This window comes from Zea mays, chromosome 1, assembly GCF_902167145.1.
Source record: "Zea mays cultivar B73 chromosome 1, Zm-B73-REFERENCE-NAM-5.0, whole genome shotgun sequence".
Taxonomy (NCBI): domain Eukaryota; kingdom Viridiplantae; phylum Streptophyta; class Magnoliopsida; order Poales; family Poaceae; genus Zea; species Zea mays.
The window spans coordinates 90,415,789-90,487,427 of record NC_050096.1 but is presented as its reverse complement, the minus strand read 5'-3'; the positions used below and the strand labels follow the sequence as shown (position 1 = coordinate 90,487,427).

General features: G+C 49.0%; 2 protein-coding genes and 1 long non-coding RNA gene across 3 annotated transcripts; all 3 read right to left on the bottom strand.

Annotated features, from left to right (window-relative positions):
* Positions 1 to 47,053: 47,053 nt before the first annotated feature.
* LOC103637637 (uncharacterized) lies at positions 47,054 to 47,548 on the bottom strand. Its single transcript, XR_558217.2, has 3 exons — positions 47,420 to 47,548; positions 47,222 to 47,280; positions 47,054 to 47,112 (listed from the first exon to the last, which is right to left on the bottom strand). It is a non-coding gene; the product is annotated as an uncharacterized lncRNA (long non-coding RNA).
* A 1,141-nt stretch (positions 47,549 to 48,689) lies between these two features.
* LOC109943656 (uncharacterized) lies at positions 48,690 to 49,201 on the bottom strand. Its single transcript, XM_020547155.1, has one exon. It carries the CDS (start codon positions 49,199 to 49,201, stop codon positions 48,746 to 48,748), a length of 456 nt encoding a protein of 151 aa, XP_020402744.1. The 3' UTR covers positions 48,690 to 48,745.
* A 12,728-nt stretch (positions 49,202 to 61,929) lies between these two features.
* LOC100502349 (uncharacterized) lies at positions 61,930 to 68,654 on the bottom strand. Its single transcript, NM_001363268.1, has 10 exons — positions 68,096 to 68,654; positions 66,619 to 66,972; positions 66,113 to 66,200; positions 65,110 to 65,537; positions 64,351 to 64,506; positions 63,983 to 64,150; positions 63,046 to 63,186; positions 62,741 to 62,977; positions 62,536 to 62,649; positions 61,930 to 62,330 (listed from the first exon to the last, which is right to left on the bottom strand). The coding sequence occupies exons 1-10, from the start codon at positions 68,426 to 68,428 to the stop codon at positions 62,142 to 62,144; spliced, it is 2,208 nt and encodes a 735-aa protein (NP_001350197.1). The 5' UTR covers positions 68,429 to 68,654; the 3' UTR covers positions 61,930 to 62,141.
* Between the last annotated feature and the right edge of the window lie 2,985 nt (positions 68,655 to 71,639).

Genomic DNA, 71,639 nt, shown 5'->3' with positions numbered 1-71,639 from the left:
ATGTGAACACCATATTCAAAAAAATAATAATAATAGTTCATAAAAGACTAATCACAAAAAATGTGCATCATGTCGGTTCTTTATTTTGTGTGCATTATGTGGCAATATAAAAGTAATGTGACAAGAAAACATTAAAGTCCAAAAAGGGAATTTAGAACCTAAAAGAAATTCTTGAATCTAGAAAAGAGAAGGAAATAAATATTGTGAGGATAAAAATAAGTAAATGAAAATATATTATTCCAACATTAGAGTGTGAATTTGTATAATGGACTCAAAGGATAAACTCACATTCAAATTCAAATTTGGATTCAAAACAATTAAAGAAAACAGAAAAAAATAAAAAAAAGAAAAGGGAAAAGGAACCTTACTGGGCCGGCTTACCACAATTTGGCCCACCAGATGGAGCAACCCGCGCGGCCCAAAACTCTTCCACGCGCGCTCCACTCCATCTGCCTCGCGGGGCCCACATGTCATACCACGCGCGCCTGCAAAATCCGCTGATCGCGCGTACGCCGTAGTCGCTTCCGAGTGGGCCCACGCCGTCAGCCACGTTCTTCCTCAAGCGCCGCGCTCCGCTCACCGCGTCAACGGACTTCTCTGTCGCTGCTTCGGGGGACCCACATGTCAGATTCTTCCCCAACAAACTCACCCGCGTTTCTTGCACGACCGGCGCGACGCGGACTCCTTGGCCGGAGATCTCGGGGCAGCTCGTTCGTGCGCGTGGACCGGCTCGCGGGTACTTAAGTACCGAGTCCTTGGAGCCCAAGCGTATCCTCTCTCCTCCGCTCGTCCACTCGCGCCGCATTCCTTGCGGAACAAACCCGCTGCCGCGGTCGCGCTCGGGCGCCGTCGACATACCGTTTCTCCGGCGTCGCTGATCGGCCGGGGTGCGTGGTTGGGTCCTGACGGACCCGTCGGTCGCGGTGATTGTGGCGTTGGGGCCTCTGTGGCGCACGGATTCCTCACCGGAGGAACAACACCACCGTGGACCGCACCTCGCCGTGGCTGCGCTCCTGTGCTCAAACCCCTCGGTAAGAAATCCGTCCCTCGTGTCCGTCTTACCTTCCGCATGGTATATCTCGAGTCGATTTAGGGCTTAGCGTGCGGGGAGCACCGATTGGCGACCTCGCCGGAGTTCGGCTGGGCGTGGGGCAGGGGGCGGCGCCGCCGTGCGTGTGGGCGCTGTTGGGGCGTCAGTTGTGCGTCGTTGGATGACCAGCAACGGCTGTGATTAGATCATGTGCATACCGATTCGCGTAATAGGCTCGGCGCCGTTCGATCCGCATCTGGCGGCCAGAAAGCGGTCGTGGGAGTGTTACTGCGTATGATAGATCTGAGCCGTAGGATCTCGATCCACCGATCAGGATTGTTTACCGATTCATATAAGGCATGGACTAATCCTGGCGGTCGGTTTCTAATCGGACGGTTGTAGGCCCTCGATACCCCTTCGTGGGTTGTTTTGCAGATGAGCCCTCGGGTTTTGATGAAATCAACCCGCCATCCGCGCGGGGATTAAGTCTGAGTCTTCAGATAAATTGCGCTAAGGCCCCTGTCTTTCTCAGATTTATTGCGCCCAGTCCAGAGCTCATGAAAATCAAATAAATAAATTCAGAAATGGATTTTTAATATAAAAACAATTCCCAGAACTTATTTAATCCATAGAAAATCCATTTTTAGTCCAAATCACTCCATTTCAGTTGCTAAAATTTTGTAATAATATTACCTATCATTTAGTATCTCTGTTTTGACATGAACACAGTAAGAAAATTAATTTATCATTTAATCCTATTTCAAGCACATTAAATCTTAGGAAATTCATAACTTGAATTCTATAACTCCAAATTTAGTGATTCCAGTTCCTATGATCTCATTTTAATGTGTAGATTTTTACTGTATATTTTATTTACATGTTTGGTGTGATGTTAATTTTGCCTATACATGTTTGTTTGTATTGCTACGACTAGCAGTGAGGTCACGTGTCATCTGAAGAGCAAGTTGGTATCTTCTCAAGTGCCAGGCAAGTTGTGCCCTTGATCACTTCTTTTACCCACTCATGTTCTAATTAATCATAATGATCTGCATAGGTTAATTTTGATGGGACCTAATAGGTTACCCTAGTTTGTCTATCCTTATGCCTTGTTTACCACTGAACTTTTTGGGTAGTACTTGCTAGTGTTATATGTGGTTTTGGGCATTGAGATACACATTATTCATGATTATACTTTTGTTATTCGTTGTTATTTACTGTTCATGTCAAGATCATTAATGTTAATTGGAACATAGAGCTTAACTTGAGAAACACGTGCCACCACAAGGGTTTATGGACGCCCTTGGCTGATTAATTAGGAAAGCTAGTGGAAGACTACCTTACCCGAAAGGGGCAAGGGCAGTAGGGGAGTGGTCAGTGTAGGGAGGCCCTCGGGAGGATTTTGCTGCGATGGCGGTCCTGCAAGGGATTCCTGCATTGGAGCTTCCTATAAACTGTAGCGGGTTTTCTGAAGCTAGTGGAACTTTGTAAAGGCCTCGTAGTGTTACCCTGCCTCGCCTCCTCGGTAGAGGTGTATGGGAAGTCGCGATCCCTTGGTAGACGGGTAACATGACTTGTGGGTAAAGGGTACCACCTCTGCAGAGTGTAAAACTGGTATACTAGCCGAGCTCACGGTCATGAGCAGCTCAGGACTCTCTGATGATTAATTTATGGAACTTAAATTCAATTTGTCATATGCATTGCTTCGCAGGTGATGTTATTACTTTTGTTCTACTACTTAACTGGGTTTGGTATTTACTTATACTTAGTAATTGCTAATAAAATTTTGACCAACTTTAAAAGCAATGCTCAGCTTCAACCGTCCTCTTTGGTAAGCCTTACACTTCACATGAGCTCCCACCTTTTGCGAGTTCATGCACATTATTCCCCACAACTTGTTGAGCGATGAACGTATGTGAGCTCACTCTTGCTGTCTCACACCCCCCCCCACACAGGTCAAGAACAGGTACCACAGGATGAGGCGCTTGAAGGATGCTGTGACGAGTTCGTGAGAGATCTAGGTCGTCGTCTCCCAGTCAACTTTGGGTTGCTGGACCGTTGTCTCCTTTTGATGTAATTATTTATTTATTTTATATAGAACTCCTGTTATATAGTAAAGATGTGACATTCGATCCTGTGCCATGAATCATCATATGTGTGAGACTTGGTCCCAGCACACCTGGTGATTATGTTCGCGCCCGGGTTTTGGATCCCTAAAATCCGGGTGTGACAGAAGTGGTATCAGAGGAATGTTGACTGTAGGACGAAACCTAGATAGAACTGGACAACCATTGTCTACTTACCTTTGCTACTCTGATTCTTTTCTAAACTTATCTTAATCCTTCTCATCTATTTCCGCTTACTCTGATTATTCTTATCTTTTCTTTCTAAAAACAAATGTGGATTTCACACTTTGAAATCCTGTGCCTAAAGTGACCTTTAAGAATAGGAGACCTACTCTTATGAACAAATAATTTTTTTTATATCTATGAACTTGAATGTTTGTTCTTATGATACTTGTCTGATTTGGATCTTTGATTGAGTGTGATGAGTTGTGGAGTAATGTCCACAATTACATCTGCATATACATCTAGGAATAAAGAAGAATATTTATAAAATAACTAATCAACTGTGATTATCCTTCATTAAAGATCCATCTCATCCTAATAGATCCGTCCTACCTTAGAAAATTCACTCTTACCTTAATAGATTCATCTTATCTTGAAGGATTCATCTTATCCTAACCACTTTACTTACCCCATCTTAATAGATCTAACTGACCTCAAAAGATTTTACCATATCCTTATGTATTTATCTTGTTCTAATAGGCATACCTATCCCACTCTACAGTAACAACCATGATCTAGCCTAAAATAAATAGATCTTATCTAGTTATACCGGTGATTTAGATCCCACCAAATCTAACATGATCTAATCCAAATTGAGATACTTAAATAAGTTAGATAATGTTGGCGATATAAATTAGGCCCTAATTCTATAAACATATCTTATCCTAAATTAATACCTTGGACTAACTCGACCGTAAACAACAACCTAACCTACATCATAGGTTGCCTAATCCAGATATCCCAAAAGCAAAGTAAACTCTGTTCGAACCTACCTACCTCGTGTACCCCGGTATTCCTAACTATATATCCTTAGCCATATGTCCTTAACTCGGATGACAACTCCAAGAAATAAAGGCCAAAGAAGACCAACCACGTCAAAGAAGGATAAGCACCAATTCAAGTCTTCAAAGACCAAGCTGGATCATCAGATGAATCGAGACCCTCTATGCATGATGGAGTCTTCCCTTCCCAAAATCTTCCTTTCTTGTACTTATCTTGATCTTTCTTACCCCAACTTTCTTACTAATAGCTAAAACATGATTATAAGCTACCCATGCTATCCTTGTCACTTAAAAGCAATTGAAACCTAGATACAAACCAATCATTTTGTATCCCTTTCTTACAAATCTCGAGGACGAGATTATTTTTAAGGGGGGTAGGATTTGTAATACCTAATTTGTAAAGGTAATAAAAGAGGAGAAAAGTTATTTTCCAATATTTTATGTGTATGATTGAACCTACTTATCATCACATGTGAACACCATATTCAAAAAAAAAATAATAATAGTTCATAAAAGACTAATCACAAAAAATGTGCATCATGTCGGTTCTTTATTTTGTGTGCATTATGTGGCAATATAAAAGTAATGTGACAAGAAAACATTAAAGTCCAAAAAGGGAATTTAGAACCTAAAAGAAATTCTTGAATCTAGAAAAGAGAAGGAAATAAATATTGTGAGGATAAAAATAAGTAAATGAAAATATATTATTCCAACATTAGAGTGTGAATTTGTATAATGGACTCAAAGGATAAACTCACATTCAAATTCAAATTTGGATTCAAAACAATTAAAGAAAACAGAAAAAAATAAAAAAAAAGAAAAGGGAAAAGGAACCTTACTGGGCCGGCTTACCACAATTTGGCCCACCAGATGGAGCAACCCGCGCGGCCCAAAACTCTTCCACGCGCGCTCCACTCCATCTGCCTCGCGGGGCCCACATGTCATACCACGCGCGCCTGCAAAATCCGCTGATCGCGCGTACGCCGTAGTCGCTTCCGAGTGGGCCCACGCCGTCAGCCACGTTCTTCCTCAAGCGCCGCGCTCCGCTCACCGCGTCAACGGACTTCTCTGTCGCTGCTTCGGGGGACCCACATGTCAGATTCTTCCCCAACAAACTCACCCGCGTTTCTTGCACGACCGGCGCGACGCGGACTCCTTGGCCGGAGATCTCGGGGCAGCTCGTTCGTGCGCGTGGACCGGCTCGCGGGTACTTAAGTACCGAGTCCTCGGAGCCCAAGCGTATCCTCTCTCCTCCGCTCGTCCACTCGCGCCGCATTCCTTGCGGAACAAACCCACTGCCGCGGTCGCGCTCGGGCGCCGTCGACATACCGTTTCTCCGGCGTCGCTGATCGGCCGGGGTGCGTGGTTGGGTCCTGACGGACCCGTCGGTCGCGGTGATTGTGGCGTTGGGGCCTCTGTGGCGCACGGATTCCTCACCGGAGGAACAACACCACCGTGGACCGCACCTCGCCGTGGCTGCGCTCCTGTGCTCAAACCCCTCGGTAAGAAATCCGTCCCTCGTGTCCGTCTTACCTTCCGCATGGTATATCTCGAGTCGATTTAGGGCTTAGCGCGCGGGGAGCACCGATTGGCGACCTCGCCGGAGTTCGGCTGGGCGTGGGGCAGGGGGCGGCGCCGCCGTGCGTGTGGGCGCTGTTGGGGCGTCGGTTGTGCGCCGTTGGATGACCAGCAACGGCTGTGATTAGATCATGTGCATACCGATTCGCGTAATAGGCTCGACGCCGTTCGATCCGCATCTGGCGGCCGGAAAGCGGTCGTGGGAGTGTTACTGCGTATGATAGATCTGAGCCGTAGGATCTCGATCCACCGATCAGGATTGTTTACCGATTCATATAAGGCATGGACTAATCCTGGCGGCCGGTTTCTAATCGGACGGTTGTAGGCCCTCGATACCCCTTCGTGGGTTGTTTTGCAGATGAGCCCTCGGGTTTTGATGAAATCAACCCGCCATCCGCGCGGGGATTAAGTCTGAGTCTTCAGATAAATTGCGCTAAGGCCCCTGTCTTTCTCAGATTTATTGCGCCCAGTCCAGAGCTCATGAAAATCAAATAAATAAATTCAGAAATGGATTTTTAATATAAAAACAATTCCCAGAACTTATTTAATCCATAGAAAATCCATTTTTAGTCCAAATCACTCCATTTCAGTTGCTAAAATTTTGTAATAATATTACCTATCATTTAGTATCTCTGTTTTGACATGAACACAGTAAGAAAATTAATTTATCATTTAATCCTATTTCAAGCACATTAAATCTTAGGAAATTCATAACTTGAATTCTATAACTCCAAATTTAGTGATTCCAGTTCCTATGATCTCATTTTAATGTGTAGATTTTTACTGTATATTTTATTTACATGTTTGGTGTGATGTTAATTTTGCCTATACATGTTTGTTTGTATTGCTACGACTAGCAGTGAGGTCACGTGTCATCTGAAGAGCAAGTTGGTATCTTCTCAAGTGCCAGGCAAGTTGTGCCCTTGATCACTTCTTTTACCCACTCATGTTCTAATTAATCATAATGATCTGCATAGGTTAATTTTGATGGGACCTAATAGGTTACCCTAGTTTGTCTATCCTTATGCCTTGTTTACCACTGAACTTTTTGGGTAGTACTTGCTAGTGCTATATGTGGTTTTGGGCATTGAGATACACATTATTCATGATTATACTTTTGTTATTCGTTGTTATTTACTGTTCATGTCAAGATCATTAATGTTAATTGGAACATAGAGCTTAACTTGAGAAACACGTGCCACCACAAGGGTTTATGGACGCCCTTGGCTGATTAATTAGGAAAGCTAGTGGAAGACTACCTTACCCGAAAGGGGCAAGGGCAGTAGGGGAGTGGTCAGTGTAGGGAGGCCCTCGGGAGGATTTTGCTGCGATGGCGGTCCTGCAAGGGATTCCTGCATTGGAGCTTCCTATAAACTGTAGCGGGTTTTCTGAAGCTAGTGGAACTTTGTAAAGGCCTCGTAGTGTTACCCTGCCTCGCCTCCTCGGTAGAGGTGTATGGGAAGTCACGATCCCTTGGCAGACGGGTAACATGACTTGTGGGTAAAGGGTACCACCTCTGCAGAGTGTAAAACTGGTATACTAGCCGAGCTCACGGTCATGAGCAGCTCAGGACTCTCTGATGATTAATTTATGGAACTTAAATTCAATTTGTCATATGCATTGCATCGCAGGTGATGTTATTACTTTTGTTCTACTACTTAACTGGGTTTGGTATTTACTTATACTTAGTAATTGCTAATAAAATTTTGACCAACTTTAAAAGCAATGCTCAGCTTCAACCGTCCTCTTTGGTAAGCCTTACACTTCACATGAGCTCCCACCTTTTGCGAGTTCATGCACATTATTCCCCACAACTTGTTGAGCGATGAACGTATGTGAGCTCACTCTTGCTGTCTCACACCCCCCCACACAGGTCAAGAACAGGTACCACAGGATGAGGTGCTTGAAGGATGCTGTGACGAGTTCGTGAGAGGTCTAGGTCGTCGTCTCCCAGTCAACTTTGGGTTGCTGGACCGTTGTCTCCTTTTGATGTAATTATTTATTTATTTTGTATAGAACTCCTGTTATATAGTAAAGATGTGACATTCGATCCTGTGCCATGAATCATCATATGTGTGAGACTTGGTCCTAGCACACCTGGTGATTATGTTCGCGCCCGGGTTTTGGATCCCTAAAATCCGGGTGTGACAATTTTGTTCCGGTGGGTGCGCGCGAGCGCACCCGCCGGGTGTAGTCCCCGAGGCCTCGGAGGAGTGGTTTCACTCCTTCGAGGTCTTAATGCCTTGCGTAATGCTTCGGCTGGTCTGGTGGTTCCCTCATGCGAACTGGCCGTAGCCCGGGAGCACGGTCGGGGCCCAAGTTCTCGGGCTGGTATGTTGACGCTGTCAACGGTTCGGCCGGAGCCGGGTTTGCGAGAGCAGCCCCCGAGCCTCCGCACAGGGCGAGAGGGCGATCAGGGACAGACTTGGCTTTTTTACATACGCCCCTACGTCGCCCTTCCGCAAGGAGGAGGGGGGAGAGCGCCATGTTACCCTCGATGGGCACCGAACATGGTGTCTCCGGTGAGCTGCAAGCGGGTAATCCGAGTGGACGTCCGTGCCCCGTTCGTTGGGGGTCGGCTAGGGGCCCAGAGGCACGCCCAAAAGTACCTGCGGGTGATCTGCCGGACCCGGTCCCCTGGCGTCGGGGTCCGAGGGCTCGATGCCTCCCTCCGATGGGATTCCGTTACAAGATCGCTCCCGCTGGTCTCGGAAATGTCCTAGGGTACCTCGGGAGCGCAGCCCGAGCCTTGGTTATGTATCGAACATACCCCTGGTCATCCCTCGCTCGGCGTCTGAGGCGACTGTGAACCCTTCGGGGGCCAGCCTTCGAACCCCTGATCAGTAATGGGCGCGGAGCTCGAGTAGCCTGAGGCGGCCGTGGAACCCTTCGGGGGGCCGGCCTTCGAACCTCTGACCAGTAGTGGGTGTAGGGCCCACGCGATCTGAGGCGGCTGTTGAACCCTTCGGGGGGCCAGCCTTCGAACCCCTGATCAGTAAGTAGGCTCGGAGCCTGGTTCCTTTACGGGGAAGGATCCCTTTCGGGGTATCCCCCTTTCCCGGTCCCTGTCGCAAGAGATAGAGAAAGAGGAAAAAAGGAAAAAGGATATGAAACCGAACGACGCGGCGTACCTTTTTTTTGGCGCGGTTGTTTCGGCGAAGGCGAAGCGTCGCCCGCTGCTCCTGCCAGAAGCGACGCGGTTGTTTCGAGTAGTTGGCAGGGCGGCCGTTGCGCGTGCGCGAGCCGTTCGAGGAACGGATCACGGGCGCGTTGTCTTCACGCCGTGAGAGGGGGTTCTCTTGCTGCCCCCGGATGGGACGTGAGCTTGGCTGACGACGTGACCGCTGCTCCCGCGCGCCTGCCACCGTCATTACTGCCGGCCCACTTTTGGCCGCGTTGGCCGCCGCGTCAGGCTGGCGCTGCTGGGTCGCGCGCTGGGTCGTCTCGAGTCGCGGTATTAGTTCCGCAATCGAGGAGGCGCCGTGGTGGCACAGGCGGTACAATTGCTTGCATGCAGCATCCGGCGCGCCGGTTGCGCGACGCGTGGGCCTAGGCCTCCATGCTGGCGTGTCGGGAGTCGGAGAAGCGCGTCCACTTGGCGCGGTTGCATGCCGCCTGCATGGCTGCCCGCCCCTTTCGCCCGTTGGTCTAGGCAAAAGTGGAGGGTCACTTGTAACCGCTGGGCGGTTGCGTGCACCACGCGCGGCGGTTTGGCTTCTTCTGCTCGGAGCCGGTCTGCATGACATGCGGGACCCAACCCCCGCGCCGCAGGGGAGGGCTTTGGAGCGTGTTGGAGAAGACTCAGCCCATGACGGTTGGGGGCGCACGTAGGGAGAGTTGCCTTTAAAAGGAGGACGACCCCTTTCGTAAGGCGACCATGTCTTCTCGCTCCCTTATGCGCCGCGCCTTTCCACCTTCCAAGCCCTCGGATGGGGGGAAACCGCCGTCTTTTCACCTCATCGTTGAAGGAACGCAACTCCGTGGGAGTTGGTACCTTTCAGCCATCGTTCGGCTTCAAGGATTTTCATCACTCAGCCCGGTTGCCCCTCTCCGCTGGTGGTCACCCAAGACGGTGACCTCCAGCTCCTGGATGGGGAGAGGCAAACCGGGCTGTGATCCCGGTCCCGCCCTCAGTGTTGAGGGTGTTCGTCATCCTCGCTGGGGCGGGGAGCGAGGCGAGCCAGGGCTCCACCTCCTGCGCGGGTCGGCGGACCACCTCTTCTTCCAGCTTCTGGTGGTGGCAATCGCCCTTTAGCCCTACGGCGGAGACGTCCTCCAGCCATGCCGGGGAAGGCGAACTGTTGCCGCCCAGCTAGGATGCAACATTCCGCCCTCTTCCTCGCATTCGCGGCGAGGACGACAGCGAGGATCTGCCGGGATGCTTGGGGGCGACCCGCGTTTTGCTGGTGATTCGCCCAGGGCTTGTCGCTCCACGGGCTTCCCCGGCGTGGAGGTTGTCCATACCCGCGGAGACGGAACCGGAGTTCCGTTTGTGACGGCACTTCGAATGCCGGTGTTTTTTGTTCATTTCGGCTTTCGGGGCCTGAACATGTATGTAATTACGGCACGGAGCCGCGTTTTTTTCCTCATTTTTGAGCGCTAAGACTCGTCTGTTGATTATCTGAACCGCTTCACCAAGCATGAGTCGCCCCGTGTCAAGGTGACGAGTGAGGTATCCGTATCCCGGAGGCGTAGGAGTCCCTCGGCTCGGTCGGCCTTGCTGTCCGAGGCTCCTCTAGCTTAGTTAAAGAGACCCCTCGACCGCTCTTCGACGAGCCGAGGCCAGGGGTAGCGATATCAGTATGAACAGAGGCGGAGTCGGCTCGAGAATGAAACCTGGTTGGCCGGAGCCTAGCCGGGTTGTCTGTTGGCGGGACCGACGTCGGAGTTGATCATCCGAGGCCTCAGGTCGGGCTGGCGCCCTTGGAAGATGGTTGGCCGAGGCCCCTGGGGTAACCAGCCGAGCCGCCTGCTCGGGCCGGATTCCCGGGGAAGTCCCTGGGAGCGGTTGCCCGGGCGTGGTGATGACGTCGTCCTTCGGAGCGGAGAACCTCGGACCGCGTCGCCGTCCGAGGCTAGGTCGGGCCTCGCCGAAGGTGTCGTCGATGCCGAGGGTGTTGCTGCCCCCTTCCAGCGTCAAGACCCGAGCCTGCAGGATCAGATTGTCTTGTAGCGTGTGCCTTGTGCGGCCGCCGAGGCCAGAACATACACCCTCGCTGCATTGTAAAGCTACGTCTCTTTTCCTCTTGTTTCGAGTATCTGGACTTTTTGTCGGTAACAGGGATGTTTGTGCGAGCGAGAGTTGCTTCTCGCGGAAGGTGATGAGTGAGGTATCCGTATCCCGGAGGCGTGGGAGTCCCTCGGCTCGGTCGGCCTTGCCGCTTACGCGTACTTTCACCCGTCCGTGAGGCCCTGTCACCGACTCGGTCGAGAAGGCTCGAAGGATCGCTTCGGCAGAAGAGCTTCCGAACGTAAAGACTTGTTCGATTCGCGGAGCCACTTTATCCGAACGCGAGTTACTTATCGCAGAAGGTGATGAGTGAGGTATCCGTATCCCGGAGGCGTAGGAGTCCCTCGGCTCGGTCAGCCTTGGCTGCTTACGTGTACTCCGTCGTTTCCAGGACCCACTTTTCAAAGTAGTCAAAAAGCACGAAAGATATTCTGGTAAAAGAGATCTTTTTTCGAGGAACATTTTGACGCAGAGGGGGTTTCCCCCCTTTTAGCCCCCGAGGGAGGGTCGGGCTTTGCCGAGGCGAGGCCGACCCTTCCTTGTTGACTAAACTTTGCGTGGGTGCGAGGTATATGAACAACTTGGAAACATCTTAAGGGTAGAAGTGACGTAGCTGTTGGATGTTCCAAGCGTTGTCGTAGACCTCGCCTTGACTGTTGGCCAGCTTGTACGTTCCGGGCTTCAGAACTTTGGCAATGACGAATGGCCCCTCCCAGGGGGGCGTGAGCTTGTGCCTCCCTCGGGCGTCTTGCCGTAGCCGAAGCACCAGGTCGCCCACCTGGAGGTCTCGGGGTCGGACCCCTCGGGCGTGGTAGCGCCGCAGGGACTGCTGATACCGCGCCGAGTGTAGTAAGGCCCTGTCCCGAGCCTCTTCCAGCTGGTCCAGCGAGTCTTCTCAGCTAGCTTGGTTGCTTTGATCGTCGTAGGCCCTCGTCCTCGGGGAGCCGTATTCCAGGTCAGTGGACAAGACGGCCTCGGCCCCGTAGACCAGGAAGAACGGCGTGAAACCCGTGGCTCGGCTCGGCGTTGTCCTCAGGCTCCAGACCACCAAGGGGAGTTCCTTCATCCATCGCTTGCCGAACTTGTTGAGGTCGTTGTAAATCCGAGGCTTGAGCCCTTGTAGAATCATGCCGTTGGCACGCTCTACTTGCCCATTCGACATGGGATGAGCCACAGCGGCCCAGTCCACCCGGATGTGGTGATCCTCGCAAAAATCCAAGAATTTTTTGCCGGTGAACTGGGTGCTGTTGTCGGTGATGATGGAGTTTGGGACACCGAAGCGATGGATGATGTTGGTGAAGAACGCCACCGCCTGCTCGGACCTGATGCTGTTCAGGGGTCGGACCTCGATCCACTTGGAGAATTTGTCGATGGCGACCAGCAGGTGCGTGTAGCCCCCGGGCGCCTTCTGCAAAGGGCCGACGAGGTCCAGACCCCACACAGCGAAGGGCCATGTGATGGGTATCGTCTGAAGAGCCTGAGCGGGCAGGTGGGTCTGCTTCGCATAGAATTGACATCCTTCGCAGGTGCGGACAATTCTAGTGGCGTCAGCCACCGCCGTCGGCCAGTAGAAGCCTTGCCGGAAAGCATTCCCGACGAGGGCTCGAGGTGTTGCATGATGGCCGCAAGCCCCCGAGTGTATTTCTTGCAGGAGTTCCTGACCTTCGGCGATGGAGATGCATCGCTGGAGGATGCCCGAGGGACTGCGGTGGTAGAGCTCCTGCTCATCGCCCAGCAAGACAAATGACTTGGCGCGTCGCGCTACCCGCCGAGCCTCGGCTTGGTCGAGGGGTAGCTCTCCTTGGCGGAGATATTGCAGGTACGGGGTCTGCCAATCTCGATCAGGCGTGGCCCCGCTCCGCTCCTCCTCGATGCGCAGCGCCTCGCCCTCGGGGGCCGAGGGTACCTCGGGCTGAACCGAGGAATCCTCGGGCCAGGCCGAGGGTACCTCAGGCTGGGCCGAGGGTACCTCGGGCTGGTTCGAGGGTGCCTCGGGCTCGGGCGTGTCGTTGATCTTGACGGAGGGCTGATGCAGATCCCAGGAGAAGACGTCCGGGGGAACCGTCGTTCGCCCCGAGGCTATTTTTGCCAGCTCGTCCGCAGTCTCGTTGTAGCGCCGAGCGATGTGGTTAAGCTCGAGCCCGTAGAACTTGTCTTCCAGGCGCCGAACCTCATCGCAGTCGGCCTCCATCTTCAGGTCGTGGCAGTGGGAGTTCTTCATGACTTGGTCGATGACGAGCTGCGAGTCGCCGCGAGCGTCGAGGCGTCGGACCCCTAGCTCGATGGCGATCCGCAATCCGTTGATCAGAGCTTCGTACTCAGCCACATTGTTGGACGCCGGGAAATGGAGGCATAGCATGTAGCATAGGTGTTTTCCGAGGGGTGAGACAAAGAGTAGGCCCGCGCCGGCTCCCGTCTTCATCAGCGACCCGTCGAAAAACATGGTCCAGAGCTCCGGTTGGATCGGAGCCGTCGGCAGCTGGGTGTCGACCCATTTGGCTACGAAGTCCGCCAATACCTGGGACTTGATGGCCTTCCGAGGGGCGAACGAGATTGTCTCGCCCATGATTTCCACCGCCCACTTTGCGATCCTGCCCGAAGCCTCCTGGCACTGGATGATCTCCCCCAGGGGGAAGGATGACACCACAGTTACCGGATGAGACTCGAAGTAATGTCGCAACTTTCGCCTTGTCAGGATCACTGCATACAGTAGCTTCTGAACTTGTGGGTAGCGGATCTTGGTTTCGGACAGTACCTCACTGACGAAGTAAACTGGCCTCTGAACGGGCAATGCATGCCCCTCTTCTTGCCTCTCGACCACAATCGCGGCGCTAACCACCTGAGTGGTCGCGGCGACGTAGACCAAGAGGGCTTCTCCATCAGCTTGGGGTACCAAGATAGGCGCCTTTGTAAGAAGCGCCTTCAGGTTCCCGAGAGCTTCCTCGGCCTCAGGGGTCCAAGCGAAACACTCGGCCTTCCTTAACAGGCGGTACAGAGGCAGGCCTCTTTCGCCGAGGCGTGAGATGAAGCGGCTCAGGGCCGCGAGACATCCCATGACCCTCTGTACGCCTTTTAAGTCCTTGATGGGCCCCATGCTAGTGATAGCTGCGATCTTCTCCGGGTTGGCTTCGATGCCTCACTCGGAGACGATGAACCCCAAGAGCATGCCCCGGGGCACCCCGAAGACACACTTCTCGGGATTGAGCTTGACGCCTTTCGCTTTGAGACATCGGAATGTCACTTCAAGGTCGGAGAGGAGGTTGGAAACCTTCCTTGTCTTGACTACGATGTCATCGACGTAGGCCCCGACTGTGCGACCGATGTGTTCGCCGAACACATGGTTCATGCACCGCTGGTACGTCGCGCCCGCATTCCTCAAACCGAACGGCATGGTGACATAGCAGTACATGCCGAAGGGCGTGATGAAAGAAGTCGCGAGCTGATCGGACTCTTTCATCCGGATTTGGTGATACCCTGAGTAGGCATCGAGGAAGGACAAGGTTTCGCACCCAGCAGTGGAATCCACGATCTGATCGATGCGAGGTAGAGGGTAGGGAACCTTCGGACATGCTTTGTTGAGACCAGTGTAGTCTACACACATCCGCCATTTCCCCCCTTTCTTTCTCACAAGCACAGGGTTGGCAAGCCATTCGGGATGGAATACCTCTTTGATGAACCCTGCTGCCATTAGCTTGTGGACCTCCTCGCCTATCACTCTGCGCTTCTCCTCGTCGAATCGGCGCAGAGGCTGCCTGACGGGTCGGGCTCCGGCCCGAATATCCAGCGAGTGCTCGGCGACATCCCTCGGTATGTCGGGCATGTCCGAGGGACTCCACGCAAAGACGTCAGCGTTTGCGCGGAGAAAGTCGACGAGCACTGCTTCCTATTTGGGGTCGAGCCCGGAACCGATCCGGATCTGCTTGGAGGTGTCGCCACTGGGGTCGAGTGGGACGGCCTTAACCGTCTCCGCTGGCTCGAAGTTGTCGGCATGTCGCTTCACGTCTGGCACCTCTTTGGAGAGGTTCTCCAGGTCGGCGATGAGGGCCTCGGCGTACTCCACGCACTCCACGTCGCATTCGAACTCGTGTTTGTACGTGGGGCCGACGGTGATGACCCCGTTGGGGCCCGGCATCTTGAGCTTCAGGTAGGTGTAGTTGGGGACGGCCATGAACTTCGCGTAGCATGGCCTCCCCAGCACCGCGTGGTAGGTTCCCCGGAACCCGACCACCTCGAACGTCAAAATCTCCCTTCGGAAGTTGGAGGGCGTTCCGAAGCAGACGGGAAGGTCGAGCCGTCCGAGGGGCTGGACGCGCTTCCCAGGAATGATCCCGTGGAAGGGCGCAGCGCCCGCTCGGACGGAGGACAGATCGACGCGCAGGAGCCTGAGGGTCTCGGCGTAGATGATTTTGAGGCAGCTGCCCCCATCCATTAGGACCTTGGTGAGCCTGACGTTGCCGACGATGGGGTCGACGACGAGCGGGTATTTCCCCGGGCTCGGCACGTGGTCGGGGTGGTCAGCTTGGTCGAAGGTGATGGGCTTGTCGGACCAGTCTAGGTAGACTGGCGCCGCCACCTTCACCGAGCAGACCTCCCGGCGCTCTTGCTTGCGATGCCGAGCCGAGGCATTCGCCGCATGCCCTCCGTAGATCATGAAGCAGTTGTGGACCTCGGGGAACTCTCCTGCTTGGTGATCTTCCTTTTTGTCGTCGTCGCGGGCCCTGCCACCCTCTGCAGGTGGCCCGGCCTTGTGGAAGTGGCGCCGAAGCATGACGCACTCCTCGAGGGTGTGCTTGACGGGCCCCTGATGGTAGGGGCACGGCTCCTTGAGCATCTTGTCGAAGAGGTTAGCACCTCCGGGGGGCTTCCGAGGGTTCTTGTACTCGGCGGCGACGACAAGGTCCGCGTCGGCGGCGTCGCGTTTCGCTTGCGACTTCTTCTTGCCTTTCTTCTTGGCGCCGCGCGGAGTAGACGCCTCGGGGGCCTCTTCCGACGGGCGGCCCTGGGGCTGCTTGTCCTTTCGGAAGATGGCCTCGACCGCCTCCTGGCCAGAGGCGAACTTGGTGGCGATGTCCATCAGCTCGCTCGCCCTGGTGGGGGTCTTGCGACCCAACTTGCTCACCAGGTCGCGGCAGGTGGTGCCGGCAAGGAACGCGCCGATGACATCTGAGTCGGTGATGTTGGGCAGCTCGGTGCGCTGCTTCGAGAACCGCTGGATGTAGTCCCGAAGAGACTCTCCCGGCTGTTGCCGGCAGCTTCGGAGGTCCCAGGAATTCCCGGGGCGCACGTACGTGCCCTGGAAATTGCCGGCGAAGGCTTGGACCAAATCATCCCAGTTGGAGATCTGCCCCGGAGGCAGGTGCTCCAACCAGGCGCGAGCAGTGTCGGAGAGGAACAGGGGGAGGTTGCGGATGATGAGGTTGTCGTCGTCCGTTCCACCCAGTTGGCAGGCCAGGCGGTAGTCTGCGAGCCACAGTTCCGGTCTCGTTTCCCCCGAGTACTTTGTGATAGTAGTCGGGGGTCGGAACCGGGCCGGGAACGGCGCCCGTCGGATGGCCCGACTGAAGGCCTGCGGACCGGGTGGTTCGGGCGAGGGACTCCGATCCTCCCCGCTGTCGTAGCGTCCCCCACGCCTGGGGTGGTAGCCTCGGCGCACCCTTTCGTCGAGGTGGGCCCGACGGTCGCGACGATGGTGCTCGTTGCCGAGGTGGCCCGGGGCCGCAGGCGCGGTGTTGCGCGTGCGCCCGGTGTAGACCGAGGCTTCCCGTATGAATCGGGAAGTCGCGGCATGAGGTTCCAAGGGGTATCCCTGCCTTCGGGAGGCAGAGCTCTCGGCCCGTCGGGCCGCAGCGCCTTCCAGAAGATTCTTGAGCTCTCCCTGGATTCGCCGACCCTCGGTGGTTGATGGCTCTGGCATCGCGTGGAGGAGCATCGCTGCGGCTGCCAGGTTCTGACCGTCCCCGCTGGATGCGGGTGGCGGCCTGACCCTGACGTCGTTGGCGACGCGGTGCTGGAAACCCTGGGGTAGGTGACGTATTTCTCCGGCCGGGGGTTGGCCCGCCCATACCTGCCCGACGTCCCGGCGGATCGACTCGAGCGCTCCTGCTCCCTCGTCGAGCCTGGCCTGCGCCCCACGGACTTGCTCGAGCTGTGGGTCGTGACCCCCCGCCGGAACGGGGACCACAGCTAGCTCCCGCGGGATGTCGGCGCGAGGCACCGGCCCAGGGAGATCACCGACCTCCGGCATGCCGAGATGGTTGCCTTCGGAGGGATCCCCTAGCTCGACGTGGAAACATTCGCGGCTTGGGCCACAGTTCTTGCCGTCAAGGCTGCGGCTACCGTCGGAACAGTCGGAGAGGCAGTAGTCACATGCGGTCATAAAGTCCCGCATGGCACTGGGGTTGCCAAATCTAGAGAAATCCCAGCAGATGCTGGGATCGTCATCTTCCTCGGACCCAGAGGGCCCGTAGGTCGAGACGTCCGTCAATCGGTCCCAAGGCGACCGCATACGAAACCCCAGAGGGGTTGCACTCGCCTCAACGAGAGCGCCCGCCAAAGCGAGGTCGCTAGGCGGGTTGAGGCCGAGTCGAAATGACGTAGGATGGGAATCAGTCAGTACCTTTTGGTCGACGAGGAGAGACATAGTCACGTCGGGGACTGATTGCGCCGTCGTCTTAGGTACGAGGGCGACGTCCTGCAGGCCCTCCGCGAGCGCGCTGGCGTCGTCCACTTGCTCGGGATTGGCGTGTCGCGGGGGGACGGCGCTCGCCTTCGTCTCAAACGCGAGGTCGACGCCCGACGCGCCCCCTGTTGGGGCGTTGGGGACGTCGATTCGCTCGACAGCCGACGAAGCGCGACCTCCCGCTTGGCCTTGGTTGCCCCGCCTCCTCCTCCGTTGGCGGGGGAGAGGACGGGGCGAGCTCGAATGTTGTTCTTCCACCACGCGGGGAAGATGTCGTCGATTCCGCCGCCGGCGGGCGGGTTGTCGGCCGCCATTGTCGTTGTCGCGCGGCGGTGGAAGGAGTATCATGTCGTAGCTGCCGTCGAGGGACATGAACTCAAGACTCCCGAAACGGAGCACCGTCCCGGGTTGGAGAGGTTGTTGGAGACTGCCCATCTGGAGCTTGACGGGAAACTGCTCGTCAACACGCAGCAGGCCCCTACCTGGCGCGCCAACTGTCGACGTCCCGAGACCGGGGGGTCCCTAAGCCGACGAGTGAGTGTGCCGCGTGCCCTAGCCCAGATGGGTCGAGCGCGTGGGCGAGCGCGCAGGGGGGAAGCGAGGTGGCCGGAGACGGGCGTGAGAGAGGTGGAAATCCCGCGGCCTTCGTGTTCGTCTCGCGCCCAGGTCGGGTGCGCTTGCAGTAGGGGGTTACAAGCGTCCACGCGGGTGAGGGAAGCGAGCGGCCCCAAGAGAGCGCATGTCCCGTCCTCGTCCCCGCGTGGCCAACCTTCTCTAAGAAGGCCCTGGTCCTTCCTTTTATAGGCGTAAGGAGAGGATCCAGGTGTACAATGGGGGTGTAGCAGAGTGCTACGTGTCTAGCGGGGGAGAGCTAGCGCCCTAAGTACATGCCAATGTGGCAGCCGGAGAGATCTTGGCACCCTGCTGGTGTGATGTCGTGGCTGTCGGAGGAGCAACGGAGCCTGGCGGAGGGACAGCTGTCGGAGCGGTTGGGTCCTTGCTGACGTCCCCCTGCTTCCGTAAGGGAGATGAGAGCCGCCGTCGTCACAGGGCTAGCGGGGCGCCATCATTGCCTATCTGGCGGAGCTAGCCAGATGGGACACCGGTCTTGTTCTCTGCGGCCCGAGTCGGCTCGGGGTAGGGTGATGATGGCGCTTCCTGTTGACGTGGCGGGCCTGTGCCCTAGGTCGGGCGACGTGGAGGCTCTTCTGAAGCCGGGGTCGAGTCTGTCTTCCATGGCCGAGGCCGAGCCCGAGCTCCTGGGTCGGGCGAGGCGGAGGTCGTTCGGCAGAGGCCAGGGCGGAGTCCGAGCCCTGGGGTCGGGCGAAGCGGAGTTCGTCGTCTTCTGGGGCTGAGCCCGAGTCCGAGCCCTGGGTCGGGCGGAGCGGAGTTTGCCGTCTTCCGGGGCCTTAGCCCGAGTCCGAGCCCTGGGTCGGGCGGAGCGGAGTTCGCCGTCTTCCGGGGCCTTAGCCCGAGTCCGAGCCCTGGGTCGGGCGGAGCGGAGTTCGCCGTCTTCCGGGGCCTAGCCCGAGTCCGAGCCCTGGGTCGGGCGGAGCGGAGTTCGCCGTCTTCCGGGGCCTAGCCCGAGTCCGAGCCCTGGGTCGGGCGGAGCGGAGTTCGCCGTCTTCCGGGGCCTAGCCCGAGTCCGAGCCCTGGGTCGGGCGGAGCGGAGTTCGCCGTCTTCCGGGGCTTAGCCCGAGTCCGAGCCCTGGGTCGGGTGGAGCGGAGTTTCCTATGGCGCCTTTGGCAAGGCCTGACTGCCTGTCAGTCTCACTCTGTCAAGTGGCACTGCAGTCGGAGTGGCGCAGGCGGCGCTGTCCTTCTGTCAGACCGGTCAGTGGAGCGGCGAAGTGACGGCGGTTACTTCGGCTCTGCCGGGGGGCGCGCGTTAGGATAAAGGTGTCAGGCTACCTTTGCGTTAAATGCTCCTGCGACTCGGTCGGTCGGCGCGGCGATTTAGTCAGGGCTGCTTCTTAGCAAAGGCAAGGCCTCGGGTGAGCCGGAGATGTGTCCGCCGTTAAAAGGGGGGCCTCGGGCGAGACGGAAACCCCTCGGGGTCGGCTGCCCTTGCCCGAGGCTAGGCTCGGGCGAGGCGTGATTGATTCGCTCGTATGGACTGATCCCTGACTTAATCGCACCCATCAGGCCTCTGCAGCTTTATGCTGATGGGGGTTACCAGCTGAGAATTAGGCGTCTTGAGGGTACCCCTAATTATGGTCCCCGACAATTTGCAAAAACAAACCAAGTGGTGGCAAAGAATGATCCATATATGTCAAATTGGAATCAAAACAATTTTGAGTTCTTATTCGAAGTGATTTTGCACTTGTTCTACTTGCTTTATATTGTTGGCATAAATCACCAAAAAGGGGGAGATTGAAAGGGAAATGTGCCCTTGGGCCATTTCTAAGTATTTTGGTGATTGAGTGCCAACACAAGTGGACTTATGTTAAATGGTGGACAAAGTACAAATCAAGTATAAAGGTATGTTTCTCAGACTTAGTACATTGTTTTAGAGACTAATGTATTGTGTCTAAGTGCTGGAAACAGGAAAAATCAAAGATGGCTTAGTTCTGCCAAAGTCAGCTCTGTCTGGGTGCACCGGACTGTCCGGTGGTGCACCAGACAATGTCCGGTGGTGCACCGGACAGTGTCCGGTGCGCCAGGCTGGCTCAGGTGAACTTGCTGCTCTCGGGAAGTGATTAACAGCGTACGGCTAAAATTCACCGGACTGTCCGGTGTGCACCGGACTGTCCGGTGAGCCAACGGTCGGCCGGGTCAACGGTCGGCCGCGTGATCCGCGCGAAGACACGTGGCCGAGCCAACGGTCGGAAGGAGGCACCGGACTGTCCGGTGTGCACCGGACAGTGTCCGGTGCGCCAACGGCTCTCAGGCGCCAACGGTCGGCTTCGCCAAAGAATGAAAGAAATCCGCACCGGACAGTGTCCGGTGGTGCACCGGACTGTCCGGTGCGCCAGGCGACAAAAGACAAGAATTGCCTTCTTGAAATGCTCTCAACGGCTCCTAGCTGCCTTGGGGCTATAAAAGGGACCCCTAGGCGCATGGAGGAGAAAACCAAGCAACCTTTGAGCATTGTTGATCATTCACACTTCACTCTTGCGCACTAGTTCGACATTCTTAGTGATTTGAGCTCTGTTCTAGTGAGAATCTTGAGATATTGTTTTGAGCTCAAGTCTTGATCGTGTGTGTGCGTACTTGCTGTGGTTTTGAGTGCGTTGCTTCCCTTCCTTACTCTTGTGCTTCATATTGATTCTTATTGTAAGGGCGAGAGACTCCAAGTTGTGGAGATTCCTCGCAAACGGGAAAAGAGCAAAGTAAAAAGAACACCGTGGTATTCAAGTTGATCATTGGATCACTTGAGAGGAGTTGAGTGCAACTCTCGTCCATTGGGATGCCACAACGTGGAGTAGGCAAGTTTTGTACTTGGCCGAACCACGGGATAAACCACTGTGTCATCTCTGTGTTGATCTCTTTGTGGTTATCGTGTTGTTAAAGTTCTCTTCTCTAGCCACTTGGGTTAATTGTCCTAACTCCTAATCAAGTTTTGTGGATTAAGATTTAAGTTTTTACAGGATCACCTATTCACCCCCCCCTCTAGGTGCTCTCAGGAATCGATCCAAACTGTGACTGGAATCGAGAGGAGGAAGTTGAAACAAAGAGCTAGCAATTTTTGACCAGATCCTGAGCAGGGAGATTGTCTCCATACTTAAGGAACCGTCCTCGAGGAGGTTATGCAGGAGCCGGCGAGGAGTTCGCGAGCGCCGAAGGAACCGGCTGCTCCGCTCAGCCGCCAGGGGAGCCAACTACATGTACGCTCCCTGCTCTCTGTCTCCCTCACGGCGTGCCCTAGGGAAGTGCTGGCCCATGGGCTAGCTCGGCCACCAGGCCTAGTAGTGGCCCACCCGGCTGGCCTCCCTTTTTATTTTTTTATTTTTTCCATAAATAAAGTGAAAATCTCTTAAATGGACAGTAATCCCCACCATTTTCACTCTTATTTTCTGATCAATGTCATTGAGCTCACGTACTGTTTATATACTACTTTTTGGCAGAGGTACTTGTTAGGTTTGAACCAAAGCCTATCCCAGTGTACTCCAACCCTGCACGAGTAAGCGGAGGACTACGCCTTGATCCACAAACCCTAGTGTTAGACTCTTTGCACAAAAGGCACATAGTACTAGGCAGATTATCTGCTTCTTTTATGGGGCAGGGTGTTACGGTCATGCCCTTTAATATCTATTCATGAACTCACTAGAGAGAAAACCCCATTCTCTCTCGGACTGCGACCCCACAGTCAGCTCATATAGGTGAAATCGTAAAGAAAATTCTGCAGGACAATTTCCCTGCTTATAGCATTGACTTCATTAAGAGCATATCGCTCAACCTGCCATACAGACAGAGCACAGCAGCTCATGAGACTCTTTATCTTTTGTGCTCTTGGTTCCACAGTGCTTTGTTTCCTGGAGCCTGGATCTCGGGACCTCCGGTCACATAGGACAATTATCCGCAGTTGAAACCGCTAACAGGGTACGAGTCCCATTCCCATGCACGCTGCTTGGATTGGCTTTTGAGCCAGTCCTTTGGTGAAAGGATCAGCAAGGTTCCTTTTAGACTTGATGTAATCTACGGTTGTTACACCTGTCTCTCTAGCATGCCGACATGAATCAAGTCGTTTTCTGATATACCTCAAGGATTTTTGGTTGTCCTTTCTACTGTTCACTTTTAACAACACAGAAGTGTTGTCACATTATACTAGGACAGCCGGTATCGGCTTTGCTAGCATTGGAAGGTCTGACAACAGGTCTCTCAACCATTCAGTCTCCAATGCTGCTGAATCATGTGCAACTATTTCAGCCTCCTTGGTGGAACGTGTCGACACTGATTGTTTAGACGATCTCCATGACACAGCCCCACCAGCTAAAGTGAACACATAGCCACTTGTAGACTTCATTTGATCCGAGTCAGAGATCCAGTTTGCATCACTGAATCCTTCAAGTACTGGCGGAAATCCGGTATATTTAATACCAAGATTCATCGCTCCCTTCAAATACCGAAGCACTCTGTACAAGGCTACCCAGTGTCTATCTCCTGGACTGGCCGAATAACGAGCAAGTCTGCATACTGCATATGAGATATTTGGTCTAGTTGCACTACTCAGGTACATGAGAGATCCGATGATCTGCGAATATAGTAGCTGGTTCACAGGCTTGCCTTCATGTTTACTGAGCGTGTAGGATGGATCATAGGGCGTGGTGACTGGTTTACAGTCCATATGTCCAAAGCGAGTCAGGATCTTTTCCACATAATGGGATTGTGACAAAGTAATCCCATCCTCACCCTTTATTAGCTTGATGTTCAATATTACATCAGCTTCACCCAAGTCCTTCATATCAAAGTTCTTGGAGAGGAATACTTTTGTCTCCATGATAGCCTCCAAATCGGTCCCAAATATCAATATGTCATCAACGTATAAACACATGATGACACATTTGCCCCCAGAGAAGCGATAATACACACACTTGTCGGCTTCGTTTACACAAAACCCGGCAGTGGTCAGAGTATTATTAAACTTCTCATGCCATTGTCTGGGAGCTTGCTTAAGACTGTATAAGGATTTAATCAAGCGACACACTTTGCTCTCTTGTCCTTTAACCACAAATCCTTCTGGTTGCTGCATATAAATTTCCTTTTCTAGCTCTCCATTTAGGAATGCTGTCTTTACGTCCATTTGATGGACAAGAAGTTTATAAGCAGCCGACAACGCTAAGAGCACACGGATTGTGGGCAATCGAGCCACCGGAGAATAAGTATCAAAACAATCCTCATCTTTCTTTTGAGTAAAACCCTTAGCCACAAGACGGGCCTTGTACTTCTCAATAGTACCATCGGGTCTCCTCTTCCTCCTAAAGATCCATTTGCAGCCCACAGGCTTGCAACCAGCTGGGAGATTAGTTATCTCCCAAGTTCCATTCGAGATGATTGAATCCATCTCGCTACGGACGGCCTCCCTCCAGTACTCTGCATCCAGAGATGTATATGCCTCTGTGAGGGAGTGTGGTTCTTCATCCACTAGATAAAGAATATCATCATCACCCAGAGACTTTTTAGTCCTTTGTCTCTTACTCCTCCTTAACTCCAAATCTGGAGTCTGGTCATGGACACTCGAGGGTAGAGAATATGTCCGAGATGGACCATCTGGGCTACTACTTCCTTATCCCGCAAAGGGAAGATGCTTTCAAAGAATGTCACATCCCGAGATTCCATTATGACATTTACAGCGACGTCGCTCGTCTCGGAATGGACCACTAGAAATCTATAAGTTGCACTGTTATGTGCATAACCCAGGAAGACACAATCTACAGTCTTAGGGCCTAGCTTTCTCTTCTTCGGCAACGGGACATTCACCTTTGCAAGGCAGCCCCAAGTCCGAAGATGCAAAAGATCTGGCTTCCTTCCTTTAAATCCTTCATAGGGCGTGGCCTCACGGTTGTGAGGCAGCACCCTATTCAGGACATACCACACCGTGAGTACTGCCTCGCCCCACCAGATGTCAGGCATCCTCGAACTTTGCAACAAAGCATTAGCTAAGTCACACACCGTTCAGTTCTTCCTTTCAGCTACCCCATTTGACTGAAGTGAATATGGAGCGGTGGTTTCATGAATGATTCCACACTCTTTGCAGTACTCATCAAAAAGGTTGGAAAGGTATTCACCTCCTCTATCAGACTGTAACCTTTTAATTTTCTTGTCTAGCTGGTTTTCAACTTCAGTCTTATAGATCTTAAAGTGTTCTAGTGCCTCATCTTTAGTTCTGAGTAAGTAAATATAACAGAACCTGGTAGCATCATCTATCAAGGTAAGAAAGTATCTTTTACCACCTTTTGTGATTATACCATTCATCTCACAGATATCTGAGTGAATTAGTTTTAAAGGAGTGGTACTTCTGCCTTCAACCGTATGAAACGGTTTTCTAGGCTGCTTAGCTTGCACACAAATACCACATTTTACACCTTTAACATGTCTATATTCAGGAATTAAAGACATGTCACTTAATCTCTTAATGGCCTCAAAATTGACATGACACAAACGAGAATGCCAAATATCATTAATGGAATCATTATTATAGACCACATTAACATGGTAAGAAGAATGATTGTTCAAAACAGAAAGACGGAACAAACCGCCTGACTCATATGACTTTCCAACAAAAGTACCAAACTTAGATAGGACCACTTTATTAGACTCAAACACTAATTTGAGACCCTGTCGACATAGCAGCGACACTGATATGAGGTTCCGGCTCATCGAGGGCACATAGAGTACATCCTTCAGCACGAGCGTCTTTCCTAAAGTTAACTTCAGGTAGACCTGTCCAATACCTTGAACTGCTGCCGAAACACCATTTCACATCAAGACTAGTGCGCTGTTATATCCCTGGAATGAAGAGAACATGGATCGATCAGCACAAATATGAACAGTAGCACCGGAATCCATCCACCAGTCAACTGATGGACTTTCCATAAAGGCCTGAGGTGCATACCCTGGGGTGGAATTAACCACCACGTTCCCTTCTTTGCGCTGAGGTGGAGGACCTTTTCCCTTCCTAAGTTTGCACCTCTGAGCTGTATGCCTGGAGACACCACAAACGTAGCAGATAAAGTCCTCCTTTTTCTTATTCATCTTTTTGGATTTAGGTTGGTTCAGATTCTTCTGTGGAGAGTTCTTCTTCTTCTTCTTCTGGAATTTTCTTTCTCCACCCTTCTCAACAACGTGAGCCTGGAGTTGCTGGGATGGCTTGTTACTGGACCTTGCACGCTCTTCCACATTTATCACAGCTAACAACTCAGTGAGAGTCATTTGCTTCTTCATGTGGCAGCGTGAAGTCACGAAGTATCGCCAAGAAGGTGGGAGCTTTGCCAGTATTGCATTCACCTGAAAACTGTCTGGTAGGACGCAGCCATATTGGACCAAGTCCCTAACAAGGAGTTGAATCTCCTGTAGCTGCTCCATAACAGACCTTCCCTCAGCCATTTTATATTTGAGGTAGTTTTCCGTTGTGAATGACTCATTGCCATTGTCAACTTCAGAGAACTTATTCTCAAGTTCAGCCCATAGACCCTTAGCAGAGGTAAAACTAGAGTACACGTCAAATAAGCGGTTCGACAAGATGTTCAGCAGACGAGACAAGCATGCCTCATTGGCTTCATCCCACTTGGCCTTCTCCGCTAGTGCGGCGACCTTCGCTGCATCATCAGAATCATCTGATGCAGCCTGGGGAACAACCGACGTCTCTACCCAAAATAATTTTAGGTCAGTGAGCCACATGCGAGTCTTAATCTGCCAATGCTTAAAGCTTGCATCGTCGAACGCTTCAGGCTTAATACCATCAGAACTGGAGGCCATTATACGAATTGGTTTTCTGGATTGTTGTAAAATTAGAGAAATAAGTGACATGCTTTCTACATATTTAAATAGATTAAATATTCTAATTCCAAATAAAACAATCATATAATTAAGATAAATGCCATATGTAATTATAGCGGCAATGAACAGTAGCAATTCTAGGACATGTAAACATGTAAAATAGCTGCTCAGGTCCATTTCATAATTAAACATGGCTTGCAGATGAAGAAGGCAGAAGTTGCACATAAACACTATTGTTTATCTTAAAATATTGCTCTCAAAATAGCGGGTTGCTGTAATAAACAACCCTCCAACGCTAAATGGTGATCAGAGATCCTCGACTAACGTGACAGTCTAATCTTACCAAATCAGGGTTTTAGATCAGATGTAATAAGCCTAATAATCAAGTATAAATACTAATAGTAAGGAGCTGTATAATAAATAAAATAATAGAATTTAACACAGGTAAACAGCCTTAACAAATAAAGATATAATTAAGCATAAATAAATATTTGATGCTGAAATTAACGACACACTAAAACCCAGACTGTCACGTTGTCTCACTACATCGCTATCATCATCGAGCAATCAACTCTGCCCACAAATTGTGCAATCACACCCAAGTAAATAATACTAGCAAATTGCACAAAATTACTCAATAAATATAGAGATGCAACGGGTAACTCACATCACGTAGATTGTCTATGTGGGAAGACCAGCTCAACGAACACAAGGTTCTGTCCCAGAAAACCAATTCCGTCGCTCACGTCCGGGCCTGCACGGTGGGAGGTTGACGGAGATACTAGAGCCGCTGCCGAAGCCGAAGGAGATGTCCATGGCACCAGCCCAAGAAGAGGAACACCACGCAGTAGAGAGCCCAAGCACCAGGCCACGGCGGACAGAGATCTGAACAGACAGAGCACCACACAGGCGCACTATTAAATCAACAGAGCACAAGAGAACCTCGCTGCGCACGAGCAGTGCCACCTCCACCTTCTTCCACCAGCATGATGAACACCAGAACACCAAGAATCGAAGGAATCGATCCAAACCGTGAATAGAATCGAGAGGAGGAAGTTGAAACAAAAGCTAGCAATTTTTGACCAGATCCTGAGGAGGGAGATTGTCTCCATACTTAAGGAACCGTCCTCGAGGAGGTTACGCAGGGGCCGACGAGGAGTTCACGAGCGCCGAAGGAACCGGCTGCTCCGCTCCGCCGCTAGGGGAGCCAACTACCTGTACACTCCCTGCTCTCTGTCTTCCTCATGGCATGGCATACGACGTGCCCTAGGGAAGTGCTGGCCCATGGGCTAGCTCGGCCACCAGGCCTAGTAGCGGCCCACCCGGCTGGCCTCCCTTTTTTATTTTTTATTTTTTCCATAAATAAAGTGAAAATCTCTTAAATGGACAACACATCTTACTATACTTCTTGCGCTCAAGGCGCTTAGAAGTAGTGGACGATTCGGAGCTTGATGTGGAGGGTGACGAAGAGTCGGTCTCATAGTAGACCACCTTCTTCATCTTCTTCTTCTTCTTGTCATCTCTCCGATGCGACTTGATGAAGGAAGAGGATTCCTCCTTGTGTTTATTGCTGGACTCCCTTGAAAGAGTCCTCCCCGAGCTTGCGGCCTTTTCGCCGGTCATGATCTCCCTCTTGGCATGATCTCCAGACATCACTTCGAGTTGGTTAGGCTCTTAATGAAGCACTGGCTTTGATACCAATTGAAAGTCGCCTAGAGGGGGTGAATAGGCAAAACCTGAAATTTATAAACTTAAACACACACTAAGGTCGGGGGTTAGCGTTAGAATTAAATTCAAGTCCAAAAGGATATCTCTCTTGCTAGGAGTTGCTCAAGGATTGCGGATGACGTATGGGAGACAACTTAAATTCACACTAGCAAGGAAACATTAGAGAGGGGAAAACAAATCAAACAAGAATCAAGGCGAGTGAACACGACGATTTGTTTTACCGAGGTTCGGTTCCAAAGAACCTAGTCCCCTTTGAGGAGGTCACAAAGACCGGGTCTATTTCAACCCTTTCCCTCTCTCAAACGGTCACTTAGACCGAGTGAGCTTTTTCCTTAATCTCTCGAGTCACTTAGACCCCGCAAGGACCACCACACACTTAGGTGTCTCTTGCTTCGATTACAAGTCACTTGAGAAATAGAAATGAGAAAGGAAGAAGGCAATCCAAGCAACAAGAGCGCAAATGAACACAAAATCTCTTTCTCACAAGTCACTAAGTGTTTGAGATGAATTTGGGACTTGGAGAGAATTTGATCTTTTGAATTGTGTCTTGGAGTGAATGCTAGAGCTCTTGTATTGAATGTGATTTTCAGAAAACTTGGATGCCAAAGGTTGTGGTGGTTGGGGTATTTATAGCCCCCAACCATCTTGTAGCCGTTGGCCAAGGCTGCTGCCGATGGGCGCACCGGACAGTCCGGTGCGCCACCGGACAGGTAATGTGCGCTGTCTGGTGCACCGCCACGTCAGCCAACCATTAGGGTTCGGACCTAGTCGACCGTTGGAGCCTTTGTATTCTTGCGACACCGGACAGTCCGGTGCCCTCTGACTTTGCTGCTCTGACTCTGTCGTGCACTTTTCACCGTGGCAGGCGCTTTTGCAGTCGACCGATGACGCGAGCTAGTCGTTGCTTCGCTGGTTCACCGGACAGTCTGGTGGCACATCGGACAGTACAGTGAATTATATCGGAGCGCGCCCTAAAATTCCCGAGAGTGGTTGGTTTGGAGTTGTACGGGCATGGTGCACCGGACACTATCCAGTGGCACACTGGACAGTTCGATGCGCCATTTTTCAGCACACTCAAGTCCTTTTGCTCCAAATAAATTGTGTCCTTTTCTTGATTTCTTTCTTGGTTTGTGTTGAACCTTATGCATCTGTAATACATGAATTCTAGACAAACTTGTTAGTCCATGTGTTTGTGTTGGTCGTCAACCACCAAAATTAATTATAGGAAATAGTTAACCCTATTTCCCTTTCAAGATGCCTCTTCGTTATCCTCGCATTCCTAAACGCGCTTCCTTACTTTCCGTACCCCTAGGAAAACCACCATATTTTGATGGTGAAGATTATTGTATGTGGAGTGATAAAATGAGGCATCATCTAACCTAACTCCACGAAAGTATATGGGATATTGTTGAGTTTGGAGCGCAGGCACCACATGTGGGCAACGAGGACTATGACTCTGATGAGCCCGCTCAAATAAGGCACTTCAATTCCCAAGCCACCTCTATACTCCTCGCTTTCTTGTGTCGAGAGGAGTATAACAAGGTGCAAGGGTTGAAAAGTGCCAAAGAAATTTGGGACGTCCTAAAAACGACGCATGAAGGGGACGAGGTGACCAAAATCACCAAACGCGAAACGATCGAGGGAGAACTCGGTCCATTCGTCCTCAACAAAGGAGAGGAGCCACAAGCAATGTACAACCGGCTCAAGACGATGGTCAACCAAGTCTGCAACCTCAGGAGCACCAAGTAGGATGACCATGAAATGGTCAAGGTTATTTTAAGATCTCTTGTCTTTCATAATCCCACTCAAGTGCAACTAATTCGTGGAGACCCTAGATATAAACAGATGTCTCCCGAAGAGGTGATTGGCAAGTTTGTGAGCTTTGAACTTATGATCAAAGACTCCAAACATATTGTCAACTTGGAGCAAGGAGCCACTGCCACTCCCAAGGTGCAACCCATTGCGTTCAAAGCAACGAAAGAAAAGAAGGAAGAGTCTACACCAACAAGTAGACTCCCAATCGACGCCTTGAAGCTCGACAATAAGGAGTTGGCTCCTATCATCAAGGGCTTTCGACAAATCCTCAAACAAAGGAAGGGGAAGGACTACAAACCCCGCTCCAAGAGGGTTTGCTATAGGTGTGGTAAGTCCGGTCACTTTATAGCTAAATCTCCATATACAAGTGACAGTGACAGAGACGACGACAAGAAAGGGAAGAAAAAGATGGAAAAGAAAAGATACTACAACAAGAAGAAGGGTGGTGAGGCGCGCATGGGGCGGGAATGGGACTCTAACGAGGGCTCCACAGACTCCTCCGACGACGAGGACACTGCCAACATCGCCATCAACAAAGTCCTTCTCTTCTCCAATGTCGGCCACAAATGCCTCATGGTTAAGAACAGCAAAAAGAAGAAGGTACATTCTAGAGATACCCCCAAATATACTACTTCCGATGATGAGGGTAGCTCTAGTGATAATGATGATGATTTGACTTCTCTTTTTGCAAACCTTACCAAAGAGCAAAAGAAGAAAATTAATGAATTGATAGAAACCATTAACGAGAAGGATGATATCTTAGAATGCCAAGAGGACTTGCTCGTTAAGGAAAATAAAAGTTTGTTAAGCTAAAAGATGCTTATGCTCTTGAAGTAGAAAAATGTGAAAACTTGTCTAAAGAGCTTAATATTTGCAATGATTCAATTTCTTGTCTTAGAACTGAAAATGTTAGTTTCATTGCTGAGATTGAAGAATTGAATGCTTGCAAACCATCTATATCTACCATTGAGCATGTTACCATTTGCACTAGACGTAGAGATATTAATGTTGATGTTATGAATGATCACCTTGCTATGATTAAAGAACAAAATGATCACATAGCTAAATTAAATGCTAAAATTACCGAGCATGAACTAGAGAATCAAAAATTTAAATTTACTTGTAGTATGCTTTATAATGGGAGACACCCTGACATTAAAGATGGCATTTGTTTCCAACAAGGAAGCCAAAGCAACATCAAAATTAATGCCCCTAAGAACAAGCTTTCTATCTTCGTTAAGGGCAAGGCTCCCATGGTTCAGGATAGGGAGGGTTATATTTTATATCCTGAAAACTATCCTAAGCACAAAATTAGAAAGATTCATGCTAAGAAATGTCATTCTATTTCTCATCATGCTTATATGTACAGTAATGAGGCTTCTAGCTCTAGGCATACAACTCATATAAAAATGCCTAAGAAAAGGATTGTTAATGCATGAATTGAGCATAGCATTTCATTTAAAACTTTTGATGCATTATTTGTGCTTACTAACAAATCAGGCAAGTTAGTTGCCAAATATGTTGGGGCAAACACAAGAGTCCAAAGACTTGTGTTTGGGTACCGAAGGTACTTGTTTCTAATGTGAAAGGACCCAAGACCGTTTGGGTACCTAAGAACAAGGCCTAAATTTGTTTTACAGGTTTATGCATCTGGCGGGACAAGTTGGATAATCGATAGCGGGTGCAGAAACCACATGACAGGGGAGAAAATAATGTTCTCCTCATATGAGAAAAACAATGATCCCCTAAAGAGCAAACACATTTGGGGATGGAAATCAAGGTTTGGTCAAAGGATTGGGTAAAATTGCTATATCTCCTGACCATTTCATTTCTAATGTTTTTCTTGTAGATTCCTTAGATTATAACTTGGTTTTTGTTTCTCAACTATGTAAAATGGGCTACAACTGTCTATTCACTGATATTGGTGTTAATGTCTTTAGAAGAAGTGATGATTCAATAGCTTTTAAGGGAGTGTTAGATGGTCAGCTATAGTTAGTACATTTCATTGATAACAATGTTGAACTAGACACTTGCTTAAATGCTAAGACTAACATGGGCTGGCTCTGGCATCGCCGACTTACTCATGTTGGGATGAAGAATCTTCACAAGCTTCTAAAGGGGAAGCACATTTTAGGACTAACCAATGTTCATTTTGAGAAAGACGGGATTTGTAGCGCATGTCAAGCAGGGAAGCGGGTTGGAGTTCATCATCCACACAAGAACATCATGACGACTGAGAGGCCGCTTGAGCTACTCCACAAGGATCTATTCGACCTGATTTCTTACATAAGCATCGGTGGGAGTAAGTATTGTCTTGTAATTGTGGATGATTATTCTCGCTTCACTTGGGTGTTCTTTTTGCAGGAAAAATCTCAAATCCAAGAGACTTTAAAGAGATTCTTGATACGGGCTCAAAATGAGTTCAGATTGAGAATCAAGAAGATTAGAAGCGACAATGGAACGGAGTTCAAGAACTCTCAAATTGAAGGATTTCTTGAGGAGGAGGGCATCAAGCATGAGTTCTCTTCTCCCTACACACCTCAACAAAATGGTGTAGTGGAGAGAAAGAATAGAACTCTCTTAGATATGGCAAGGACCATGCTTGATGAGTACAAGACACCGGATCGGTTTTGGGCGGAGACGATTAACACCGCCTGCTACTCCACCAATCGTCTCTACCTACATCGAATCCTCAAGAAAACATCGTATGAACTCCTCACTGGTAAAAAGACCAATGTTCCTTATTTTAGAGTTTTTTGGGAGAAAATGCTTTATTCTTATCAAAAGAGGTAGAAATTCTAAATTTTCTCCTAAAGCAGTAGAAGGCTTTTTACTTGGTTATGACTCAAACACAAGGGCATATAGAGTCTTCAACAAGTCTACTGGATTAGTTGAAGTTTCTTGTGACATTGTGTTTGATGAGACTAACGGCTCTCAAGTAGAGCAAATTGATCTTGATGAATTAGATGATGAAGAGGCTCCGTGCATCGCGCTAAGGAACATGTCCATTGGGGATGTGTGTCCAAAAGGATCCAAAGAGCCTTCACAAGTACAAGATCAACCATCATCTTTCGTACAACCATCTCCACCAACAAAAAATGAGGAAATGGCTTAAGAAGAAGAGGATCAAGATCAAGATGATGAGTCACCTCAAGAGGAGGACATTGATCAAGGGGGAGATGAAGATGATCAAGACAAGGAAGATGATCAAGAAATTCAGGAACAAAGACCACCTTACCCAAGAGTCCACCAAGCAATTCAAAGAGATCACCCCGTCAACTCCATACTTGGTGACATCCACAAGGGGGTAACAACTCGATCTCGAGTTGCTCATTTATGTGAACATTACTCTTTTGTGTCTTCTATTGAGCCATACAGGATAGAGGATGCACTTAGAGATCCAGACTGGGCGGTAGCAATGCAAGAGGAGCTCAACAACTTTATGAGGAATGAGGTATGGCATTTAGTTCCACGTCCTAACCAAAATCTTTTAGGTGCCAAATGGGTGTTCCGCAACAAACAAGATGAGCATGGTGTGGTGACTAGGAACAAAGCCCGACTTGTTGCCAAAGGATACTCACAAGTCAAAGGTTTGGATTTTGATGAAACCTATGCACTCGTAGCTAGGATTGAGTCAATTCGTATATTACTTGTCTATGCTACTTACCATGCCTTTAAGTTGTATCAAATGGACGTGAAAAGTGCATTCCTCAATGGCCCTATAAAAGAAGAGGTGTATGTTGAGAAACCTCCCGGCTTTGAAGATAGTGAGTACCCTTCACATGTTTATAAGCTGTCAAAGGCGATTTATGGGCTTAAACAAGCCCCAAGAGCATGGTATGAATGCCTAAGAGACTTTCTTCTCAATAATGGATTTAAAGTCGGAAAAGCTGACCCTACTCTCTTCACCGAAACAATTGATAAAGACTTGTTTATATACCAAATTTATGTTGATGATATTATCTTTGGGTCTAATAACAAGTCATCTTGTGAAGAGTTCAGTAGGATTATGATACATAAATTCGAGATGTCAATGATGGGGGAGTTGAAGTATTTTCTTGGATTCCAAATCAAGAAACTCCAAGAGGGCACCTTCATCTACCAAACTAAGTACAATCAAGGTATACTCAAGAAGTTTGAAATGAAGAATGTCAAACCCATCAAGACTCCCATGGGAACAAATGGGCATCTCGACCTCGACACAGGAGATAAATCTGTAGATCAAAAGATATATCGGTCGATGATAGGATCTTTATTCTATTGATGTGCTTCACGACCGGACATTATGCTTTCAGTATGCATTTGTGCAAGGTTCTAGGCTAATCCTAAGGAAGTTAACCTTAGGGCCATGAAAAGAATCATGAGATATTTAGTTTACACTCCTAAGTTTGGGCTATGGTACCCCAAGAGATCTACCTTTGATCTAATCGGGTATTCTGATGCTGATTATGCCGGATGTAAAATTGATAGGAAGAGCACATCAGGGACTTATCTGTTTCTAAGAAGATCTCTGGTGTCTTGGGCTTCAAAGAAACAAAACTCAGTAGCTCTATCCACCGTCGAAGCCGAGTATATTGCTGCAGGACATTGTTGTGCACAATTACTCTGTATGAGGCAAACCCTTAGGGACTATGGCTACAAGTTGAGAAAAGTCCCTCTCTAATGTCATAATGAGAGTGCAATCCGCATGGCGGATAATCCCATTGAACACAGCCGCACTAAGCACATAGACATCCGGTATCACTTTCTGAGAGATCACCAGCAAAAGGGGGATATCGAAATTGCTTATGTTAGCACCCACAACCAATTAGCCGATATATTCACCAAGCCCCTGGATGAAAAGACTTTTAGCAAGCTTAGGAATGAACTCAATATCCTCGATTCTTGGAACTTTGATTGAAATCTTGCACACAGTGCTCATTTATATACCTTTGATCATGTCTCTTTCGTTTGGTACAAATACATATCTTATTCTTCCTGTTCCAAACCTAAGACTAATGTCTTTCCAAGAGTATTTTCATGATTAGTCTTAGATGGAAAGGGAAATGGAGAAATTGGCAAAGGCAAGGCTTCCACTACGACTCTATCGGTATCATTTATCCTTTGCCCTACTCATGAACTTTCATTCATATCCTTTTTCCAAAGGGGGGAAATTCAAGGCCTCTAGTTCTCTTCGTTTTTGGCGCTTAATGCCAAAGGGGGAGAGAGTAATAGGCCCAAAGCAAAAGGACCACACCACCATCCTGTTTTTTTAAAAAACTTTTTCCAATTTCAAATCATTTGCAAAAACCCTCTTGACAGCTAAGGGGAGAACTTCTTCAGGGGGGCCTTTTATTTAGCCAAAGAAAAAACATTTGAAATAGGGGTATAATTTTCAAAAACAACTTAACAAATGCTTTTAGAAATCATATTCTTATACCATTGGCTAATCGCAAAAGAATTTGAAAAGACTTTTCCAAACGATTTGTGAAAACAAGCTAAGTGGTGCAAATGTGGTCCAAAATGTTAAATATATCAAAACAATCATATATGCCTTCATTTCGAAGTAAATTATGCACATCTGTCAAATGCAAACTAGTTACATTTCTATACTTTGTATTTGCTTTGGTTTGTGTTGGCATCAATCACTAAAAAGGGGGAGATTGAAAGGGAAATGGGCTTAACCATTTCCTATAATCGATTTTGGTGTTTGACGACCATCACAAATGATATGGACTAACTAGTTTGCCAAGTTGATATTTTTCTCAGGTGCATAAAGTTCACATAAGCATACAAAGAAAATGACCTTGGGGGAATTCTACACGATTGGAGCAAAACAGAACTGCTGCAGCCTGTGGCACACCGGACACTGTCTGGTGCCCCGGCTGAGCACTCCGCGAACTGGACGCTCTCGAGATTTCTTGGTGCTCGTCCGCTAAAATTCACCGGACTATCTGGTGTGCCAACGGACTGTCCAGTGAGATAACAGAGCAACAGTCAACTTCGCCCAATGGTCGACTGCGCTGATTGTGACGCAGTCTGCAGCACAGAAGTCAGAAGTCAGTCTGCAACGATAGGATACACCGGACTGTCCGGTGCAGCAGAAGGACAAATGACTTCAACGGTCAACCGCTCCAAACCCCAACAGTCGGCTGACGTGGCACTCCCCAGACAGTGAATAGTGGAGTTTCCGGTGCACCACCGGACTGTCTGGTGTGCCCATTGACAGCAACGGCTGGAATAGTGGTTGGGGCTATAAATACCCCCAACCACCACCATTAAGGCTATCCAAGCATTCCAACTTTCTCATTCAATACTATAGCAAAAGAATAGACTCCAAAGACACAATCAAAGCATCAAATCCTTGCCAAGCTCCAAAATCAAGTGATCAAAAGTACTTAGTGACTTGAGAGAGTGTGATTTGTGTTTCTTTTGTTGCTCTTGTTGCTTGGTTGCTTTCTTCTTCTCACTCTAATCTTTCCAAGTGTTTTGCAAAGCTAGCAAGAGACACCTAATTGTGTGGTGATCCTTGCAGGGTCTTAGTGACCCGAGTGATTAAGAAGCACTCGACCGGTCTAGGTGACCGATTGAGAGACGGAAAGGGTTGAAATAGACCCAGACTTTGTGGCCTCCTCAACGGGGAGTAGGTTCTTTGGAACCAAACCTCGGGAAACAAATCGACGTGTCCACTTGTGTTGATCTTCACCATTCGATTTGTTTCTTCCCTCTCCTCTCTCCCTAAAGTTCTCTTGTTCACATTGTTTTGAGTTTGCTCCCAAGTTATTCGCATTAATTGAGCAACTCATAGCAAGAGTAACAATCTTCCACACTCCAAATTCACCATTATTTATTTCTAAACTTAACCCCGGGTGAAGTACGTGTTCAAAGTTCATAAATTTCAGGTTTCGCCTATTCACCCCCTAGGCGACTTTCAAAGTTCACTGGCAGAAATTATAGATATTAGTGAGATCAATGTTTAAGATATTTTTAGGATAAAGACCTCAATCAAAGCTAAATATCATCATGCTTGAAGGAGCTTCGGACAATGGCCAATGTTGAAGGTCACAGAAAGCTAAAGATGGAAAAACAAAGTTTCGGCGTCTCTAGAATCGTCTTCGAAGAAGAAAAATGAAGGATCCAAGGGAGAAGACATACACGACACATAAGAGTTATAAAATTATATAATTGTACCTCATCAATTATGAATGGCTATCGTGTAATAGAAAGAGCAAGGACGTAATTTTGTACGAAAATGTATACCGGTTGAACCCTATAAGGGCTTGTTTGTTTACTCTCAATTCATGTGGACTGGATGAGATTGAGTGGGTTTAATTCTCAAACAAGTCAAAATCTTTCATAATTTTTTTCAATCTCATCCAATTCACATGAGATAGGAATAACCGAACAAAGATTGAACAGATGAACAACACCACTGCTATAGGAGTCAGTCATTTGTTACCTTGTGTCTATAGCATCTTCTCCTCAGAGCCTCCGGAGGTAATATAATACATTATATTGAAGTCTATATTGAATGTTTCCTCCCATATGAAAGTGATATAAAGAGGTAAAAGAGTATTACTAGTTTACCTTAGTAAACAAATTAAATTTATGGATTTGTTCTCAACTAATTGGCCTAAAAATAGGAAAAGGTTGAAAGTACCAATTGTACTTTGGCAACCATTGCAAAAGAGCTCTGTATGTAGAAATAGCAAACTAAACCAATCCATTGAAATCCAAACAAAAACCCAAGAACTTTCAACCCAATTTCCTATTAAACTGAAACCAAATCAATACATGGAAAATATAAAGCCATTCTCACCCATCCAATGTATACCGACATGAGAATCTACTCCATTAAACTCATTTCAATTTGAACCATTAGCATGTCTACACACTATCATATTTAGGATACGTTTGGATCCATTAGCACTAAAAATAGTAGCTAAAATTAGTACTAGTGGATCAAACAAACCTACTAATAAACTTGTTAATTATTTTATTAGCTGATTAAGAGTGCTAATAGTTCATATGCCTCTTCAACTCACTATCCAACCACCTACCCCTATTAGCAAGTGGATTCAAATGACTTTCTAATAAAATTCGCTAGCTAAAAATAGCAACTGATCCATATCAGCTTTGAATGATTCGATTGAGAGGTTGGAGTATCTCATCCCTTTTGGTTGGCTTAGGCCTAAATGGATTCGACCCAATTAAAAGGTGCATTTATTTGATCAAATGTGATGATTCGATGGAGAGGTTTAGAGTGCCTCATCCTTTGTGGGTTGTCGCTATTGCCAGTAGATCGTGCATATAGCCATGTAAAACATTGTTTTACACTGTAAACTGCACTATTTAGAGAGCAACAATTAATATGCAATCAAGTCTTATGTGCAAGCATGCAAGCGATCTTCCTGGTCCGTTAGATCATCAACCATAATCGTGGTTGTTAGGGGTTTTCTATAAATCTATTGTTGACACCTTTTCGGGCGCCAATCACTATAACAAGAACCAGCGGTGGTGCCCTCTGCAGAGGCACGGACGGTCCACGACCAGGGGCCGGACGGTCCGCGACCTGGTACAGAGGCTTGGGTTCCCTGCCTGACGGCCGGACGGTCCGCGTGTGCGCAAGGGCGGCAAAGGTCGCTGGCGACGCCTGGATCTCGCTCCCGGGAGGGACCCCGTCGGGGAGGAGAGATCCTAGGTGTTGTCTAGGCTCAGCAGGCCGACCTAGACTCCTCTAATCGGCGTAGAGTCGAAGAGAAGCGGAGAATTTAGGGATTGGAATACTAAACTAGAACTAAACTAGAGCTACTCCTAATGCATAAGGTAAAAACAAGAAATATACTTGATTTGATCGATTGTTGGGGGTTCAATCGGTCGTAGCCCTTCATCTATATAAAGGGGGAGGTCTGGATCCGCTTCAAACTGTTTCCCGAGTTAATCCCGCGGTTTTAGGTAACAAATCCCGTGAGAAACTAGGAACCCTAACTGACTCTGCGCACGCGTGGACCGTCCAGCCTCGAGGCCGGACCGTCCGCTCAATTTGGTTTTCAACATATGCCCCCTGCCTTTTGGTGAAGGTTGACGAACCAAAAGCATATGAACTAAGCCTGATGTAAGTCATCGGCTTTACAATATGGAGATCATTCAATAAAGCACCATTGTATAAAGGTCGTTTCGGATTGTATCTTTCTCAGCCATGACCATTCAATCAATGGATCAAAAGAAATAGAATGGAGGTGACCCTCAGTCTGGATAGACAAAGGGACTATACATGTACCATGGATTCATCGTCGTACCATTCCATATTTGAACAGGATAATATACCGACGATGAGTAAACGGGTGGAAAGTACCCTGGTCCCATAGGATGCATAGGCGATGCTTGTTGTGTCGCCTTTCGAGCCATTTTGTTTGGCCGTTTTGTTTTAGAAGGTGATCGGGGTTTCTTCGTTGACCGATCACGTAGAACGGTCTTCTTGCGAGCACTCTTGGAGAGCAACTGATCAAAAGTAGGGTCAGCTTTGATCAGCCGACCATATGTGCTTTGCCCTTGCGCCTCTTTCCTTGCTTTGTGTGGAGGCTGACGCCTTTGTCCATAGGCGGATTGTCCGGCTGAGTTAGCTGGACCGTCTGTCTGAGCACCGGACCGTCCGCACGTAGGTGTCGGACCATCTGCGATGCTCGGGCTAGGTTGTCGTGCTTGGCTTATTAATTGTGCCTGCCCCCGGCGCCTTCGGACTTTTTAGCCTTCTCGTCTGGAGCCTTTAGAGCAATCTCCTTTTGTGATATATTTGACATGCGAGGATCGCCAATGACGATGCCCTTGCCTTTGCCTTTATCGGCGATTTCGGGCCGAACCAAGACCTTTTTGCATGTGAGTTCTATTGTATTAACAGAAAATGGTTGTGTGTCTACTTGCATCTCCTGAAAAGCCAACCGGCCCTCATTTATGGCCGATTGTATCTGTCGACGAAAAACATTACAATCATTGGTGGTATGAGAAAAAGAATTATGCCACTTACAATAAGCATGCCTCTTTAATTCGTCAGGGGGAGGAATAGTATGAGTTAATTTAATGTTGTCATTTTTTAGTAACTCGTCAAATATTTTATCGCATTTGGCAACATTAAAAGTAAACTTAACTTCTTCTTGTCGATTCTTTCGAATCGACTGTAAAGCAGAACATGCGGAAGGTTTAGCCTGTCCTGGCCAAACCAGTTCGGCGGTGTATACATCCGTGGATTCATCGTCCGAATTATCGTATCCCACTAGATGCATCTTATGGCTAGCCGATTTTGATGTTTCGTACTTCGGCTTTCACAAGTCATAGCCCGCTGGTGTAAGTGCACTAGCGAAAAGAATTGGGTGCCATCTAATTTTTCTTTTAAGTAGGGTCGCAACCCATTGAAAGCTAGTCCTGTTAGCTGTTTTTCCGTGACATGGATCTGAAAGCATCGATTTCTAGTGTCACGGAACCTTCGGATATAGTCATTAACCGATTCTTCAGGCCCCTGTCGGACTGAAGCTAAGTCAGCCAATTCTAACTCATGTTCTCATGAGAAGAAGTGTTCATGAAATTTCCGCTCTAATTCTTCCCAAAAGTTAATAGAATTCGGTGGCAAGGCTGCGTACCATGCGAATGCGGTATCAGTAAGGGACAACGAGAATAAACGAACGCGGTAAGCTTCCCCATCAGCCAATTCTCCCAAGTGTGCTATGAATTGGCTTATATGTTCATGCGTGCTTTTCCCACCTTCACCAGAAAATTTAGAGAAGTCTCGTATCCTAGTCCCCTATGGATACGGCACAGTGTCGAATCGGTGGCTATAAGGCTTCCGATACGATTGCCCTGTACTTGACATACTAACATCGAGTGTGTCCCTGAATATTCCGGCTACCTCATCTCTGATCCTCTCCGCCATGTCTGGCGACCACCCATTAAGTTTGTGGGTGGAAATCTTAGGTTGCCTGACATCACTATGTCAGCTTTCCTCCCAGGGATGTCTGAGGTGTGTGTTAGAAGTCCTATTAATGTCACCAGCTCCTGCCCTATACCTCTCATGCTCTCTAGTGGCCGAACAATATTCAGCCCCGTGTCCATGAGGTGGCATGGCATGGTTATAATGTGTTACTGGTGGGGGCACCATATTGTTGCTGCGATGAGTGTGGGAACGGTTGTGCAGCTCTTGGTTCTGCGTACGCATACCCGGACGGTCCGGCGTAAGGGGCCGGATGGTCCGCAACCGGGCCAAACGGTCCGAAGGTGTGTCCGGATTGTCCAGCCGTATATGGTGTTGCCTGGGTAGTCTCATACCCGGACCGTCCGTCGTAAAGGGCTGGACGGTTTGCGATCGGGCCGAATGGTCCAGGGCTGTACCCGGACGATTCGGTCATATATGGCGTGACTTGGGCGGTCTGCACGTGGACTCGTGTAGAGTCGGACGGTCCGGCGTAATACGCCAGTCGGTTCATGCCATATTCGGACGGTCCGGTGTAAGATAGCGGACGATCCGCAACATATCCAGACAGACCGGCATAAGGTACCGGACGGTCCGCGACATATCCAGACGGTCCGGCGTAATGTACCGGACGGTCCGTGATGGGGTCGAATTGTTCGGGGTTGTACCCGGATGGTCCGACCATGCACGGTGCGACCTTAGCGTTTTGTGTGCGGGCCTGCGTCGGGTCGGACGGTCTGGCGAAATACGCCGGACGGTCCGCGGTATAACCGGACTGTCTGAGATGATGCTCGGATGGTCCAGCCCCGTCCAGTACTTGTCGCGTGCCTAATGGCGGCGGCTGTGATGGTGACACGAAAGCGTGCATCGGCATACCATATGATGGTTGGGTCAAGGGTGACCCATTTGTAGCTGATGCGCTTGGCGCGGGTGGCTCTGTATTAGACTCACGCGATAGAAAACTAGGAGCAGTTGATTTCTCGTATGAACGTAAATGCATTTTAATAGATTCATCTACGTATTGCTTTAACTGATCTCCTCGTTGATCCATGAAAGTCGTAAGAGATACATCTGGAGTACTTACAGCAGGACCCTGAAGTGGAGGTAGGAGAGATTTCATATCGATCTCTCCTTGATGGATGATCTTCAGGTGGCGATCCACCGTGAAGTGTGACAAATACTTTTCTGCCGCCTCCTTGCGTCGCTCGAAGAGTTTATGCAGCAATTCCGCCTCCTCCTTGTCACGTTGTTCGTTCCATTGCCGCATCACCTCCTTCTCATCGCACATTATGAGGTCCTCAAAGGGTCTTTGGTCATTAGCCGGGAGTGCCTCCATGGTCGGCTTGATGATGTTGGTGGTGGAGATCTTGGTGTGATCCTTAGAACCGGCCATCTATATATGGGCCGATTTTTAGCAGATCTAGACACCTAGTCCCCAGCGGAGTCGCCAAAAGTATATTGACACCTTTTCGGACGCCAATCACTATAACGAGAACCGGCGGCGGTGCCCTCTGCAGAGGTGCGGACGGTCCGCGACCTGGTACAAGGGCTTGGGTTCCCTGCCTGACGGTCAGACGGTCCGCGCGTGCGCAGGGGCGGCGAAGGTCGCCGGCGGCGCCTGGATCTCGCTCCCGAGAGGGACCCCGTCGGGGAGGAGAGATCCTAGGTGTTGTCTAGGCTCAGCAGGCCGACCTAAACTCCTCTAATCGACGTAGAGTCGAAGAGAAGCGGAGAATTTGGGGATTGGAATACTAAACTAGAACTAAACTAGAGCTACTCCTAATGCATAAGGTAAAAATGAGAAATAGACTTGATTTGATCAATTGTTGGGGGTTCAATCGGCCGTAGCCCTTTATCTATATAAAGGGGGGGTCTGGATCCGCTTCAAACTGTTTCCCGACTTAATCCTGCGGTTTTAGGTAACAAATCCCGCGAGAAACTAGAAACTCTAACTGACTCTGCGCACGCGCGGACCGTCCGCTCAATTTGGTTTTCAACATCTACATGAGAGGGTGGTGAAGGGTTTAAGTGTTAAATGTGGTATATGGTTGGATCATGATCTAACAGACCAGAAACCTTAGACCAGAAACCTTGTTTACACGCTTGCATATAAAGCTTGATTGCATATTAGTTGTTTGCCTTATTTAGAGAGTGGAGTTTGATGGGATGGAGATAGTCTTAGGCCTAACTGGATCTGCTACGTAAGCCAAACAGGGTGGATCTGATCTCAGTGTAAGTGTGTATCTGCTCCATGGTGAATCTTATATTCAGATTTACTTTTTTTTTACCGATGGAGTTGTTCCAAACGTGCCTGACGAAAGCTGAGCCATTCTGATTCTATCAAAGATGACACCCGCGTAGCATCAGAAGCCAGGAAAAAAAGTCATAAGCTTTCCAGCTCAACTGAACCTGATATAATATGGACTAGTAGATCAATAAGTTGAAACTACATTGCCATCTCCCAAGTCTCCAACCATGAGCCCTTATATTAATTACTAGGTGAGTGCCCGTACGTTGCAACGGGAATATGTAATATAATAATACCCTATATACAAATGTGTATTATACTGTTATAAGAAAAAGTTTCGTAATCCATTGTGATCCTAGCCATACATAAAATTTGTTATTTTAATCTACCTATTTCACCACTCTATTGGAACCATCAATACCATGCAGACTTCTATATATGATAGTACAATGCATCACTTTTGTAAAAAAACACTATCAACAGTTGGCCAAAAGCAAAACAAGCTCAACACAGAAAACCTTTAAATATTGTATCTGCTCAACATTAAACCTGATAACTAAACAAATACCATCTACGTGTAACAATTGAACACTAAGGCGTCCAATCTCCCTAGGCTTCGAAACAAGATGTAGTGACCATGTTCAATGATTGGGTCAACTGCACGTGTTGGGTCATACCTTGTTTGGTGTGTTAAGGATGAACCGGTAACAGGACGAAGCTCACAATACATATCCAACACAGATTTCATGAGCTTACTGTTCTGAAAATGCTCTTTGTGCGAGGTGACCTTATTGTTATGGTTGAAATTGTCTCGCATGTAACCTTTAATACCCCACCATGCACCATCCTTTCCACATAGATCATCTATCTCCACAGCCTTGTCCCAGAACTTTCGTTTGAATCTTAATCTTGCCTCATCACTATCTCAAAAATAGCTATGCCCACCACCTGAAAGCCTCATCACTATCCCATCCTTCTCTATGATGCGATCCTTTTGTTTAAATAATTTCTTTGTGGAAAATAGATTTGACACACAAACTGAAGTAGTACATATGTGTGGTGTAGCCCTGCACCCTGAACATTGTTGATTAGTTGCATCCTGCTCATATCAAATTACCAGCAACCACGACAGATCAAACCAATTAAAGCAAAATGTTCCTCAGGTAAAATCCTATTGAGCTGGTGATGAAAAATCTGCAGGAAAGCAATTACTTAAGAGATGTTCTACATAAAGAACTGAATGCACATATGTTTTTAGCAACAAAGAAGATGTTGTCAGTAACTGAGTATTCACAATATCAATAGATAAGAAAGGATAATAAAGAGTAGAGACAGAAAAGGTTTATAGGCAGTCATTGAAATAGAAAAGGGAGGATGATGAATAAGGGGGAAATGTGTTATAGCTAGATCAATCTCTAATCCTTAGAAAGAGAGGAAATTATTGCATGTTCCATGGGATACTGAGCCTACCTGCAATATAAAGGAAATAGCAGATAACCATATGATACTTAATTAGGCCACTGACGACCTTATAGAGCAAGTGATCTGAAGTCACTGTATTCATCAGCTGATGACTAAGAAAGCGCCCATAAGTGTACAACATTGCCATGAAAAAGAAGTGCCTACAATAGGAAATAATACTTGGGCATAAACGTCACAACGGAAAAACAATACTGTTGAAAAGCATGGCAGCTGTGAAATTGACAAATTTATGTTTAAACTTGGTAGAATCAAAATGAACCATTGCTTACCAATTCAGGACCCTGAACCCTAGCAGTTGTTTCTCTTCACTGGATTTTCTGAGTAAGTTGAAAAGTTCTCTTGCCATGTATATTTGAATCACAACCACCATAGCCCAGATATATAGATGACCCATATATAAATAATAAAGGCAAAGCCTCCAATCATCCATACTGTAGAATACGTACGGGAAAGCATTGATTTATATTTGTTCTAATCATTGACAAGCAATGGTTGTCCATTAGCTCTATTCCCATCTGTGGTAGCCTGAAAAAATGACCAAGATTAGTACGAAAAAGAGCACCTAAAACAGGCTGATGCTCTAGCTTGAACCTTGTTTCAGTGTATTAGCTGAAATCTAAAGAGGGAGAGAGAGAGCAGAGCGCAATAAAGAGCAAAAGGAACAAGAAATTACTAACCTCAGTTGGATGTTTACGACGTCTTACACGGCCTACATGAGAAGCAGAAACATCGCTAGAGCTTGTGTCCCTTTGCATCACTGGTACTAAAAAAGTTACTAAAAAGAAAATAAAAGGCAACAGTCAATCAGACCAGATTTGATTATAAGATGAAATTCAAAATGTGTAGAAATCAACACATGTATGAGATAATCTATGGGCATTAGAACTGATTAAAAAATCCTTGGAACAAAACGCTTGATCAGTGCTCTGCTAAAAATTCAATGGTACTTTAATTGAACACCGGGCAAGCAAAACTCATTATAACAATGAATTCAAAGGGGTCTCAAACACAGGGCGTGCGGACAATAGGTTCAGCTGAAACTGAACCCCAGACAGTTTTGGAAAAGCGAACACAAACCTGTATTCCCCAAAAGGCAAACTGCTTTAGATGAACTGGAGCACCGTACCAGTCCTAGGAAGGAATTTTTGGATTTGAGGGACGGTAAAGGAACTAACAAAACGAGCAAGCATCCATCTAACTCCAATCAATCTAGGGTTCCTCGCCACTCTAGAACATCCAACTCCAATCAATCTAGGGTTTCTCACCAAAACAGCTAGGTGCCATGTTTTAAACGGAGGAGACCTGCAACGGCTGGCTAAGCGCGACCCCGCCGGGCCAGGGTACGGGAAGAGGAATGGAGGAAGGGGATTGGTGTGAAGAGTCGCCTGTGATTAATTTTTCCTCAGTAGTCTCCTGTAACCATAACCCAGACGAATATGTATTGCTTCCTTCCTGTGGCACAGAAGTACTTTGTCAAGTCTACTGGTGTTGCCTTGTTCCCGGCTTCCAGCGCCTATACAATGCTAATGATCGGCGCAACAAACAAGCACATCGTTCTCGCGATTATTAATGGGTGCGCGCAACCGCTTATCTAGAGCTGTCCCAAATCATCTCAATTAACAACTATGGCACCGTCCAATGAACAGCTGACAATTGCAGTTTGTGATGACATATTCCCCCAAAGAAACGAGTCGCCGCCGGCGCAACAACACAGCCATGAGCTAACCCCTTGGTGCCAACCATCTAGAGCAAGCACGCCATAAGCTGAAGTGCTAAACCGACACAGTTAGCCTGCAGTAGCAGCAGCGAAAAGTAGCGTCACTGGGAGACGGAGATACCTCGAGGTCGCGGAGCAGGAGAGGGTGGCCGGTTCCAGGGTGGGAACCAGGGGAGTATGCAGCAGCACAGCCACCTCGCCGGCGACGAGGGCAGCGTGCGTAGTAGCGGGACTCTGTGGAGAGAGCGCGACCTGCACCGTGCAGCTTCGGGAAGGGCGGAGAGGGGAGAGAAGCCTGCACGAGAGTTGTGGGCTTGTGGCCCTCCGTTTCCCAGCCACGGTGAGGTGTGGCGAGACTGCGAGACGGGGCGTGGGGAGGGAGCACATGCGGCAGAGGCAGATTGATCTGGCCAATGAGCAAGAGAGGAGGCGGAGGAAATGGTGAGGAGGGAGAACCTACTGCAAGTCTGCAACTGAATAGTGGGAGAGGAGGCGGAGGAAATGGGGAGGAGGCGTGACGCACGGATGGACGGTGCTGATTTGATGGATATAGATGGACGGTCCAGATTGGCTTGAGGCAGAACCAGGTGGAGGCAGGCTACCCCTTACAACCTTAATATAGTAGTATAGATATATCCTTATCCTCTTTTGTATTATGTGCACTTAAAAAAGACAGTAAAATTTACATGAAATTCAAAAGCAATCAATTCAAATATAGAGGATGTATGCTAGTGAGAAAAATGCTAAAAAGAAGAATCCATTTGAATAACTTCAGTTCATCCAAGAGATCTCCTTTAAGTATAGCTAGACACAAGCAAAATACCAACACAAAACTATACATTGCTATCTGAAACAAAAATAATATCCCACAAATCAAAACCAATAACACACGCAAAAGGAACTGGCTATGCTCCGGAAGGCAAATTAGTCATGGGACTTCAATGTTTTTGTAGGTTCTAGCAGTCCAATAAAAAAGCACTGAACCAACAAATAAGAATACATACATCAGAATATCATATAAACAAGAGAAGACAAGATAGCTGCTTACGTTTTTGTTCATCCAAATTTGGAGGAGTTGAGCTTGTCCTGGCAGGAAATTGCTGTACAAAATTGTATAGATGTAATGTAAGTAGAAAGCAAAAGGTAATTGCTAATACAGAGAGCTACATGACCCAAGCTGGAGAAAAAAAATAGATAACAAAATCATACCGGTAGCCCATTCATATTTATACTACCAAACTGAAAGTTAAACCCCTTTGATGTTTCTCCTGAAAAGAAATAAACAACAAGAAGAAGGTGGTTAATGATGCAGTATAACCTATCTAAAATATGGTTTGAATAGCCAGAGAGAAGAAGGTGTACAATGCCACCATAAATGGTAAAAATGCACATGCAAGTAAGGCAAACCTTGCGATCCTCCCTGAGGAAGGGCTGTGTTAGAGTTTTTTGGTAGAGCCCTTGGAGCAGCATGTGTAGCTTTCGGTAATGGTAACAGCGGATTAGCCGGTTTCTCGCTGGCAGACAATGAAGATGACACATGTGGATCTGGTGAATAAAAAAACATGTGCAATCAAATGAAGGAACACATCACGTTTATCAATCCAAACAGCACCATTCCAAACACAGTACAATATAGCGGAACAAAACACCTCACTCACCCTGGTGCTGTAGCCATGATGCGGAGACAGGAACATGCATGGCTGCATTCTGAGGCGCAGGTGGCGAGCGCGCAGGAGTTTGGAGGAGGCCAGGCGCTGGTGCAGGCTGGTAGCCAGTGGTGTCAGGCTGGTTCACCACCCTCTGGTGTCTGCCGTGGCCATTGCCAGGCTTTCTAATGCTGCAATCAAGATCCAAAGTTCTCATCAAAACCCTATCAACCCTGGCGAGATCAACCAATCGTGCGAGGCAGAGGCAGAGGGCAATCAGAATCCAACCTCTGATAAATTGTTGTAATCAGGGGCTGCATACACTGAACTACTGAAGCACACAGGAAAAAAGAGATGAGAAAAAACAAGGTCCTGTATTAAAATTAAACATGCTACGGTGACTGTCGTTGCATCAGTGTAGCTTATTTGTCTGCAGTTGCGGTTTTTTGTCGCTGTAATCAGGGGCAGTTATTTACCTGCGGTTGGATGAGAGAGGAGGCTGGCCTAAGGAGCCCGCGCCGCCCTTGCCTGCGCCACCGACTCCGCCTCCACGGTGGCCGCCGAAGCTGCTGGACCGGCTAGGTCTCCTAGCGTGCCCCTCGCCCCTGTCCTCTCGCTCGGACATAAATCCACTTCTCTCCAATCCAAACGACTAAGCCAAATTTACCTGCAGTTGGATGAGAGAGGAGGCTGGCCTGAGGAGCCCGCGCCACTGGTTCCATATGCAAAGAGCTATCAGGAGTATGGTCGGAAAAAAAAACTTGCTTTCTCAGAGACTTTGTTGCTGCTGCCATTCAGTAGCTCTGGTGCCATCCATGGAAGAGTGCCACAGACACCACCAGAAACCTGAGTGTTGCGCTTGATCCTTGACAACCCAAAGTCTCCAACCTAAGAATTAGCAAAGAATTATTAGTGTAACAGTTCAAACAACATGAGAGTCATGGCCGCGTCAGCGCCTGCCTTAATCTGAATAGCAGCGTCAGCGCCCGCCTTGCATTCTCCTTGGCACCCTTGGAACACATTAAAGGTCTGGTTGCGTAATAATTGCTTTAGGTTCGTAATTGGTGCTCCACAACCTTGGAACACATTAAAGGTGCGAAAAGAAAGCAAACCAAGTTCCATATGTGCAATAGTAGAGAAAAGTACAGTACAGGCAAAAGCAATTCAGGAAGCAAATAGGGGAATGAATTAACCTCACAAGCCCTTCGTTCAGTATGTCTACCTCACAGTCACTCCAATCGGAAGGAGAACCAGTGACATACTTATACTTGGGCGTCCCAGTGCCACGGAACGCATCCCCCGACGAGTTCCTTGATGGGGCAACCCCTGGTGCGTTGCCGACGACCCCTGTGTTTGGGGAGAGGAACAGCCCGGCGTTGCCACTGCCCCCACTCACACTCCCCGGGGCCATGACCATGCCACCGGTAGCGTCGTCGCCGCCGTCGATGCCGACATCGTTGTTGGACTGGAACCAGAGCATGTGATGGTTGTACAGCGAGGCGGTGATCCCCTGGTGAAACCCCATGGTGGAGTCAGCTGCCATCGCACCAAGAGCAGCTGAAAAATCACCGGACCGATCTACCTGCCCATAAAACCACAGACTATTATACAAAGTGTTGCAGCAATGCACAAATGAAAAATCACTGGACCGATGCGCTCCGCCTCGCCGGTGGCCAGCCCCAATGTCACACCCGGTTTTAGAAGGCAAACCGAATGCGAACCATGTACGTGCCAGGATCAGTTATTCACGTACACAGCAGTTACATAATATGGACATCATCACACAGTGCTCAAAATAGTATTAAAAAGGGATAATAGTCGATTACATCATACGTCTGAGACGTCCATATAGTTCTTACAATAAATCAAAGTGCGAAAACGAAACGTAGATAGCACGGCCTTCACAGGCAGCCGACTGGGGGTTGCCGCTAACCCACACCTAGAACTCGTCGTAGTCTTGGAACTCCTGGAAGTCTCCTTCCACAACTTCATCTTCGCCTGAGCAGTGGTTGCAATGCTGACAACCTGGGGGGGGTTTGGTGTGTAGAGCAAGGGTGAGTACACATCAACATACTCAGCAAGTATCCTGTTTGGCTGTAGTGGACTAGCTTTATGTGGGGATAAGTCAAGCAGTTGCTTTTAGTTGGTCAGGTTATTACTTACTAGTAGAAAGCCAGGTTTTAACATTAACCCAAGTTATTAACCCAATGTATCCTTTCCAAACGGAAAGAATACCACTTACCAATACCATAATCATAACCAGAACCATCAATCTCATTGCCACCTGTACCAAAATATCTCTGATCAAGTATCACTAATCACTGGAGCTCCCTTGGCCGCTCATAACCGTGAGCACGGCTGATATATCAGTTTCATAACACTCTGCAGAGGTTGTGCACTTTACCCACAAGCCGTGATTCCCTCTTGCCTCGGGCCGATCAAACCCTTAAACACTACCAAGGTGAATAGGCAGGGTTTCACTACGTAGCCTTTACAAAGATTCCCCGGGGCTGTAGCCACCCGTTAGGTTTCCTAAATGCACCGCACTCCTCCCCAAGGGGCGAACCCAAACTTGGCAGAGCGAGCCGCATACACCGAGCCCCATTGACGGCACGACGGCTAAGTGAACTACATCCCGGATCCTCTAATTATTCAGCTAAGGGCACCCCATTCCACCCTCATGGTTGCACTGTTTTCCCGGGCGGTCATCCATAGAACAGGTCCTTACGGAGAGGCACTCGAGAAACCGCTCGAGTCCCCTTGAAAACCACAAGTATAATCATAAAGAAGAACGGGAAAACAGCGTATCATAGATAATCACATCATGTTCATTGATTAGAGTTGAGCAATAGCATCAGACTAAGTAGTAATAATCCGACCCAAATAGGTAAACAAGGACATGGATAACAAAAGCTAGTCAATCCTTAGGTATAAATGTGTAATGCGGGAGGTGAATTAAAGAATGAATAGGACAGAGATAGGTCAAAGGACACTTGCCTCCACCAACCGACTGCTGCTCAGGGGCTTCTCCTGCGAATTTCTCGGGCTCTTCGACCGAATCGTTCTCTATGCGAGCGCAAACATACATACATCCATCCACATATTTAATACAAAAGAACAGTACACCATACAAGATAACAAATAAAGCGAATATGCATCAAGTATGACATTCGATATCGCATTTGTTATGGTTAGAAAGAAACGGAAAAGGTCTCGCAGGGGGTTAAATCTTATGCACTAATGACACAATTGGTTTTTAACAAAATAATTCTGTTATATATATTTATATATACTAATGGAAACCTAATCACTTTTAGTTGATCAACATTGCACAGGGTAAACAATTAACTACGTGAATCAATAGCATAACGGAATTTTAAATTAAACTTCCTATTTTCCCATAGCATGAACAGTGATTAGCCTACTTAAAATACAGTAATTATAATCACAGAAAGTAAATAAAATAAAATAAAAAATAAAATATAAAAAAACAGAGGGGGGGGGCGGTTGAACCGGCCCTAGGGCGGTTGAACCGGCCCTAGGCGGGGCGCGCAGGGGGCGGCCGAGCGGCCGAGCAGGGGGGGGGGGGGGGGGCGGGGCGGCCGAGCGGCCGAGCCGGCCGAGCCGGCCATGGGGGCGCGCGCGGGGGGGGCCGGGGGCGCAGCCAAGGGGCCGAGCGGGCGGGGTGGGGCGGGCGGCCGAACCGGCCATGGGGCCGAGCGGCGAGAGGAAGGGGAGGGAGGAGAGGGGAAGGGAGGAGAGGGAGGAGGGGGGGGGCTCACCGGCGTCGGGGATCGACGGCGAGGGGCGGCCGGCGGCAGGGGGCGGCGCGGCGACCTAGGGCAGGGGGCGGGTAGGGGGTAGGGGCGGCGGCCTAGGTGGGGAGGGAGAAAATGAGGGGGGAGAGGGAGAGGGTTAGGGGATAAGGGAAAGAGAGGGGGGGGGGGCGGCTGGGCCTATTGGGCCCAAGGGGGGGGCGCGCAGGGGCCTGGGCCGGCCGGGGTCGGCCCACGGCGCGGGAGAGAGAGAAAAAGAGGAGAGAGAAAGAGAGAGAAAAAGAAAGAAAAGATCTCCTCCTCATTTTCGAAATCCGATCTTTCTACATGCATGCATTTGCACTTTCAAAGCAATCAAAAGAAATGCAAGGTTCGGCATGGTGCATCAAACAACATAAGGTATTTAGGGTTTTTCCTACACGGGAGATCCAAACCGAATCCCGCTAAACTTTGAAAGAGGTCAAGGTTTAGCGAGGGAAAAAGAAAAGGGAAAGGTAACGCCCGAATTTTGGCGAGTAAAGAAAAGAAAAAATTCAACTGCAAAATTCGGGGCGTTACAAACCTATCCCCCTTAAAAGAATCTCGCCCTCGAGATTCAGGGCTGGCTAGCAAAGAGCTCCGGGTACTTGGCCATCAGATCATCTTCACGCTCCCAGGTTGCTTCTTCCTCAGAGTGGTGACTCCATCTGACTTTGCACATTCTGACGGTCTTCCTTCGGGTGACTCTATCTGCAACCTCAAGGATCTGAGCTGGCTTCTCAACGTAGGTCAAGTCCTCCTGGACCTCAAGACCTTCCACTGGCAGCTGCTCTTCTGGCACACGCAAGCACTTCTTCAACTGAGACACATGAAAGACATCATGCACAGCAGACAAATTCTCTGGCAAACTGAGCTGATAGGCCACTTCTCCACGTCTTGCAAGAATCTGATACGGACCAATGTAGCGGGGTGCCAGCTTGCCTTTGACTCCGAATCTTCTGACTCCTCTGATCGGTGACACTTTCAGATAGACAAAGTCTCCGACTTCGAAACTCAGCTCTCTTCTTCTTGTGTCTGCATAGCTTCGCTGCCTCGATTGCGCTATCTTCAGATTCTCTCGGACCATCTTGATGTTCTCTTCGGCTTCAAGCAAAATGTCTGGCCCAAACACTTGCTTTTCTCCAGGCTGATCCCATTGCAACGGAGTTCTACAACTCCTTCCATAAAGCGCTTGAAACGGTGACATCTTCAAACTGGCCTGGTAACTGTTGTTATAGGAAAACTCTGCATAAGGCAATCGCTTGTCCCATCCGGACTGATCTTGCAACGCACAGGCTCTCAACATATCTTCAAGAATTTGATTGGTTCTTTCAGTCTGACCATCTGTCTGCGGGTGATAAGCTGAACTGAAATTCAGATGCGTGCCCAAGGCTTCATGCAACTGCTGCCAGAAATGAGAGGTGAACTGCGTTCCTCTGTCTGACACTATCTTCTTTGGCACACCATGAAGACAAACGATCCGAGACATATACAATTCTGCCAATACTGCACTGTTGTAGTTGGTCTTGACAGGTATGAAGTGGGCTGACTTGGTCAAACGGTCCACTACTACCCAAATGGAATCGTAGCCGGCTCGAGTGCGAGGCAATCCGACTATGAAATCCATGCCAATTTCATCCCATTTCCACTGAGGGATCTGCAACGGTTGCAACAATCCAGCTGGTCTCTGGTGTTCTGCCTTAATTCTTCGACAACTATCGCACATAGCCACATGCTCTGCGATTTCTCTTTTCATTCCGTACCACCAGAATTTCTTCTTCAGATCCTGATACATCTTCTCACTGCCAGGGTGAATCGAATAAGCTGTCTCATGAGCTTCCTTAAGAATCAACTCCCGAATAGACTGGACATTGGGAACACACAAGCGGTCTTTGAACCATACCACACCTTCTGCATCTTCTCGAAAGTCTTTGCCTCTGCCATCTAGAATCAATCGCCGAATCTCACTGATCTTCTCATCATTTTTCTGCGCTTCTTTGATTTCGCGCTCCAAGGTAGGTTCCAATTCAACTGTGACTCCTCGCGAATTGTTCAGAAACCCGAGACTCAACCTGTCAAACTCTTTGGCCAACTCATAAGGCATCGGACGAGCGACCATCAGATTGACTTGACTCTTTCTGCTCAAAGCATCTGCCACTACGTTTGCTTTGCCTGGATGGTAATGAATCTCCAACTCATAGTCTTTGATCAACTCTAACCATCTTCGTTGCCTCATGTTCAACTCCGACTGAGTGAATATGTACTTCAGACTCTTGTGGTCTGTGTAGACATCGCATTTCTGTCCATACAGATAGTGCCTCCATGTCTTCAGTGCGTGAACCACTGCTGCCAACTCTAGATCATGGATTGGGTAGTTCTTCTCATGAACCTTCAGCTGTCGGGACGAGTAAGCCACAACTCTTCCCTCTTGCATCAACACGCATCCCAAACCTGTGTAACAAGCATCACAATACACCGAGAAGGGCTTGTGCACATCAGGCAAGACTAGGACAGGCGCTGTTGTCAACTTCTCTTTCAGCGCTTCAAAGGCCTCTTGGCATTTCTGGGTCCACTTGAATTCAACCTTGTTGCCTAGCAACGCTGTCATTGGTTTCGCAATCTTCGAAAACCCTTCAATGAATCGCCGATAATATCCGGCCATTCCAATGAAACTCTTGATTCCTCTAGCATCTGTTGGCGCTTTCCAGTTTAGAATGTCTGCCACTTTCTTCGGATCCACAGCCAATCCTTCTTTGTTGATTATGTGACCCAAGAACAGGACTTCACTGATCCAGAACTCACACTTGCTCAACTTTGCATACAACTGGTGCTCTCGCAATCTCTGCAACACCATCCTCAAATGATCTGCATGCTCTTCTTCACTTTGAGAATAAACCAGAATGTCATCAATGAATACCACCACGAACTTATCAAGATAATCCATGAATACACTGTTCATCAAGTTCATAAAGAACGCTGGTGCATTGGTCAAACCAAAAGACATCACTGTGAACTCATATAAACCATACTTGGTAATGAATGCCGTCTTCGGAATGTCCGAAGGTCGGATCCTGAGCTGATGATAACCTGACCTCAGATCGATCTTGGAGAACACACTGGCTCCTCTCAACTGGTCGAACAGATCTTCTATTCTGGGCAAAGGATACTTGTTCTTGATCGTGACCTCATTCAAAGCTCGATAATCAATACACATCCTCTTGGTGCCATCTTTCTTCTCCACAAACAAGACAGGGGCGGCCCAAGGCGAAGTGCTTGGCCGGATGTAACCTTTCTCTGACAGCTCATCAATCTGCTTCTTAAGCTCAACCAACTCTGGTCCAGATATTCTGTAAGCTCTCTTAGAGATGGGGGCGGTTCCAGGAAGAAGCTCTATAGCAAATTCAACTTTCCGCTCTGGTGGCATACCCGGTAAGTCCTTTGGAAACACATCTGGGAATTCGGAAACAACCTTGATACTCTCAATTGGGTCTGCTTCACTGCTATCAACGGCCATCTGATAACAACTTCCTTTCTTTGGCTCAGGCGGGACTAACTCGGTCACCACTTCCTCTCCTAGTGGGGACACCAACTTGATTGTCCTTTTATCACAACTGATAACTGCCTGATACTTATCTAACCAATTCATCCCTAGGATGACATCTATTCCCTGAGTACCCATTACTATAAGGTTGGCGGGAAACGCTATCCCCCTTATTTCCACACTTACATTTAAACAAATGCTATCAGCTCGAATTCTACCACCAGCTGAGTCAATTTGAATAGGGGTTGACATGGTAGTAATTGAAAGATTATGTGCTTCTACCCATGATGCAGTAATGAAAGAATGTGTTGCTCCAGTATCAAATAACACTTCTGCAATATGGGAATCGACTGGGAACATACCTACTGTCATGCCGGGGGTCTCCTGAACTGCTTCAGCTTCCAAGTGGTTCAGTCTTCCATGATTATAACGCGGCTGAGGGCGATTGCCTGCTCCAGGCTGAGACACATTCTGCTTTGCTGGGGCATTGGGGCCTGACTGCTGCTGGGCTGCCTTCTTCGGACATTGCATCACCCAGTGGCCTTGCTCTCCACAGTGGAAACATGCCCTGTTTCCAACCTGAGCTAGTGCTGCCTGACTGTTCTGCTGATTTGCTGGGGCAGGAAGACGAGGTGCTTGCTGATTCTGCTTCTGAAACTGACCTCCTGACTGATTGCTCTGACGGTTCTGGTACTGATGCTGAGGATACTGCCTTTGGAACTGCTGATACTGCTGACGCTGCTGATGCTGCTGAGGTGGACGCTGGTTCTGCCTGAACTGCTGAGGTTGATTGCCTGAGAAACGGGGACGGCTGCTGCTTCCAGGCTGGGGTCCACTGATCTTGCGCTTACGATCTTCCATCTCCTTACGCTTCCTTTCTGTCATGATTGCTCTGTCAATCAGGTGCTGGAATGTCGGGAAGGTGTGATTCATCAGCTGATACTGCAGAGGGTCAACCAAGCCTCTCAGAAAACGGTACTGTCGCTTGGCGTCGGTGTTGACATCTTCGGGAGCGTAGCGAGACAATTGCAGAAACCTGTCTCGATACTCGCTGACAGACGATGACCCTTGCTTGAGGGCCAGGAACTCCTCCTTCTTCACTGTCATCAGACCTGCAGGCACATGGTACTGACGAAAGCTACCTCTGAATTCTTCCCAGGTGATGGTGTCGGGGTTGGCATGGGTGGCGAGGTAAGACTCCCACCATGACTGGGCTGCTCCTCTCAACAGACGGGGACCATACAGAACTTTCTCCCTGTCATCACACTGAGCGGTATGCAACTCCCGCTCCACAGTGCGCAGCCAATCTTCAGCATCCATGGGGTCAGAAGAGTGAGCAAACGTTGGTGGATGACCTCTCATGAATTCAGCACGCTTATCTCTAGGCATCTGAGGCATCTGAGGCTGGGGTGGAGCCTGCTGCTGCTGCTGCTGCTGCTGCTGAATGGCGGCCAAAGTCTGACCGATGGCTTGAACTGCCTGAGTCTGCATCAGAAACATCTGCTCAATCGACATCGGGGGCGGGGGCGGCAGCTGCTGCTGCTGGGGCGCCTCATCTTGCTGACCGGCTTGCTCCTGCTGAGCACGCCTTCCTCCTCTGCGCCTGTTCTCTGACATCTGCAGAACGCAACCACACATCAGAACTGATCTGGCAAATCTTGCAGCATAAGAAAAGAGAATAGAATTCCTCAACAGCACTGAACAGATGAGCATCTTCACTGATCTCCAACACAGACCACACAGATTCTCAGATAAAGAGGAAAGTAGAATAAAGGTTTTCCCAACTATATAACTAACTTTATTAACATAGTATGTAAACCAAAATGCAGGGGATACCCACACTCTGGTGACAATCATTACAAAGATCCAAACCAAACATAGTTCACCATGACAAACATAAATGCACAGGGTATAGCAAACTACCCTGTCTAACTAAAACTAACTAAGACCGAGTCTAACACTAAGACTGAAGCTTCCATGTATATATATTTCGTATTAATTACAAGATCCAACTCTAACGATCTATGGTTCTAGGTTGATCTTGGTCTTGCAGGCGGGATTGCCATAAGACTGGTGTCCACGCTGAGGTGAGCGGTACGGGTGCTGAGTCCCGACGGGAGCGGGGGAACCACCATCCAGATAACGACGTTCCGCGCGCTCAGCCCGCAGCTGGGCGATCTCAGCACGAGCCCTACTCAGCTCGTCTAATGCATGGTCCAGCTCCGTGTTTAGCACGGCGGCTAGGTTGACTGTGCTGCTCAACCTAGGATTGCCCTCACCGACAGGTGAGACAATCACGCCTCCTGTGCTGCCAGATGGACGGCGGGGGTAATACTTCAGGTCAAGACCGTCAGCTGCCCCACCGAAAACCGAGCAGTAGTGCGAAAGCGCACGCCGTGCAGCATCTTGCATGGCTGCCTCAGCTGAGTCCCGCTCAGAGATAGAATAGTGCTCTGAACAGGCCTCTGCACCCTGGAGACTGTCCTCCGGGCAGCGCACCAAGCAAGTTGCCTCCCAGCGGTCCGGGTAGACCCCGCGACTATGCTGGTAGACCACACAGCGATACTCGACGGACCAAGTATGCCGGTCAAATGCCCGACGTAGCAGGGTGTCGAGCGCATCGTGGAAGTGACACCCGCGAGCAGCGCCGCGAGTGATGGGTCGAGCAACCCATCCTTCCGGCTCAGGGTTAGCAGAGAAGTCGGTGTCGTGGCTCGAGCTGTCGTCGCCATCTCCGTCGTCTGGGTCTCCTCCAGCAGCTACTCCAGAAGCTGGGGCGCCCAGGGGTGGTGCAGGGGGCGGCTCCAGAGGAAGCACAGGGGAGCAGCTCCTCACAGACTCTATCTCCTGGTGGAGCGAGAAGGAAGAGCTCTGCTGCTCCTGTCGTCGACGTTCCTGCTCCTCACGCAGGCGGTGGTGTAGTCTCTCCAAGTGGCTGGACTGTCCGGCCACGGGACGGCGAAGCGGACGCTCAGCAAGGCGGGAGGGTAAGAAGGGGATGACTGACTTTCGTGCAGTGTGTCTAAGTCGAGCCATCTACAAAAGACATCGCAAGCAAAAGGGTAAGAATAGAATTAATATGACCAGCAAGTAATGAATCATAAATAAATGAAGGATCAGAATAAAACATAATTTTCAGCAAGGTATAATATGTAGTAGAACATAGGTTTGGTCAGTAGGACCAACTTTTGAAGGGATATCAAAGTCAAGGCAGAGACAGAGGTCTATAGTCCTTAGAACGACCATTCTACTCTAGGTTAGCGGTCCTACAGTCAGCACGGCTTTGATACCACTTATGTCACACCCGGTTTTAGAAGGCAAACCGAATGCGAACCATGTACGTGCCAGGATCAGTTATTCACGTACACAGCAGTTACATAATATGGACATCATCACACAGTGCTCAAAATAGTATTAAAAAGGGATAATAGTCGATTACATCATACGTCTGAGACGTCCATATAGTTCTTACAATAAATCAAAGTGCGAAAACGAAACGTAGATAGCACGGCCTTCACAGGCAGCCGACTGGGGGTTGCCGCTAACCCACACCTAGAACTCGTCGTAGTCTTGGAACTCCTGGAAGTCTCCTTCCACAACTTCATCTTCGCCTGAGCAGTGGTTGCAATGCTGACAACCTGGGGGGGGTTTGGTGTGTAGAGCAAGGGTGAGTACACATCAACATACTCAGCAAGTATCCTGTTTGGCTGTAGTGGACTAGCTTTATGTGGGGATAAGTCAAGCAGTTGCTTTTAGTTGGTCAGGTTATTACTTACTAGTAGAAAGCCAGGTTTTAACATTAACCCAAGTTATTAACCCAATGTATCCTTTCCAAACGGAAAGAATACCACTTACCAATACCATAATCATAACCAGAACCATCAATCTCATTGCCACCTGTACCAAAATATCTCTGATCAAGTATCACTAATCACTGGAGCTCCCTTGGCCGCTCATAACCGTGAGCACGGCTGATATATCAGTTTCATAACACTCTGCAGAGGTTGTGCACTTTACCCACAAGCCGTGATTCCCTCTTGCCTCGGGCCGATCAAACCCTTAAACACTACCAAGGTGAATAGGCAGGGTTTCACTACGTAGCCTTTACAAAGATTCCCCGGGGCTGTAGCCACCCGTTAGGTTTCCTAAATGCACCGCACTCCTCCCCAAGGGGCGAACCCAAACTTGGCAGAGCGAGCCGCATACACCGAGCCCCATTGACGGCACGACGGCTAAGTGAACTACATCCCGGATCCTCTAATTATTCAGCTAAGGGCACCCCATTCCACCCTCATGGTTGCACTGTTTTCCCGGGCGGTCATCCATAGAACAGGTCCTTACGGAGAGGCACTCGAGAAACCGCTCGAGTCCCCTTGAAAACCACAAGTATAATCATAAAGAAGAACGGGAAAACAGCGTATCATAGATAATCACATCATGTTCATTGATTAGAGTTGAGCAATAGCATCAGACTAAGTAGTAATAATCCGACCCAAATAGGTAAACAAGGACATGGATAACAAAAGCTAGTCAATCCTTAGGTATAAATGTGTAATGCGGGAGGTGAATTAAAGAATGAATAGGACAGAGATAGGTCAAAGGACACTTGCCTCCACCAACCGACTGCTGCTCAGGGGCTTCTCCTGCGAATTCCTCGGGCTCTTCGACCGAATCGTTCTCTATGCGAGCGCAAACATACATACATCCATCCACATATTTAATACAAAAGAACAGTACACCATACAAGATAACAAATAAAGCGAATATGCATCAAGTATGACATTCGATATCGCATTTGTTATGGTTAGAAAGAAACGGAAAAGGTCTCGCAGGGGGTTAAATCTTATGCACTAATGACACAATTGGTTTTTAACAAAATAATTCTGTTATATATATTTATATATACTAATGGAAACCTAATCACTTTTAGTTGATCAACATTGCACAGGGTAAACAATTAACTACGTGAATCAATAGCATAACGGAATTTTAAATTAAACTTCCTATTTTCCCATAGCATGAACAGTGATTAGCCTACTTAAAATACAGTAATTATAATCACAGAAAGTAAATAAAATAAAATAAAAAATAAAATAAAAAAAACAGAGGGGGGGGGGCGGTTGAACCGGCCCTAGGGCGGTTGAACCGGCCCTAGGCGGGGCGCGCAGGGGGCGGCCGAGCGGCCGAGCAGGGGGGGGGGGGGGCGGGGGGGGGCCGAGCGGCCGAGCCGGCCGAGCCGGCCATGGGGGCGCGCGCGGGGGGGCCGGGGGCGCAGCCAAGGGGCCGAGCGGGCGGGGTGGGGCGGGCGGCCGAACCGGCCATGGGGCCGAGCGGCGAGAGGAAGGGGAGGGAGGAGAGGGGAAGGGAGGAGAGGGAGGAGGGGGGGGGGGCTCACCGGCGTCGGGGATCGACGGCGAGGGGCGGCCGGCGGCAGGGGGCGGCGCGGCGACCTAGGGCAGGGGGCGGGTAGGGGGTAGGGGCGGCGGCCTAGGTGGGGAGGGAGAAAATGAGGGGGGAGAGGGAGAGGGTTAGGGGATAAGGGAAAGAGAGGGGGGGGGGGCGGCTGGGCCTATTGGGCCCAAGGGGGGGGCGCGCAGGGGCCTGGGCCGGCCGGGGTCGGCCCACGGCGCGGGAGAGAGAGAAAAAGAGGAGAGAGAAAGAGAGAGAAAAAGAAAGAAAAGATCTCCTCCTCATTTTCGAAATCCGATCTTTCTACATGCATGCATTTGCACTTTCAAAGCAATCAAAAGAAATGCAAGGTTCGGCATGGTGCATCAAACAACATAAGGTATTTAGGGTTTTTCCTACACGGGAGATCCAAACCGAATCCCGCTAAACTTTGAAAGAGGTCAAGGTTTAGCGAGGGAAAAAGAAAAGGGAAAGGTAACGCCCGAATTTTGGCGAGTAAAGAAAAGAAAAAATTCAACTGCAAAATTCGGGGCGTTACACCCAACCCCAGCACGCGGCCGAGGAGCACCGTCAGGGGGCTGGGGGAAGCAGCGTGCTGAAGCTCCAGCTCGGCTCGCGGGAAGGCTCTGTGGCCCCAACGGACGCCAACCCGACGCCTCCCACGGCGTCGCTGTCACCGTCCCCGCCTGCTTCGGGGCAGGACCCGGTGGGTGGTCAGGTCGAGCAAGCGGTGGAGGAGACTGCTGCTGCGGTGGCGGTGGCCATGAGGGGGCGTCGGGACGCGAAGTAGCCGAAGAGGAGGCAGGAAGCCAGAGGGAGCAATGTGCTTTGGAGATGCAGGCGGAGTATTTGAGCCGTGATGGAGCAAATGGGGAGGAGTCCATTGGGGACTGGGGGGCTTTGGAAGCTCCGCGAGGACGGCGCGACGGGCGGAGCGCGGGAGGCGAGGAAGAGGACGGGGAGGAACGCAGGGGAGGGATTTGCAGTGGGGAGGGGGCGCGGGTCATGCGGCCGCCATTGCCGCGGTCGGGGGGGGGGAGGGGAGCACGTGCAGAGAGGAGGGCGCCCGCCAGCGACCGGCGCGTCTGGTACTCGTCCATAGGCGGGCGCGGGCCGCACACTCCGGCCAGGGGTTCGAGTTCAGGTGGCGACGGGCGGCGGCGGTCGCGGGCGCATGCGGATTCGGACCAGATGGATTGCCCTAGCCTTGTATCGGCTCCGAGCGATGGGCGGGCGAGGGCAAGCCAGGCGAATTGGTTGGTTGCGCGTGGGCGGATGGGCGGAGGCGGGAGCACGCGCAGAGGGGGGAGGCGGGGGCAAGCGAGACGGTCTACACTATCGTCTTAATAGTTAGTAGAGATTTGAGCAGTAGGAAATTATCGTAACTCGACTAGCCACCATACGGCAACCTTGAACAGCATCACCAATGCGAGATAAACACACAAAAGCACGACAACATAAGGGCCAAATGCAGACACGTCCTTGCGGAATGCAAAGAAGAAAATAGTATCATCGACAATTCTTTTCGCAATAATGTCCACAAGATCTCTCATAAGTATCCTAGTATCGACAAAAGGTTGGGTTATGCTTGGATGTCCTTGGCTTCAATGTGACAATTGACAAGAAAAACATGTTAGCTCACAGCTTAACACAACAGAAACGAGAGAAAAACCCTCTGGTTAATGCGATGTCAACAACTACTGAACATGCCCTTCCGGCCTTACCCACCCCTATATACTTCAGCTCGTGTAGAGAGCGGATGGTGGGAGCTTCTGGCTGCTAGACAAGTTACCAAATATGTCATTGCAGCCGACCCATGTTCTCTGCTCCCTTGCCTCCCAGTAACCTCCGACGTAGCGGTACGTTCCATCCTCGCTGTCCCTTTGGAACCATCTTGGTTTCCAGCCACTCTCCTGCATCTTCCTTGCCTGCAGACCAAGACATACAAGACTTCAGTTAAGGCAAAATAAAAAAATGCATTAAACATCCCATGATGGGAAATCAGTCCACCATGTACATGCAAGATCTCAAGGTGCAAGCAGTGCCCAAACAATGTAGAAATGGAGTCGATCAGTGATCATGATGTAGCTTTCATGAGAAAAAAAAAGTATAGCAATGTAAAATGTGTACAACCATCCGTTGCTGTGTCTCGAGGCGCAGTTTTTCAGCATTGGCCTTCTCGTACTCCCCATTCTCCAGGTGCCGTTGATCTGGTCTCAGCCTTGAATCCGTCGGTGGCAGCTTCTCCTTAACAAGAGCGTAAAAGATGTGTCGTAGCCTTTTAGGTTAAGAGCTAACAGAACTCAGATTATGGGATATATGTATGTTCCATGTGTACCTCGAGCTCTGGTGTTAACTCATTTAGTGTTATTGCAAATGCGGACAAGTTGTAGCGGGTAGGATTGACTGGAGGCTCATTTTTCTCCCATAGCAAAGTGGAACCAGAACTCTGATGTGGACCATGAGAGTTCACCTTAGAGGCATCATTGTTGATGACACAATGCACACTTTCATCCCACTTCCCCGTCAATGTTGCAACCTTGCTTCCACCAGCATCCTTGACGACTCCTTGAACCTTCCATAGAGCCATATATTAGCACAACCCATATAAATCTTATGGGTGATTTTTTTGTCTTTCTTTACCTGGCGAGGATTCCGATCAAGGAAAGACTGCTCCTTAAAAGTCAGCTTGCATGAATATCGTCTATTCCCACTTATGTTCATTGTGCCATGGTGATGGCAATATACTCGACCAAGGATAAGGTTGTTAATTGTTGTTGTAACCTGACAAGGAAAAGAAAAAACATTTTAACATAATAGTCAACAAGCATTTACTATCTCTTGTAGATCTCAGAGTGTAGATATGCAGAGAGGCAATTCAGAGATGGGGTGGGTCAACCCATTAGGTAGTTCGCCCAACCCACGAGAGCAAGGGCAAAGGGCTGCAAGGATCAACAAAGTCCAAAACAAATGGGTCAATAGAACTGGAACTATTGACCCGATGGGTAAGATGGATCAACCCTCGTGTGACCACCTGAAAATGATGCCCAAGACCAATCCGCTTGACGTGACGCCTTCCTGCATCCACTTCATCCCCATGCGGCAGGTGCCTATATGTGGTATATTTGAAATCGATTTTTTTGCTAAGTCCACTGCTTGTATTGCTGTGCAATATATGAGTTTAAAATCTTGCAAATGTTGTTAGATTAGTACAAAGTCAAATTATTTATTTACATTTGACTAGGATCGGCTTCAAATTTCTCACTTCATTTTTTCTGAGAAAAAAATTTGGACCAACCCATGATACACATTGAGCTGGCCTTGCCGAGGCCAGAGTCTTTAGCTAAAACGGGCTGATCCATGGCCTCTGAATTTGGCAGGTCCAGGGCTCCAGGCCAGCATCTCTAAGGCAATCATTTTCTAGTAATCAATGAATCACAATATCCAAAGATGTTGAAATTAAACTTGGATGTGTTCATACAACCAGTGTAGACGATAGACTAGAGGGACAATAGCTGCATAATTGTCAATAAAAGAAAGGAAATAATATGAGCATTATCCATTGACAAGCAATTTATACCTTGCTCCATTGGAAAATTTCTCCATCATCAAACTCTAAAGTTAGCACACCATTAGGATCCAATTGAATGGATTGTCCCCAGAATTTGCTCTTCAGATTGCTGTCTCCCCAAAATTTCCAACCTTTCCCCTCACAGTGACATGCCATGACCATAGGATGATGACTGACCTGGTGCAAGAATAAACAAAAACATTTAGTCAAGTGTGTTCTCATATATAATAAAATTTTAGTAATACTCCAGTGGTGGATCCTTGTACGTGATGTTTTTAGTGATTCCTCTTTCAGGCCTATATTCAGAATGATTTGTTAAGTGACCAAACAATAATTGATAATTAGCTAAACTTATATGTGTTGGGTGCCAAACTGACCTTTTCAGAGAAAAAACGGATCCCCTTTTCAGGGTAATCAGCTTCATAGGTTTCCCCAAGCAATGGATTGAAAGGTTTGCAAGGCCGGGAATCTGTGGATGCATATCCAGAGACCGCAAATGCAGCAACATAAAGAATTCTCATCAGACCATTCCCCTGAATGCAGAAGCAAAATTATTATGGTATTGTTAAATCAATTTATAGATAAATAAGAAACACCATTAGTCTGAGAACTGAGTGATAACTTGGTCGGTAGAGTCTCCCATCGAGGCCACCCACCCAGGCTCAAACCTTGAAACCTAGGTGCTCACAAAATGTAGCTACCTGCCTACCTCCTTGTGAACTGGTTCAGCGATCTTTCTGACCACTTAAGTTCCAGTAACTATTTCAAAACAAAGCTAAGGGAATGCCACATGGTTGATTTGTTTTTTAGAAAAAAACACTGACTTAAATGAAGTATAACTCCATCAGTCAAAAATTGAGTCCAATATCCAGTGCTGTTTTTTAAAGACTGAAAGTGCAAATTTCCTAATTTAAAATATTATCCTATGTCATTGGGTTGAAAAAAATGTATTTCATGCCGGCCATTGTGTTAACCAGTTTCTCTTCATGGGTCGTTTATTCCCTACTATTGGATAATTCCCCCAACAGTAGTTTCCAGCAGATTTAAGTAATTCAATGTAGATGTTTGGACCAGATTCGCATTCAAAAGAAAATGTATGGGTCAAGGAAAACAGGAAGGTAGAGAAACAGACATACCCTTAAACCACATTCATATGCACGATCCAACAAATAAGAATACTCCAACTCTTCAAAGCACTTCTGGAGAGAAGATAAAGGCTCATTAAAGTAAACAGGAAGACAAACTCTTGTTAGATCCTTTCCAACATTGTCTTTGATCATTGACCAAAGGCTAACTCCTTTCTCCTTTTCTATTGGTTCAGGCAACTGTAAGCGCCTTTTTGAATGTGATAGCATATATTTCTCAGCCTTGTCAACCGTCAATGATTCAACAGATTTATGATCTTCATTTCCGTTGTTTAAACATCCCTTTCTCGGGTCAGCAGGACTAGAAGCAAATTCACTGAAACTTTGCCTTGTGTCATAGAAATGAAATTCATCTCCGTCTGATAGTTCACTAATCTCTTGCTTGCCAACATCATCAGAAGATTCTGTGTTGCTATATTCTGATGAGAAAACAAAGGTAGGGATGGTAAGCATATTTCAGATCACATGCAAAGGGAAATGGCTGCAACAAAAGTGCATCAAAGAAGCCATAATGCTCGAGCACCACCTATTCCTGGGATTTAAACTATTTGATATTTGGGCAATCCAAAGGACAAAAGGCAAGATGTGCAAGTGATCAGATATAAATGACTGTCAACAACTCAAATGCTGAGCATCTATCATCATTTTGAATATTGGCATGTCATAGATATTTATAGCCCAGGGAGCTTCTATGCTACATGTTTAAAGGTGGAATGGTAGAAAACTATTCGCTATACTCAAATTCCATTCCACGTGTCAGATGAAGCTAGGAAAGAAACAATGTACCGAAACATCACTCCTGAAAAAGTGGTCCAGTAAAATTGTGCAATGAATAGCCACAGTTATATGGAAGAATGGAATGGATATTGCATCACCAATGAAAGACTTATCATGGCTAGGAAAAAGGTTGCATCAATTTTACCGAGTAAACTTTAAAATTGACTAGACAGGATATTTCAAAGAAAAAAGGAGCAACAAGAGGAACAACAAGTACCACTACATTTTCCAGAGCTGGAGCAGTCATGCTTGAACAGCTCTAGCCGTGGCTTCTCAGGGACAGTTGAATCTACTGAATTAACTACCTGCATGAAAAGAAGAAATTCTCTTGTCAGTGAATAGGGTCCTACTCACACCAAATTATTATTCGACTTGCAATCACAGTCCAAATAATTTTTTTTAACATGTGACAGATTGACAGTACATTTGATTAGTAAACTAGAATTGGTATGGTCTATCTTCTAAATACAAGAAGTGTTGATCAAACTACACTTACCAAAAAAACATATAGCATGATTGTAACCTGCTGAATATACAGCAATTAATCCATAAATTATAGACACATCCAGCACCCAATCCAAGAAAAAATATAACACTCAGGTATATGATTCTAAAGGAAAACCAGCATTAGTTATGACATGGTAGAACCAATAAGATATTGTAATATGAACTGCAACTCTATAAATGGCTTATTTTACCTATTCAATTACGAGAAAAAATTACCTCAACATCCTGTGGAAGAGTGCCAATAAAGCTTAAATACTCTTCACAACGTTGCTTCATCTGTGTTTGGTACTGCGAAAATTCTGAATGAATAATCTGCTCACAGTCTTTAATAACGGCCTCGCCAACGCCTTCAGCATTCAAGCGATTTCTGAGCTTTTCTGTGGAAAATGATGCATCATTCTGATCACCTGATAAATCCCCATTAAAAGAATATTCGCTTCTTGCAGTGACAAGCGCTTCAATCCAAGTCGCCCGGTCATTAGCACAACCAGTCCTCAGTTGAAGTGTTTTGGTCGGAGTAATTATATAAAACCGTTTATCATCTGATTTACTTTCACTAAATGATGATATCTACAAACAGGTAAAGAGAATGGCTAATCAGCAACCAGACTATTCACTATCTAGAAGCATGCAAGTAACTGAAACTTTGAATTGTGTCATCCAAGAAGTGATGATATCTACACTTGCACTCTTGCAGTTCACTTCAAAAAATATATATTTTTTGAAACCTCCACCGTTGCATTGCCATGCCAGTTAATCACTGCTTCCTCCAGCTAAAGAAACGGATAGCCAAAAAAGACAAGCAGCTTTATAGCCCATTGACTGGAGCAGAGCCAGTAGGCGAGGGACCGTTCAAGAGCCGGGGAAAAAGATGAGCCTTTAAAAAGCTCCCAGACCCTTCAATTTGCTAAGGACAGAGTGATCCGTACCTCCTCACATTCCCACTAACCCATGCACTTCCAAAATGCCAATGCGACACAAAACGGAGGCGCCAAGACACCAGGGCGTTTGAACAAGATCCAGCTGGGAGCCCGGTTGCCCCCACCTGTCGCTGGCCCCTTCCCTGGGGAGCACGGGAAACACCACTGTTGCAAGTCGATGCAAAGACTGTTCTTTCACACTAAGCTGACGCTGTAAAAGGCGAGCTCCAATCAAAACAAGGCATCGCTTTATTCCGACAGGGGATTAGCAATTTCTTGTAGCAGTGTATATACTAGCAACTTTCCATCGTTTCCTTTACCAGGAGCGTGAGCGTGAGCATGATGAGTGCTATTGCGTTTGCAAAACGATCCCCGCCGCATATCGTGACGATGGTACGGCACGAGGTAACTTTTACAGCTGGAGACTGGAGTTCCTGTGCTCGTCTGTTCTGTTGGACTGTTTCGATCCGACGCGACGCGGAAAAGAGAGGGATCGCAGGAGACCAGCTCCACTAACTGTAGCAGAAATTTTGAAGTCGATTTGCTCGACGAAATGCGTATCGATAGCACTATTTAACGAACGATTATTATGCTCGGTGTTCCCCAGTTTTGAGGATAAAATCGACGCACTGCAATGCGTCGCTGCTCTAAACAATGGCGAGACCATTCATGGCGAAACGGGGAGGGCGGCATAAAAAAATTCGGGGGGAAAAAATCAGGCAACGAATCGAGACGAGAAGGAGAGGAGAGGAGACGAGAGCGCGAGGGGTGACCTTGAGAGGCACGAATCCGATGGGGCGCTCAGCGGCGCCCGCGGCGCCGCGCGCCACCCCGATCAGCCGGACGCCGCCCGCGGCCTCGGGACGCGGCTCCGCCGCGACGCGGCGCCGGATCTTGGAGTAGGCGAGCACGCCGCCGCGGATCGCGAACCAGCGCGGGCGCCACCCCTTGCCGATGTTGGTCCACTTGTACAGGACCCCCGCCACCGCCGGCGCCGCCCCCGCGTCCTCCGCCGGCGGGGAGCGGTCGCCGGGCGCGAGCCCGCCGCCCGAGGCCGGCCACTCACCGGCGAGGCAGCAGAGCGGGTGCATCTCCCACGCCCGCATCGCGGCCGGCCCCTAGTCTCTCTCTCTCTATATCCCCCGGACCCTACACTCACGCGGCCACCACCATTTGGCTGGCTCCTCGGATTACTCTATTCGGGCAGCGGGTTCGCTCCGGCTTGGGTGGCGACTGGCGAGTGGAGCGAGGAGACGAGACGTGGACTCGAGGGCAGAGGAGGGTGGCTAGGCTTTGGTGCGGCTGCGGCGGGCGGGCGGGCGCCAGGGCGCTTTATGCTCGCTGCCTTACGCTTAACGCCTCCGCCTCCGGCTCTCGGCTCCGCAAATAGTTGGGAACTGGCGTCTTCGCGAGCAAGGCAGCGCCGGCGCGGCAAGGCCTGCTCCTGCGCCGCGCCACAAGGCCACCGCCTGTGGCCTCTGCCTGCCTGGCCTGCGCGTGCGTGCCCGTCAATGTGGCCCCGCGTGCCGGTGGATGCGTGCCGGAGTGGTTGTTCGGCCGCGCGGACGTGGCCTAGGAGGCGTTCGCTGGCTGGTTGGGTCCCGCGTGGCAGTGGCAGTGGCAGTGGCAGTGGAAGGATCCGTGTTCGTGCCGTGCGCGCTTGGCCTTGGGTCAGGCTGGTTGGTCCGGTCAGTGGAACGGGCGTGTCGCCGGTGGGTGAGTCATTTGGGTGGCAGTGCACTGCAGCTGGGGGGCTGGGTCCTCTGGCGCTGGCGAGCGGGGCCGACCTGACAGTTGGCTCTACCGCATTGGTGTCCACTGTTTTAAACAAAAAGCCTTATTTTTATTATTCCATCCAGAGAAAAGAGGCAGCCCTGGTCGATGGTCCTTTGGCTACAACTACTGTGTTGCTAGTGGCTGGGAGTGGTATGTCTAGGAGAGGAAAGCCGAGCATCGGCGTGATGACGACCGCGCGTCGGAGGCAGGCACAGACGCGCGAATCTAGGGGGCCAAACTAGCCCCTCCCTGACCTGATCACGCGTCTCCGCCCACCAAAAACGCCGGCCCGGACAAACGAGACGTCCCCATCTCACGTACACGTACATGCATGTGTCGCGCGGCAGCCACGGTACAGTCCAGTCCAGTCCATCCAATGGTCCAAGGAAAACGTGCTCGCAGCCGGAACCGAGCTGGACTGGGTCTGGACAAGAAGAAGAATCTAGCAACTTGCTCCTGCGTCATACGCTTGCGGTGGTTGCTGCCTCGCTTTACACGGGCAGGCCAGCAGCATCCTAACCTTCCCGTCGTCCCGTCCTATTCCTATGTGACTCGTGTTCCGTCGTCGTTGCTGCTGCTGCTTTGCCGCGTCGGTAAGTTTCCTTTGGTGTGAAGCTCCCTAACCGGATCGACGACTTGTCACGCAACCAAACCAAACCGATTGAGCATCCGTCAGGCTGTTTCGTACTCATTCAAGTGGCGGGGGTCCTGTTTCGTTAAGGCTTTGTTACCACCACCACCCCCAGTTATAAGAATTTGTTAGAGATTCAAGTGGTTTATATCTCGATTATTATAATACACCAGTTTCGTATATGGATAGAATCGTATGTCGTCCCCCTTCCGTCCGTCCCCGTCCAATTCCGGCAACAACAACCTCCATAAATGGCGGGCGGTTACATTTACATGTGCCCGCACTCGCCCTCATCTCCATAAAGGGTGTCGCGGACGCGATTGTGGACACCAGCACCCACTAGGGTCCAAGAGCAAAGGCGGGTGTGAGGACCGGCCTTTGTTGCTCCTCCGCGACTGAGACCACTTCTCTCCCCCCCACCCCACGCTCCTTCGAGGAGGCCATCACCAGCTACGGCGATACTTTCCGCGGGTGCTCCCGGATTGCATATCGACCATCCTCGACCATGGGGCAGCTGTAACGCCCAGAATTTTAGGGAAGGATTTTTTTTTTCTTCTTTGATACTCACCAAATTCAGGTGTTACTCTCTTTTCTCTTCCTGTTTCGCTCCTTCTTCCCATTTTCAAAGCAGTATAACGACTGGTGTTCGTCTCGCGTGTAAACAAAAACCTAAGTTGACATGGGTGTTGCATCATGCCGAAGCATATATCTTTTGTCTGATGTTGTGTTTAATCGCGCGTCCGTCTCGCCTCATTTCGGATTTCGATTCGCAAATAGATTCCGGTCAGTGGTCGTGTGTGTTGTGGGCTTCCGCCCCGGCCCGTGACCCAGCCCGACCCGGCCCGGTGCGCCCCTGCGCGCCCCTGGCACCCCACCCCACCCCCCTCTATCTCTCTCATTTGATTTTCCCGTGCAGCAACTCCCTCTCCTTTTCTTCCACCTCTCTCTCCCACCCCTTTGCCCTAGGTGATTCGGTGACGGTTATCGCCAATTTTTGGATCCCAATGTGAGCTCCTCTCTCTCTCTCCCTCTCCCTCCCCTTTCCCTTCCCTGCGCGTGCCCCTGCTTCTTCCCCCGCACGCGTGCGTCCCTGCGCGGTCGTCCCGGCCCCTTGGCGCGCGGCCGTCCTGGCCCCCTCGCGTGCGGCCCCCTGGCCCCTGCGTGGCGCGGCCATCCCAGCCCACTCGCGTGCGGCCGTCCTGGCCCCCGGCAGCACGGCCCCCGATGCGGCCTGCGCGGCACGAGGCTCCAGCGCAGCCCCGTTCCCACACGCGCAGCCCTAGTCGCGTGACTTTTAAATTTTAGTTTGATTAGTTTTAAATTTGGTTTAATTAATGTGCTGCATCGCGCGCAGCCCTAGTCACGCGACGTTTAAATTTTAGTTTGATTAGTTTTAAATTTGGTTTAATTAATGTGCTGTGTCGCGCGCTTCGTTGCACGATGATTCATTTTAATTTCAGATTTATTAGTGTGTTGTGTCGCACGCTTCGTCGCGCGACGGTTCATCTTAAATTCAGTTTATTTAATGTGTGGCATCGCGCGACGTTTCGTTTTAAATTCGGTTTAAGTGACGTATGCTGTCGTGTGCTTCGTCGCGCGACTTTGACGTTATTTCCATAATTAATTCAAGTGTTTCGTGGCGCGCTTCGTCGCGCGACAATTCATTTTATTTCAGTTCGGTCTAAGTGTTGTGTCGCGCAGCGAAGCGCGATAACTCATTTTTTCAGTTTAGTTTGTGTGTGTCGTCGCGCGTTTCACCGCGCGACAATCCTTCTAAATCTAACTGGAATTGTTTATAATAATTAAACATATAGCATAATTTTATTCTATGTATAGTGTGATAGTCAAATTAATATGGTTATGTTTAGAAAAAATACTTTAGTCCATAACTGCTTAACGTAATCGTCTTT

Excerpts from the sequence above, each read along its gene's own strand:
- LOC109943656 (XM_020547155.1), bottom strand. The coding sequence starts at position 49,201 with ATGGCAGCTGACTCCACCATGGGGTTTCACCAGGGGATCACCGCCTCG.
- LOC100502349 (NM_001363268.1), bottom strand. The coding sequence starts at position 68,428 with ATGCGGGCGTGGGAGATGCACCCGCTCTGCTGCCTCGCCGGTGAGTGG. Across the intron at positions 66,201-66,618 it reads CTCTTCCACAGGATGTTGAG|GTAGTTAATTCAGTAGATTC; the intron begins GTAATTTTTTCT and ends CTTTTCATGCAG. Across the intron at positions 64,507-65,109 it reads CATATGAATGTGGTTTAAGG|GGGAATGGTCTGATGAGAAT; the intron begins GTATGTCTGTTT and ends TTCTGCATTCAG.